Raw genomic sequence first — 72089 nt, 5'->3', positions numbered from 1 at the left:
TGAGGGAAATGCGCATGCCACAATAAAAGCAATGCTACAGATGGGTTTATGTGCTTTGCTGGACAGGTGCTCAGTTGTATTTTTTGTTGCAAGCAACAAAAGCTATGCCTTCAAAAAATAGGGAAAACACAATGGCCAACCCTACAGAATAAAGATATTAAATATTTTTTGCACTTCAGGCTGGGGTTAACAAATTCCAAGGAAGAAATCCTGGCCATGGAGAAGTCAGTGAAGAGTTTACCATCATCTGTCCAGCCAGGACTTCACTTTTGCTGTTATGTGTAGTCAGTATAAAAAGTAAACTTTTGCACTACTAGTTTATTCGTGCAAGGTAAGAATTAAAGTTTTCCAGTGAAGGGAAATAAAAGTATTAGCATCATTTTAAATCATTTTAGAAAAACAATGAAAAGCATATTAAAACATAGTTAAAACTAAAAGCTCATAAATGTTTAACATCCTGAAGCTCCCTCATTAGGAGCTGGAAAATAACTACACTGTTCTTTTTCCTTATCTTTTCAGTTATATCTTAGCTCACTTTCTTAGCTCAAATCCCTTTGTAGCACATTTTTTTTCCTTTAGTGACCCAACTACTTTAGAGTTTTTGATAGTCATTATTTTCTTAAAACACTGCAACAATTTAAATCCTCCTTTTAAACATCCTTTTAAGGCATATAAGACTTAACATAAAAGAGCATAAATGTCCTACAGAAAGAAAGCAAGCCACTTTTATATAAAAGCAGCCCCGACTAGATTAAATCTCTGGCACAAGAAACTGAGTATATAATTATTCAAGTCAACATCCATTTAGGATACATATTATATGATTGCTACTATCCTGTTCTCTGGAATGTAGTTTAAGCCCTCTTTCCTCCCTGCACCCCTCCTGCATGCTATTTTAAACCAGTGACAGAGTCATTACCTCAATGGTAGGATTCTTGTATAAAACTCAACAAACAAGCTTTTTAATGTAATTTTAAAAACACTCTTATGCTTACAGTTTAAAGTGAACTTATTAGTATTGTATATGTATGGAATACTTGAAAATATTTATTTTGATAGCCATCAGGAACTTCTCTTTGACTTTTTATTCTTTGTACAATGAAGAGCCTTCATACCCTGTGTAATTTTTTAGAAATGGACTTCAGTATGTTACACAGTCCTGAAGTTTCAAAGATGTAATTCTTGGAGGAAAAATTTATTTCACTTCCACATATCAAAATCTAGACACCTATGTTGACTGAAATTCCAGACTTAGAAAAATTCACTTTTGATGTGCTGCCCCAGTACTCCCAGTAATGAAGCTAAGGATGAGATTGTGTATAAGCATTCACAGCTGCAAGCTCTGTAAGATCAAAAGTGAAAGAAGTTCCTTTGACTTAACTGGAGAAGGTAGGCTTTTGCACTGTTCTGAGGAGAAAAAAAGATGCAAAAAATGGTTCACAGTCTCCAGCATCTTTTATCAGTGCTCAAGCCAGACACAATCTACACACTGGGAAATGGGGCAATTTTTATAGGGCAGCATTGTTGATCTTTGCTAAGATTTTGCTGGACTAACTGATGCCTTCACTCATTACATTTAATTCAGTTTAAAGTTACAGATGAGCCCCAAGTTTCTGCCTTTATATTGTCATCGCCTTCCAAGCACACTGGTTTCTCAGTACTCTAAGTACACACAGATGGAAGTGTTGTCACAGGAAATGCCAGAACGGCTCAACACTTTTTCTCCTTGAAGTTAACAAATGAAAGATACAAACATACACCTTTGAAAGAGCCCAATACACATATAGTGAGCTCAAGCCATATTGCCTGCATTCCCAGAGTTTGCATATCATTTGCTCTGAATTAGAAGGCAGCCCTTTTAACCCTTTTTTCCTGTTGCCAGCTGGAGAAAACAAAGTGTTTCTTGCAGATAAAGCATTCTGCTTTACTTAGAATTATAGAACCATAGAATCGTAGAATGGTTTGGCTTGAAGGGACCTTAAATATCATCTAGTTCCAGCCCCTGCCATGGGTAGGGACACCTTCCGCTAGACCAGGTTGCTCAAAACCCTGTCCAACCTGGCCTTGAACACTGCCAGGGATGGGACATCCACAACATCTCTGGGCAACCTGTTCTAGTGTCTCACTACCCTCATAGTAAAGAAGTTTTTCTTAATGTCTTATCTAAATCTCCTTTCTGTCAGCTGAAAGCTATTTCCCCTTGCCCTATCACTGCATAGGACAGTGAAAGGTCCAGGTTTCTTATAGGCCCTTTTAGGTACTGGAAGCTGCTCTAAAGTCTTCCCTGAGCCTTCTCTTCTCCAGACTGAACAACCCCAACTCTTTCAGTCTGTCTTCATAGGAGAGGTGCTCCATCCCTCTGATCATGTTCGTGGCCCTCCTCTATACTTAAGGGCATATAATGCACTTCCATTACAACACTATCAGCTTGTCTGTGTGACAGATTTTCAATTTTGGGATCACAGATCAAGCATGGAAACCCAAAAAAACAAACTTTGAAGGAACAAAAATTTCTCCTTCCTGAAGTAGGAACTAAATGGCCCCAAGAAACTTTAATTTTTTCCTGTGATGGCTGTTTCCAAAGCACAAATGATGTTAACAGTCATTGTGGAAGATACAGGATGGAATCCCCCAGCAGATCATGAGCTAGAGGAGAAGACCATGGTGGCTGGTCTCCCTTCCCCTGCACCTTCCTGACCTGGGTCAGTTTCACTTACTTCAGACACATGATCGGGGCAAAGAGCTATCCTTTGGAGCCAAGAGAGTGAAACAGGGAGCTCCCCAAGGTGAATCAGAACTTTGGAGCTCCTAAGCCTCTTGCTCCCTTCTGTGAAGATATATTGTTTATCAAGGCATTACAGGGTTCAATAACCTCTACAAGTTCTACTGGCTGTGGTGTGTACACTCCCCAACATAGCATATGAATACCCCCCTTTTGTACTAAGAGGCATGCACCTGTAAAAGCTTCTGATTTGCATTTCTTTTCTGACGCACTGTAAATCAAGAACATTTCAGGGAGTGCTGCCTCAGAAGGCATATTTATGCAGTTGATTTTGCCTTTTTAATTGTAGTATTTTGCCCACATCCCTCTTGAATCACATCTTCTTTATTACAGGCTGTCTCCACTTTTTGCAAGATGACAAAAGCCAGACTGCAAGTCAATGATGAGACAGCACTGCTTATTTTGATCTCGTGATTGCTTATTCCACAATGTGAAGGTAGAGCAGGTGATGTGTCTATTTTGAGGAAAAGGGAGTTCAGTGCTGGCTCCCGCCCAGCTCCATTGCAGTTTCCTCATAAGGAAACAGAGCTCACAGGAACAGAAGAGACACTGGAGAATTAATCACACTGCTCCTTCCTGATGAGAATACAAAACTCAGCTATTAGCTGACTTCAGGTAGAAAGCCCTGGGATTTGCTGCAGAAAGGGGAGGGGGGAAGTGCTGAATAGAATAGCTTAGGGATAGAAGAGAGCCTCTAGTTAAAGAAATAAAATTATACAGTTTGAAAGCATCAGCAGGGGCAAGGCAAAAGCCCCTGCAGCAAAGACTGAGCCAGTTACTGGTATCTCAGGCAACATTTTAATAAGCTCAAATCTCAGGAAAGAGAATTCTGCAAAAAACAGTTTGAGGTTCATTTCAGTTTTGGGAGAACCTGAAGAAAAATTTAATGGAGGATCTCCATGGGAACCTTCTTTCTAAACCCATATGCTTTCCACAGGGAAGTATGACCCTCCATACACTCTTGCCACAGGGACATCTCTCAGGGAACCTCTTTCTTCTTGAGAAGGAAGGTGTTAGATCAGATAGGAGGAAGATGCATCTGGCATGGTGAGTAATAAGGCAGAAGAATGACAGAGTTGAGTCATTTGGTGAGGAAAGGCTACCAGTGTCTTTTCATGAGAAGATTTTGAACCGCATTTTCACACCCTGTGGCTGTACACAGGCTGAAGTGGTTGCAGCACATAACAGATCAGGGAGACCAGCTGGGCCACCACAGAGGATCAGAGACCAGTAAAAAGGTCTTGGCCACTAAAGACTTGCTGGGTGGGAGATGCACATGAGGAGGGAGAAAACTGTGAGTGGAAGACTGAGAGAAGTTGGCGGGTCTGGCTGGTGGGGAACAGGGGACAGTGTCCTTATGGGACTTTCAGAGATACTGCACAGCCAGCTATGGAGTTAGAGTCAATGTCCCAGCCACTGAAAGAAGCTGAACTCAGCCAGATTGCCAAGCTCTAAGTGATTCCCGAATGCATACCTGAATGTTCATTTTCTGCAGGGCTCTTCCAATAGCTGAAACAAGATCTGCAGTGTATAATTCCACAGAGTGTTGCGGATCACATGAACCCATCATAGCCTACCTTGTCAAAACCCACAGGCCAGGTTCCTATCTGCTCCACATCAGGCTGTTGTGCTGAAAATCTTCCTAAATTTCAACCTCTCTAGCTACCTCCCTGTCCTTATAAACTGTATGTCTTCAGGTTTGTAAATTATCAAGCGTACCTAAACAGAAAATTCAAAACAGACTTTCCACATAAGACTGAAACTATGTTTTGGGAACTGTTTTATCCTCCAGAAGAAGATATTATCAGCTGCCTTTATCACCTCACATTACCTCCTCCTCAATCCTGTTTGATACTCCTTTAAGGACAGCTCTAGCCGACATTATTCTTTTATGAAAGCAAATTCACCTCTTACATGAGGATATAAGTATGTAGTTGTGTCCCAATAGAAAGCACAGACAGATAGAAAACAAGATATTCTAGCAAATCTGAATGATGAACATTTCATGACTTAAATCAGATACAAAGGCTACATGTATGTATCTCACCTAGAAACAACAGCGCAGCCACAAAAGGACTGACAACTTCTTTGCTCTCATTCTGACACCATGAAAAAAATCAGAATCATATGGATACACTGAGAACACAAGGACATGACCTGCAGTCCTGCAGTTCCAAACAGCCATGACTCAACTTCCTGCACTCAAAGGAGAGTCAGAACAAAAGCATTTTGGAATGATTTTTCTGAAGTTTGAGAGAAAAGATTGTAAGTTTATTTCAAATCTCTGAGGTGAATGGGATGTATACAGCTCCAGGTCTGACCCGGTTAGGTGAATTCTCAGGAACTTGAGCCCTCCAATCACCAGTGAAGAGGTAGCAAATACTTTGAGCGCATGTTGCTGAGAGGCTCTGAACACACGCTCATGTGTGTATTCACCTCATCCCCTTACACCATACAAACCATTATGCTGGGATAGTGTCACTCAATAGCACACAAAGGAGAAAGAGAACTTGTGACCTGATATCAGATTTAAAGAAATATCTAGCAAATCTGATGCAAAAAATATTTGGGAAACTTGCCACAGAACATAGTCAGCCCAACTTGTCTTTTTTTCCCCTCCAGCCCCCCAAGCAAATATTTCTCTCAACTTTCCCCCCACCTTTTTTTTTCTGCTTTGCATTTCTAATTTAAAACAGGAAACAGTTTCTTGACAAAGGATTTCTTGGTGTGTTATGAAAAATATTATTATAAATTCTAATCAGTGAAATGTTCCTTTGAGTAACAGGCTTATTGGAAAAATGTCAGTGAGAAAGAAAATATTTGCCCCATGCATACATGCCTCCTTTTTACCCAGAAAAGAAAAATGTCAGAGCTGGAACCTTCTTGCAATCCAGAAAACCATCTGATGTTCTGCATGGAAAACTAGCCTGAGGCTACCAGCTTCAGTTTCTGTGCTAGGCTGAATGGGGTGATCTTGGAGAGGTCACAGGCAATGAGCACTATCCTGTGACAAAAAAAAAAAAAACAACAAAAAAAAACCCCCAAAAAACTAAAACCAAAACAAACAAAAAACCAAACAAACAAAAAAACCAACAAAAACAAAACCAAAACCCAGCTAGAGAAAAACAGGCAATTTGCAGATTTTGGGGAACAATTTTATTCATCATCCAACTGGGTCAATTGCTGTGATCTACTAGATACCACAAATGACACGAGGTCATTCATGGGCTGGCTCAAAATCTCTGAAAGTCAGAGGCTGTATTTCTGTAAACTTCAGCTGCCTTTCAGGCCCATAGATGCTGTGCACTGGGATACACTAAGGCCCCCTATCCAGCCAAGTAAGAACATATTTAATTTGCACCATGATAGTAATCCCGTTGAACTCTCAGGACTACCCCCACTGCTTAAACACTTGCTTATGTGCTTTGCTTGGCTCATTGACCAGAATTTCAATACTGTTGCTCCAGAAATTAATTTGGCTCAACCTCTTATGAAATACTGCAGATATCTGAAGATGACTGATACAGAATTTAGCACCAGTTTCACTCTAACAGTAGACTTAGAATAGCAAGCAGCAATTATTTATCTTTAAAATTATCTGGTGAAGAAGGCTAGGAAAAAGCTAGTCTCTACCTAAAGCATTAAAGTTAATCATTATGATCATGTCTGACATAATGTGAATTTCAAAGCAGGACTTAAAAGCAGAAAGTGCATATCTATTGCTTGCTAACTGCCATGTGCAAATTCTTACTTACAAATGTTTCATTTATTGTAGGGGAAAAGTTGCAGTAGAATAGTCTTATAGTCTTTTTTGTTTTGGTGTTGGTTGGGTTTTTTTTCTTTTCTTTTTAATAATTCCCATAGAAATACTTCTTTAGGATGACCATTATTTTTTCATGAATAGGATTGTAAATATGTAATGGAACATAAATATTTTGTATTTAAACTAATAAAAAATTTAGGTCTATAAAAGATTTATCTCCACTAAAAATAATTTGGCCTCAAATAAGAACCAGTGGCAGTAACATATGAGGCAAATGTTCCTCCTCTAAGAAAAACAGAGAAGATAAGCAAATACTCCCAAATGTGTTTGACAGGCATTTGCACAAGTGTAAAAATGAATATGTGTTAGATGCACCTACACCTGAGACAACAGGGAATAGTCCCTAAAACATTTTAAGGACCTAGCTTAAGTACACTTAAATTCAGACAATCTGACAGTGTCCTACAAAAATATTCATTAGGGAGAATATGACCCCCCATGTAAAAATATATGGAAATATAGCTACAAAAACTGCATTTATAATTGCATGTAGCCAGTAGATTTTGCAATTGTCTGGTCCTGTCCTCATTTTGCACTAGGTAAAGCCTACATTTCTTAGACGATATTTACAGGTCCCTTCCACTCCAAATTAGTCTATGATTTCTACAGGCAAAAACATTTTTAGAAAATCTAAATTCCATGTCTGAAGTTCATCAGCCGATTCCAGAGACTTCATCCCAAGGCAGTCTTTTCCAGTTCTTGTCTGCTTTCACTGCTGTTGAACTCCTGCAATCTCATGTAACTACATATGAGCAACCACAATTAACTGACAGAGCTCAGATTTTTAGCTCAAGTACTTGAAACAAATTCTGTGTGATACCTCCTACAGCATAAAAATAAATTATCAGGAGATTATCAGGGAAACCAAAGTCATAAATTAATGTTTGGAAATTACGACCAGCCTACAGACTTTCTATGAACAGAGAGACAGACTAGTTTTGGCAGGTTCATCTTTCATTGTGAATTATTCACCCCTCTCTTAACATTTCTACCTTAATTGTTTTTAATTTTGTTGCTGTTGGGCAGAGGTGTGAAACCACAATAGTAAAATAACAGCAGCTTCAGGAATTTCTCTCTATGGGTCAAAGTCAAGGAAAATGCCTTAAGGAGTACTGAGCAGCATGTCTTAAGCGTTAGTGTATTTCATCATTACTAAAATGAAGCAGGGTGCTTCACCTACAAACACATGGTCAGTTTGTGTGAAGTGGTAGCAGTTACATGGCAGAAAGCCTAGACAGGAAGGTGAGGGGCTGGAAAAGGCATCAAGGCTCCAGTCACTGCTGAAACACAGCACATTCCTGCAGTCCTCACTGGGCAGTCCTCAGCTAACCATTAGCAGTTGATCCGCATTACAGAGCTGCTTCATATCCGTAAGGAGTGATGAACTCCAGAGGAGCTCTGTATCTGTAGCACTTCTGAAAGCAGGTGGGATTTTAGTTAACTTGTGTTAGCTTCAAGACTTCTTCTGAAGACTAACTGGCTACTCTGCAAGTCAAGTATATTCTGCTCCAAACATCCTGGCAGACCCAGGGTGAACTGCTGGGGTCAAAAGCACATGGGCTGAGAAGTGCTTGATGGGTTTCCAGTACTCACTCGTAAGATAAGGGCAATAAGCTAAGTAGCCATTACACTCCCCTCTCCCCAACAGACCATGAGAACCAGAACAATGTTAGTCTCTACAGCTCTGTAACACTCATGTCCCCGAGAGACTTTGTGAAGAGGTGAAGCTCCCTGTCTGAGAAGAGGCTAGTACTGTTTACAAGAAGATGATACCCTGCACACTGTGCTTCAGGTTTTGCTCACCATTGTTTTGATCTATTGGAAGGAAAGGCATAGTATTTTGTAAAAGTAAAACACTCTTTTAGCTTTAATATAACCAATAAGGATATTTAAATGACAAACTTAAAATTTGTTAATTCTTTGTACCTTTTTGTGATAAATAAAAATTGAGGGAACATTAGAGTGGAACTTCCAGAAACTCCATGTTAGACATTAATGAAATCCTTACATGAACTAATTCTATATTTCACACTTTTTTTTTTTTTTTTTTTTTCTGCATGCTGCTCATGCTGCAGGATGGTGTGACAGGTTTTTGATAAGCATGCTAGAAAACGTCCTACAGACTTTTTCTGCATTACATGTATATGAATAGAAGTGTTACTGTCTTCTGCAAGATCTTAAGAATAGGTGCCTTTTTATTATTAAGGCTCATATATCTCTGAAAATAAAATGTATGGTTTTCCATTGAAGACTCCACACACACACAGAGTACCCCACTCAAAATACCATAAAGTACAATCCCAAGCAATGGAAATGGCTGTAACACTGTAATTAATAAAAAGAATTTGAAGAAATTACAGATTTTTTTAAACCTACTTCGTTATAAAAGTGTTGCTGAAAATAGGGCTTAATTGCTGCACCTTAATGAGGCATCTAAAAAGACACGGATAAAATAATTATTTCTTGTTGATATCCTACATATTTGAAGCCTAAAGCAGAATACTAATATTTCAGTCACATAAGCTACATCAGTTCTGAATTATACTCCCTTAATAGTCACAGAGTTTACTTGGATATATCTACTTACATAAATCCAAGAATTTTCTGATATCTACAGATCATCAATACCATATGCAAACTTATCAGACTGAGCACATCTGTCTAGCATATGCTTTTGGGTCTGTAAAGAAACAACTTGGAAGCACAGGCTGTAAAACTATTTTAACTATTCTTTTGCATCCTAAGTCAAGTTTGTGCCAGAAAGTTTAAAGGGTGCTGCCTGGTTTTTTTGGTTTTGTGAAGGGCTTGTGGCTCTCCATGAATGTAAGGTTTTCACTATGATGTCATTAGTGAGTAGCTGTTCTTGGTGATAATTCCTAGATCCCAGGTGCTCTGGCATAGAACTTTACAACAGAATTAAGAGATTTCTTTTAATGCATGGTAGGCTTGAGATTGCGTAGCCAGGAAAGCAATGAACATCACTGCCACACCTTTAATAAATGCAGGGCAAAATACATGAAATATGGATATCTCTTTGAAAGCAGCAAGTACAGAAGAAGGCATCTGATTGCTTGGTGAGGATTTAAGCACTAGCTGCATTTTGCTGGAAATGCATGTGCCCAACTTTACACTCAAGCTGCTAATGGAATTTTATACTTCTGTCAATGGAATGAGGACTGTCAGCTCTGAAATCTTCTATTTATTTCCTTCATGTCAACACGTCCCTGAAGATGTAAAGGACTAGGAAGGAAAAAAAAATGGGAATGGGCAAAAGGTACATTCAGCATTTCTAAATTTTTTTCCTTAAGTCAAATTAACTAAATGTCCATTTGGAGCCTGGAAGAGAGAGAGAAGGAAGCAGATCCATTTCCTACTGAGTTTAGAATAAATGCGGCCTCAAGCCAGGGAGTCATTAGCCACTGGCAATTCCAACAGGCATTTATGAGGAGTTAGTACCACAAAGGCTCAGGCCACTACTGAAGAAAGCATACCAACTTGGTTTTGATACAATAGGTGTTCTGATTAACAACTTTAAATAACTTGTGTCAATAACCAGACCAATAGACACTCAAGTTTCTGTCAAAAAAACAACTTTTTGTTGTAAATGAGTAGATGCAAAATACATGCAAAATTCTCTATGGATACTTTAAGAAACTGGAAAAGGAACTTCAGGAAAAGGAAACAGACCTTTTGGAAATTAGCACAACTTTTCTCAGGAAATATAAATCAAGTCTTTTTTTCTAGAAGAATATTATGGTATTTCACACTAACAATCAAATTGTGAAAGTCCATGTAAAGGTGTGATTCCAGTTGTGGTGGTTCCTTAAAGGGAAAGGAGGCTGCAGCCCTCATCTGCACAGGGTAAACCACACTCTAGTCTAGAATTCATTCGGTGCTCACTGATGGAAAGCAGCTATTCCAGAGATACTATGAGATTGAAACAGTTATCTGTGCTTTGTTAGTAAGCACATTTTACTGTTGAAACACAAAGCTTTCTAGCTTTCTGCTGCCTAATATGGTTCAAGGCTACATTGCTACTGAAAGCAGATACTATGTTCTTCACATAGTTATAGCAGTGTATTTCTGTACAGCATTACAATACTACTTCTGTGTTTCTAACAGTCTTTTTATGAGATGCAGCTGTTCTACAACTTGGACAAATAACTACAGTCAGACTTAGTCCACCCACAGTTTCATCTAGATATAAACATATCAAGCCAGTACAAGAAATGTCTATTTTGATGCATATATTTTTAAAAATGTTAAATGGCTTCATCAAACATGGAAAATCCAAAGACGTTAACAGAACTACCTGTTAATATCTTTCCAGTGTTTTCCAAACACAAAAGGGAAAAAAAGAAAAAAAAAAAGGCTACCTTGGCCAAGCAGAAATCCCAGCCCAGCCCCAAAAAGTGCCACAAGCATCCTCAAATTTCAGTAGGCAGATCAGAGGATCATGTGTGCCAATGGCTACTACCTTAGCTACACACTCTCATTCTTCTCATAAATACCTTTTATACCTCTGTAGTAGGTCTTGTGGTTCTAAACTACCCTTGGAACCGAACAGAGCAGACCTCAAGGAAACTGAGCTTAGTTATGAGCATCAAGTAACCTAGTCAGGTGGTATCATCTGACTGTTCCTGACCTCCCATAGCAAATGCAATCACAAGTCTCTTCTGCCAAGAATGGAAGTTGCAGAAAGTTATTATTCTCCATTTGCAAAAGAACTTCTAACCTTTAGTATTTCCATCATACTCAGTATTCCAATGCAGGTTTTATTTTACTTTTGGGATTGTACCACCCCATTCCTGATTACTTTGTTTTGCCTAACTTGTTAGCTACTTAGCTATGTATTTAAGCACTAAGGAAAATATTAGCTGTTTACCTCTGTGATAAGAAAAGACAGAATAACCCTCAATAAAACACTGTCGACTCTGGAGCACTACCTAGGCTTGCTTCATATCACTGAAAACTGAATATGTAATATTGGAGAGCTTTTCTCCATGTGTTCTTTGCATACACACTACAGTAGCCTCTTAGTTTATGTAAACTAATTATAACAGTTGAAAAACTTTCCAGTTATAACTTAAACTTACCTCAGTATCTGTAATTGCCATGCTTACTCTACTGTTAAATTCAACCAACAGAGCAGACTGCTAAAATAAAGTTTACAGAGGCTGATAGCAATAAAGATATTTTACAAGGGATGTACAATTTCAAAAATGAGACTTGTCTCCCAGCTGGTGACCATCTGGCGCCCATGATTGTATGTTTGAGTATTAGTCTAAGTCATTATTGTGTCAGTCTTGCACACACACAGACCACCCAGCACCTTACTGGCCCTACTGCTCAATGCCATAACAGCACCTTTGTTTCTCCCTCAGGAGTGTCATTTGTGCATTGCAGACTACCTAAGGGCTGTTTCCTGCCCATGTGTTCTTTGGCCTTCTGCAAAAACACAGTCTCTCCAGAGGGAAAAACGAGGTATAATATTGCTGCAACAAAACTTAACGAAATATAGCCAGAGTTATAATTAATTACATCAATATACAATTCCAGTCCCTTTTGAAATCTAATTATATTCTTGCCCTTGACTCTCTGTAGCTGTGACTTCCACAAGCTGATTACAGGTTGGCTGAAAAAGTATTTCCTTCTATTTCAGTTGTGGCTTTGCACGTTTTTATCATGTCCATCTCCTGCTATGAGTGGTCTGTTTCCAAGTTTCTGGAGCACTGTCAATTTGCTTTGAATAGGTCCTCAAAATAATTGCTTCAAAAGGCAATAATCTTTACCACATATAAATTGCAGATGATGAAAAATCTGATTTACAGAAAAATAGTGATCTTCATGCGGATTGTGTGAAAAAATGAGCTGGCTAGCTATGTGTTTCTGATTGTGACTTCAAATTGAGCTGAAAAGTCTTGGCTGAGCTATCTGTGAAGTGGTCCAGTTTATTCTCTAGTCATATCGATTCAGCATCACTCCCAGATGACATGTTTTCATGCTACAGGAATTTAATTTGTCAATAATCAGAACAAAGACTGCATAAGTGTAGAGATCTACATCTTTAATTCAGACACAGGCAATCTTTGGTCACTGATAGGACACTTGCTGGCCTCAATAGAAGGAAACTTCTCAGACAGTTTTAATAGCTCTTAAAAGTCAAGGCCAAAACGGCTAATCTCTATTGTGTGCATATGTGTGTAGCTACAGCTCTTTATCCCTTCAAGCATGTACTCTCTCCATTCTTGTGTAAATTGCTTTCTTACAGAAGGTGACAGATACAACATTTATTTAAAAATAAATTTACATTTCTGTGCACATTAAAGGTACAATTTATCACCAAATTCAGACATATTTTTCCATACAGACTTACAAGAGGACATGGTATCACCTACATCTTATATATTGGATTTATTTTGAGAACTTACTCATTTATCTCTAGTCCCCAGCACCAAATAATAGAGTTCAGTGCAGAGAAACCAGAAGGAAGTTCTTGCCTTCAAAATAAAGCAAAAATGTTCATCTAGAAGCACATTTAAAAATGCACTAGAAACATTAGAGCTATATATTACAAACATAGAGACTATCTTCATCTAGTGCCTCATTTGTAACTTCTCATTTACCATGCATGATACTATGGCATTTGAGTTTTTAGCATCAGTGGCCGAGACCACAAATTTAACAACCATGCTGAAGAAAGTTACTTTGACTGAAACCTTCAACCAGTGGCAGGCCCACCAGTGCTGACCAATATACCAGTGAATTTTCTTTGAAAACATATGGAGTCAGTGTGGAGCTTTTAAGGCCCTAACAGATCGAAAGTTCCCAATTCAGGTGATAGTATCCGATATGTGGGATTTTGTACAAGGATCTCTTATGATCACCATCCAAATCTCAAATAGAAGACAACCAAGCAAGCCATGGCATACATCTCATATGAAGTATGGAAATGAGTTACAACAAAATAAACCACTGCTCAGTGGGAAGAAAAAAAAAAAAGAGGATTCAAACCTGGCCACAAAGGCCTTGGGCAAGCCCTGTGCAAATAGCAAAACTTGTAAATAATAAACACATCTTTGTAGTTCTAAAGCCAGCTGGTTATCTAATGACATGTTAGTACCTTATTTATCCAGCAGCATGTGTGGTCATTTTCTTCCTTTCTTTGGTGGAAGATCAATCAGACTCTGCCACATCCTCATTTCCTTGTCCCAAGTAAATAATCACATCAAGTTCTCTAGAGCAGAAAATCAGGCTAAAGAGCCTGGAGTCTCAGAAATACTCTCTCTTATGTGGCAAATGTGAAGCACAAGCAAATACCATTTTACAGATTTTCTTTCTCCTTATTTTTATTTTCTGTAGTAAAGTTACAACCTCTATGACTGTCCATTTGGCCCTCACTCCTGGTTCCTTCGAAATCCCAGCAAGACTCTTTCATTTGAGGGAAGCAACAGAAGAAGCACCAGCTGCAGAAGCTCAAGACTTGCCTGATCACAGAGTCTCATAAGGCTCCCTCCACATCAAATTGTACACACAACCTCCCCCTGCTAAAGAACACACTTCCATGTGTGCAACAGCATAGCTTACTCTTTTAGAGATGAGAGGAACCTAGGCCAGTCGGTTCCACACACTTAATAAGGTCAGCTGTTGTTTACTAAAGTATTAGAAAAAAGATTGCAAAAGAGTAATGGGCTCCTACCAGAGGCCGTGAAGCAAGGGGATCTGAAGGAGGCGCTCATAAGAAATAGTTTCATTTGAGTACTTCCCTAATTTTCATGAGTAAGAAAAATTCCCTTTGAAAGAAAAGTGATAGCAAGTGCTCCCAACACTGGATAAACAAATTGATTGCTCCAAATGTAGGAGACTGCCCTTCGTTCAGTGAATGGCATAAATGCATACTGAGTCCCAGTTGAGAGGGAAGAGCTTCACATGGATTCTAACCACTTTAGCCTGATCACTTTAGCCAAGAGACGATGCCATGTTTTACCTGTTCTTGTCCTCATTTCTAAGTAACATTTGTGTTGTTCATTTCTGCAAACTTGCAGGGTGTCAGTTTTGAACCTTATTTCTCTATACTATGTATTTTTAATTTTTTTACACAAGTATCCTATATGCTCTCCATCCTCTAGCTTTCTTATTTCTCTGAAGTTGACAGTGGGAAATTTGAGCACCATCCCCTCATCTTTGCCCTAAAACCCACTGCTGTGTGAAGTGTCATGGGAAACGAGAAAGATACTGGTGTGTCTGTGAGGAAACCAAGGAAGAGTGCTCCAATCTGGTAACTAACTCTTATTATACACTTCCACAATCCTCCAAAGTGCCAGAGACCTATGTCAGTACACTGAATTATTTCTGATGACTCCCTGGCACTATCAACACAAGGTGGGGAAGGCAAGTACAATGATGGTTTTTTTCTCACAACACTTTTTAAATCCAAGGAAGGATGTAGCCTTTTCCTGTTGGGGGAATTTCCAAGAGCAGGAGTCAAAATCTGATTTCTGGTACGTATAATCTCTTGAGTCAGTAATATCTCACCCAAGCAGACAGAAACATTGCTTTGTTTCTGGCCTGACTGCGTTTAAGCTCTCCAGTTTCCCTTTGCTAGCATATTCACTGGGCATCTCCCAGAGATCCCAGACATTTCAAGGCAGGTTAATATACTTTGGGACCAACCTGAAAACAGGGCCTGAGCAGTCCTTTGAGCCTCTTAATGGACCAACTTGGCCTGCAATAGATCAAATTACTCAATATGCATAAAAACGTAGGTTGATTTTGTTTATTAAGCATATCTGCTCTTTTCTGTACCATTATTTTGCTATAAATGCATGGTTATACTAGATGGTAGACATCACAAATGGGAATCTTGGGAATGGCATATTGCAGAAGTAAATGAGGTTACATAACATCACACTCTCTCAATTCTTTCCACCAGAAATGGAGATTTATTAATCTCAGCATAAAAAGAAAGGTGACGGCCTGCAGGACTCAGAAAATCAGATTACTTCAGTTCTAAGATGAATTTGATCTTAGTATTGTATTAAAAAAATAATCCTCCTTTTTATGTGTCAGTTTTAGGTTGGGTATCCAATATAAATGAAATACCAGCTCTCATCTTCTCAGGCACTATAATTGCAGAGCTGAGCTGATTCAGGGCAGCTGAGATCTTTTCCAACCTTCTATTCCAGGGTTGAGAGGCATAACAGATGGAATATAGCTACATATAGGCTTTGTCCTGTTTTCATGCATTTATGGTTTCATCTTGAAGTCAATACTGTTATAACATTGTTTACTGAACGTTTAATTTGCTGAGCACACAGAATTCCAGCTGAAGCTAATGTGAATTGCAGGTGCTCGAACTGCTGAAAAATAAACTGCCCCTTTTGCATTTAAATGTGTGTTAAAAGGATCCATCAGGTTGCTGTACTTCCACAATGATTAAAACATCAAAAAAGTCAATAAATATATTCATAAATAAATAATAATTTGGGGGAAAAGAAAACAAAACATGAAACTATATTTCCTGTCTTCATCCCAGCTCTTCTTGACGGGTTTGTTCAAAACTTCCTCATGTCAGTTAAAACCTTCCTTTTGCATTTAGCAGACTTGGAACCACGCTTTAAATGCCTGAGACATGAGCTTATATAACCTGAACACATGCCTGTCTGGGCCACCACACGCCAGTGCAGAAAAGTCATCACCATGGGATGGGACATAGGACACTGTGCATGGCTTTCCCAGCCCAGAGTCAGAGTAGCAAGTCCAGAGACCACAGCATATAGCAAAGGACTTGGTGCACAATAAATAAGACACAGCTGAAAACAAACATGTTTCTAGGCAGGGGCTTGTTCACCCTGCCAGCTCTGCAAGGCAGAGCTCATGGGCTAAGCATGAGGCCATGCTAACAGGATGTCAGGGGAGATTATGTATCATTCCTACTATTCATTTCCTTTCCTGGACTCCAGCCTAACTCTTCAGTTCTTTTCAGGACATTTCAGAAAGCATTACATAAAGTGAAAACCTCAGGCTTTCATCTAAAATCCAAAATTAAGCTGTTATTCAGATCTCCTGATCACCTTTAGAGACAGATAAAGATCCAATGATGCCACTGGCCAACTCAGCTGTGTGACTGAGAAGCTGATCAGGTGTTAGGACCACAAGAAAGGGAGGACAGAGAAACCTAAAAATCTCCTCTAGCCATCACTGTTTAGTGTAACAATGGAATGGAGTAGATCTGTGGTTTACACAGTAACTTTACTTCTATAGCCTTGTTTGTGGCAATACATCCTTCAGCCGTCCTCTTTACCTCTCTCCCTTCACCCCACACCATGGAGAGAGCTGCAAGGTATGGGAATATGGAGATGGCTGCTTTAGGGCATAGGTTGTTTGTTTTCAGATTTATAGTTATGGGAATAGCATCCACTCTTAACCTTTAATATTTTTAAAAGATATTTCTGCATCTGTGAAGGAAACAGAACATTAATGCAAATTGTGGCCTTTCTCACAAACTTCCAACATGTTCATTTCTTGGCCTTTCCTAGAATGAAAACCCAGCTGGTGTGCTGTGTACATCCTAGGACCAAGTACCTCCTTACTGATTCAGAATTGCAGACTTCTGAGAGGAAATTTTATTTATTGTAGGGGCAAGAATGTATTGTGAGTCATCATGTTTTTCTGCTGTCTGCATTAAACTGGAGTGAAATTGAAATCATACTTCAGTCCCTATTTAAATGCCTTTTCTTGGCAGGAAGAATGAAAGTTTGGCCTCCAAACTCTGGCAGCATGCTGCTTGGTTGGTAGCTAAGTCTCAGCTTTATTGGGTCCTCCCTGTTGTCAACAGGACAGATCTTGTCCAACAAAAGCAACATCCTGTCAGTTACTCCTTCTTCCAGGAACCTGCCTTTTCCTCCCCCGCAACTGCTTTCTTTCTCCAGGTTCAGGCAAGAAAACAGTGATGCATTAAAGGGATAGAGCTCCAGAAGTGATAGCCATCAGAGCTTAAGTTCATGCCACCTATGGGCTGTATAATTTTCTTCCACATCCATAAGGTCATCAAGAGTGAATGAAACACAGCCACTTTCTTTAGCTGGTAAAGAGAATTAGAAAAAGTGGGGGAAATACTTTCATGTGAAGAAGTCATAAGGAAAGAAGGGGAGATTTTATTAGGCCTCTCTCCAAATATCTCAGGAAGACGGTCTTGGGGTACAGCTACAGGAATCCCCACCAGGAAAACCAAGTTATATGGGACAAGGAGGGCAGCCAGCCAGATGATACAAAGACAATGCTCAGCTTCTTGCCAGCATTCTGCCACTGAGATAGCAAGACCCCACACTTTAAGGCTGTTCTTAAGGGCACATGATTATTTATTTCCAGATGTTACAAAACAGCTATATAGAAGTGGAGCAAGCAGTGAAGACTGAGAATGGAATGAGGAGGGTTGCAGGGGAGGTTTCAGTTTCTCATTGCAAGCTGGATAGGAGATAGTCCTTTCTTTGATGCTCGTTTCTCTGCCCAGCAGATTGGGACAGTGGAGAAAGAGAGACCCAATCCATCAAAAAGGAGGGGGAAACAGAGACACTCCTAGGGATGCAACTAGCCAAGCAATAGGAAAATCCTCCCATTACCCCCAAGGGAAAATCAGGACCTCAGATTGTATGAAAACAGAAGACCAGGTGTTGCCAGTCAAGGAACATTAGTATCTCTCGTCATAAAGGAAATATATGGGAGAGAGATTGCTATCTGTCACGAGGGGAAAGGAAAAGGCTGAAAAGCTGACCTACAAACAGGGGATAACACACACAATGGGGAACATGCAAGAGAATGATGACAGCCTTAGGCATGGCTTCAATATAGCCTAATAATTTAAAGGGATGGATTAACTGAGAACATCCCATGAAGAGTGCGCGGTGTTTTCAATTAATACTTAGGTATATACCATGATTATAAAACACCTTAGGGCTATCCGTTTTTCAATGATGTGTCTATATTAATCTTGAGGTTTTTTTCACCAAGTGATGGCTGCTACTGACTGCTACGAATGTTCTGCTTCAGTAAACTTTGATTTCAGTTGCAGTTGTGCATTTATGAGGCAAGATTATCATCATCCAAGTTTCCAGGGTTGGGAATTCGTTTGAAAAATATGGTCTATTTGCATTTAATTATCACATATTTACTGAGGAAAAATATAAACACGCCTGGTTTATGCAAGGAATGGAGCCAGTAATGTACTGCAGGCTTGGGATTGTGCTTTTTAATATAATCAAACTACTGTTCTAAATAATTCACAGTTTCCACTGTGGAAAAAAACTGAATATGGTTTTCCTGATAGGTTTTTAAAAAAAAGTCCAAGAAAAGCAAGGATATTTTTCAAAGTACTAAAATTACTGAGACAAAGTTTTCATTTCATATGAGATACTATTAAAATTCACCTTGAAAGAGGATGTAAAAGGGGAAAAAAAATCCCCCTTATGAGAAGTAGCTACCAGTTCCCCCTGCTAGAAGAAGAAAAAAGAAGACATATATTCTTATGAGACACTAAAGCAAAACAACAGGATGACAAGATGAGGAAACGTCAAATTAACTTTTGAAGAATAAACCTTCTGTCCCTATAGTTCTAATCACTGCACAGACCTCTTACAGTGTCCACAATATAACTGCCCAGAGAAGTTGTGGCTGCCCCATCCCTGGCAGTGTTCAAGGCCAGGCTGGACAGGGCTTTGACCAACCTGGTCTAGTGGAAGGTGTCCCTGCCTATCGCAGGGGGGGTTGGAACTGGATGATCTTTAAGGTCCCTTCCAACCCAAACCATTCTGCCATTATACAAAAATGGAGATGAGGGATTCTGAGTTCAGAAAGAAGAAAACAATGGAGATAAGGGATTCCTACATCAGAAAGACAGAATTATTTAACTTGGATTAGACAAGAGAAAAAAATCTCATGGCACTTCAAAATTCCTGCTTGAGTGATTTTCTTGTCCATCTGCTGTAGTGTACTCTGTACAGGTTTTGGTGGGCTGAAACAGAAAGTACAATCAGTTTCTTTTCAACAACAGACTTTCATCCTTCCACAATAAGCTGGAGAGACTGTCACTGACAGTTACCAAGCTGTTAGTCAATACCTAACCAAAACCCTCCTCTTTCTGTGGAACATGCTTCATTCAGATAGACCCTGTAGGGTACTGGTGGACTGCTGGGTAGGTGCTGGCTGCTAAGCAAAGCTTGGGGCAAGTATATAAGACTGAAGTGAGGGGTAAATATACTGGTGAGAAGTAAAGCTGAAGATAGGCAGTTAGTAGACAGTTGTGAAGCATCTCCAGGGGCCATGTGAAGGTGGCTAGAGCAAGATAAGCCGCTGTTTGGACTCTATTGATAGTCTAGACTCTTAGCTCACATGTAAACACCTACACTGTCAGAGACCTAAGCAAGTGTCATGATTTTTGAGATGCAGAAGGTATGCTGGTGTGTCAGACATGACACAAGACCTGCATTCTCTCAAGCAGTAGCTGAAAGCTAGGCAGGCTAGCCCAAGGTGTCCCAAACAGTGTGGGGCAACTATGTTTAGATAACTGAACACCACACTGAGTGAGGAACATACGTGTTGCTTAGTGGCTCCAGAAAGGGACCCTGCAGCCAAGAGGCACTCACATTACCAAGGAGAAAGGAAATATGCCATATAAAACAAAATGGGGAGGCATCCCATGCACTGAGAGCTATGGAAGGGGCAGTTGATCCTTCATGACTGTAAACTCAGGAATCAGCACATAAGACTTCCCCCGATAGCAGTCATTTCATTCTGATAATCCTCTGCTGTGATATTGCTGCATTAGAAAAACAAATAATTATTGTCTAAAAGTTCAACTTTAAGCAATTGCAAAGTGGATTTACCTCTTTTTAGTTTGATTTGATTTTGAGAGTCCTAGAATGCTTGTTTGAAAAGTATTGTAAATATATTTATTGCTACAGGTTTTATTATTAGAATTGAACAAACTAATACTAATGCCTGTTTCAGCTACTGCAAGAACCTAATATTCCCTTTCATTTATTGCTCTGTTATTTCTAATTTTTGTTTTCCAGCTTCCTTCCTCACCTTTATATGTTGTGGACATTGTCAGTTTTGTCATGTCTGTCTTCAATAGTCTTGAACTTTGGGTTTGGTGTATCGTCAGATAACCGTTTCTCTACACTGGTATGTTTTTCCAAAGGAATCAACACTCAGTGAGATGCTCGTAGTATGAAACAGATCCAACATTATATTTTTGCTAAACATTTCAAGAGCCTCTCTCATTGCCATAACCACATCATTCCTTGCATTTGAAATTACTTGAATTTGATTTATTCTATCTGACTTTTTACAAATTAAACATAGTAAGGGGTGTATATGTTTTCAAAAGCAAGTGAATTTATACTATCAGCTAAAGATTTGCACTAAAACTTCAGTCCTAGGTTTAAAAGACATTATTGCACAGCACAGGTATTTTTAGTCTTTTTTTTTTTTTTTTTCATTCAGTTCACTGCTACTGTCAATAGGTCTACTTAGGTGTAAGGAATGTCCCATGAAGAAAGCAAATAAGGCTTTAGGCAATTGGACAGCTGATTTTTGATGACTTGACATTTATAGAACTCATTCTCCTCATGAACAATAACATTTATTGTGCTGAGAGTCAGGAACTGAGTATAACAGGAACCAGCAAAAGATGGCTAAAATTAAAACAAGGAAAGGAAGGCCATAGTGTAGAGCCATGGCTGTTATTTTCTTTCCCTTCAGCAACAGAAGGGAAAAACAGGATCATTCCTTCATCCATTCTTCTCTGAAAGAAAACCCACAAACCACCACAAAAACTACACAGATACAGACCACAGAAACTCTAGACCCAAGATCCTGGTTTGCAAAGATTCAGCTTCTGCCAAATGGGCACAATTAAGAGTGTGGAATGACTCTAAATGAAAGCAAGACTTCAGCTGAATATGAAGTGTCTCATTCCAATATCCACTGGTACTAAAGAGAATGACATCCTGAGGACTGAAATACATACCTATTGTATGCATAGCATGATATGCAAAGGGACTGAGATATGGCAGCCACATAGAAAGACAAGGAAAAAAACATTATCACTTTCCTCTTTTTTTTTTTTTCCCACTTTTCAGGAAAAAACACCCAGTAGACTAATCCCAAACATTTTGCCCAATAAAGAACCAAATTCTGAACAGATGTAACAGATTACTTTTGAGGAATACTAAGGAGTTTTAAAGTTTTTTAAAATCTTTAGATTTTAATTTATGAATTTGGAAGAAAAGTAATTCAGTGGGCCTATAGAACAACTAAAATTAAATTCTGGTCCCGGTAAGCTCGATGACTGGGCTTTCAGTCCTTTCAACAGATCCAAGTGGTCCACCACAGAACTTCAAAAATCCATGCAGAACCTAGATGGCAGATTCAGCCTCATTTTTTCTCAATATTGGTGAATATTTGGCTAATTCACTTATGATATTCAACCAGAATAATCTTTAGTTCTCAGAAAATATGTAACTGATTAGAACTAAGTGGGCATAAGAGGCAGAATGTATGGCTATGGTTTATGTTAGTAAGTTGACTTTTGTGATTGCCATAGTATTGTATGTAAAACATAAAATTGTAAGTCATAGAGAACTCCTAAAAATAGAGGTATCAGCATGAATTCAAACTGGAATAGCTGGGATATCCTGATGATGGTATAAGAAAGAGCTTTGTGCCAAAAACAGTTTCTTTCTTAAAGTGTGCATTCTCTTACAGCACCTGGCCTGCAGTATCATGAAGAGAGAAACAAGGCTGAGAAAATCAAAGTACAGAAGGTCAATGTCAGCAAACCTATCCTTCTACCTGAAAAGTACCTTGAATATGTACAGCTTCATATTTAGTTCCATTTTTGATGGTGGTTAGTAATTAGCAACATCCTATTCAGATGATCACATAAAGAAGTTAGTACTTAACTATATTGACCAGGAAAGATGAAAACAATCTTTCTTGTGAGCTTCCTGGCTCATGCTCAGGTAGAAAAATATCATAAGAATTCCCTGTCATAGAGCACTTCACAGTCCTGCTTTCAGAGGTTCTTTGAAACAAAAACTAAACAGCTGTGAAACAATAAGCTCCAAAACCACCAAATAAATGAGCAAAAATTCCCTGATGTGTTTTGATCTTATTTGATTGAGATTGAGTAGTTTGGGTCATTTCTTCTTTTATCAGCATGGTTCACATGTTGCTACCAAACATGCTTTGATACAGACTATTTACAGACTATTGCTATATAGAACAGAAAAGCAAAGCAAAACTGTTAGAACAAGTTTATTCTTACTGCATGCATGTCAGTCCTACCTCAGCAAAGAAAAGCTTTATTGTTTAACAGATTGAGACATACTAAAGCAAAATCAAGTGACTTGCTGTCTGCTGAACAAACTATTGACTGGAACATTATAATTTATGCTGATTTCTAAAGGCCAGATCTTGCAAAATCTAAATGAATTTCTGCTACAGTGCATTCAATTTTGATTGAATGTAATAAGAGATGGGGCACACTGGTTGTGCTATAGCATAAAGCCTGAGCTGTCTTGAGTCAATTATGAAAATTAAAATTTGTCCTCTGCTTTCATGTGTTTCTACAAATGTGGGGAAATAGAAGGGGGGGGGGGGGGAGGTATGTGATATATTTCTTTAAAACCATGGATTTTGAAGGTGAGAAACTGCAATATTTGCTTTTCTATAGCAATAATTTGATTTGTCAGGTCACTGCACTCCTCAGTTCCTGATTCAGGAGACACAGAACCATTCACAGGACAGCAAGAAGCAAAAAGGGAGCAAATGTGAGGTAGAAATGGTATTTTGAAAGGGAAAGGGAAGGAGAAAGGAGAATTGGAAGTGGAAGTGGAAGTAGAAGGGGAAAGGAAAGGAGAAAGGGGAAGTGGAAGGGGAAGAGGAAGTGGAAGTGGAAAGGGAAGGGGAAGGGGAAAGAAAGAGGAAAGGGGAAAGAAAAGTGGAAGCAGAAGGAAACAGGGAAGGGAAGGGGTAGAGGAAAGGAAGGCAAAGGTGGAAGCTGAAGGGAAGGGAAGGACAAAATGAGTAGGTTCAGATCAGGAAGATGACAAATAACTGTGGAGACTGAAGTTCTTTCTATCCATTTGCTGTATTCCTTCCATCCAGTTTTCTGTCTCTTCTCCTGTTGGCATTAATGCCACCAGTCACCTGAGTCATTCTGTCCCTGAAGCTCCTCAGTGTGAAAGGAAAATCTGTGCAATGAGGCATTTGCAACCTGCTCCTTTCTCTGCTTAGCCCTGTTTGTATGAAAGGAGCTTCATGGAGCAATCTGATGAAATCACACCATGTCATGCAGAGTGAGAACAACTTGTTCTCATGTAGCTGAATGGAAAAGACCACAGAATGGACTCTGGTTTTGTCTATACATAAATACATTTATGTAAATACATAAGTAATTTCAAATTACATGCATGGATAAAAAGATATTTGTAATGTATGATATATATGACGTGCAATTAATGGTATGTAATATTTATGTAGCTGTAATATATTAAATAATACCTTATTTATAAATATAAACAGTAATATTAAATACTTACAAATGGAATTAAATATTAAATAACGATGTGGATAATTGCTCAGTACCATTGCCCAAATGATAGTGAAACTCAGTATCTGGCACAGCTATTTCTAAACACAGATGTGGAATTTGACAGACAGCTATGTTCAACATGTCACGGTCCAGAAATGGGATCACAAGTCCTGGGGAGTAAAAAAAAATCACTCCTGAAGGTTCCAGCGTGAAATGCCATCTAAGCACTTCTCAAATTGCCCTGATAATGTGCATAATTTGTATCGTCTTTTGTTTCTGACATTTGGGATGTTTTGCAGAGGAGTACTGAGTTGCAAAGCAATAACGTATATTATTAAAACCACTAAACCACAAAGCTTTTAAAAGCCGCTGCTCTTAAAGGATATAATTTCTGAAAGGTGTAGAAATTACAGGGAAATTTAGTCTCCTGTTCTGTCCTTCTGTAACTCACTTGAGTGACCAGTGAAAGTCAGCCTTTGATGTAGATACCCAAAAAATGGTGATGGTATTTTTTGCCAATTAAAAAATTTACATTTTTTTCACAGGAAAAGTACCCATCCAGGGCTGTGTTCCTTCCAGTGGTCATATAAACCCCCAGCAGTTGAATGAAGTCAGATCACAACACAGTAGTTAGAGAGTTGTGTTTACAACATTCCTTGGCTTTTGCAGTTCAGTTCAGCTTCAGTACCAAAAATAACAAACAATTCAGGCTTCCAAAACACACATAGGTTGTTTAAAATTGTGAACTTCAAAAAAAAATAACACATCTGAAGATACTTTCTGCGTTTCTGTCATTTTAGCTTTACTGTACGTAAGAGACATAAACACAAACTTTAAACCAGGGACAGAAGAAAAAAACTCCAGAAGACGAGGTCTTGAGAAAAATACTAAAACTACAAAACTTTTGTTAAAAGGTGAGAAGAGGCAGCATTACAATACAAGCTGGAAAGACGTCATGTGTGGATCAGTGAAAGTCTTTTATGTGTTGATTACAGCCTGGAAACTGTGCATTGCTAGGTGGTGGGAAAAGTGACACAGTAACAACCACAACAAAAAAAAGACCATGGAACATATCCACCTGTGGTAGGGGAGAAGAGAATGCTCTGCATTCCATTGTGTCAAATTTCACATTTTAACTTAAAATAAAAATTATTTTTAAAAAGTAAATAAACCTCTACTTTCCAACCCTCACAACTTCCCCTTTGTTAAGGTTGTACATTTTGAGTAGAAATACGAAGTGAAAGAAACCCAAGAAAGAAAGAGGGGGGAGTTTAATAATTAACCCACTGTAATTATTAAATCAGTAAATGTGTATTGCATTAACCTCCAGCAAGTGCTAAGTAGCGGCAATTTGCAGCAATATCCCTTCACAATAGCATTTCATATATCAAGAAATGTCATGCTGGTTTTTAAATGAGAGGACCACATGATTCCCCTTATGAAGATACTGAGTTTGCCCTCACAGAACTTTTTTTCACATGACACTGTCTAAAGTTAGGGTGAGGTGTGTGTAGCGAAAATGGGCAATGCCACAGCACTGCTTCTCAGGGCTTCCCTACACTACAACCCTGTGCACCCTGACCATTAGTGCAGTCACAGTGCAGCTGTGGGAACCCCAGTGGCAACTTTAGTCTGATGCTCAGCTGGGTCTGCCATTGCTGGCTTCAGGTAAGAAGATGCTTTTTGACTCCAGGCAAGGGCTTTGTAGGTTGCCTGCAGCCCACAAGAGACCTTTGGAGAATTCTTGCTCTGAAGTATTCAACTAGGTTCAAACACTGGAAATGAATTGATATGGGCAGGTCACTAGAGTGGCACAGGCACCTTGCAGGCAGAGCTTCATGACCATGGCTATCATGACAAAGCCTTGTTGCTGGCAACATTTCCACTACTAGTCAGGACTGAGCATAAATAAATACATCTGCAACATGAACAACAGCAATAACCAAACAAAACTCCACAAAACATCTGCATGGGTCAGGAAGGATTGCTGTTAACACTCTCGCCCCTTGTTTGGTTTTGTAAAGCAGTAAACCATGCTTATCAAACCAGTAAATTTAAACTTCTCAAAAATCTCCTGCTATTTCTTTTCTCATAAATCAGAAGAAGGTGGCTGCTTGCTCTGAAGTATAGTACTATAGTATGTAATGTAATATAGTGTTGGATATATTTAAAAATACTATTGCTTTAAAAAATCCTTCAGAAAATATACTGGATGTTTTCTCTTGGACTGATATTCCAAGGTATACTGGAAGCATCTACAATGACAAAACAAAACCTCAGCTTATGAGATTTTTATGTGACCTTTTTTCAGAGCAAGACCATAAAAAGAAAATTATTCCATTGTTTTCATTTATCCTTAATAGATTATCTTCTGAGTACAGCTGCTGAAGTAGATTATATTTTGCTTTCCTTTCAAAAGCGGGTTAAAACCTTCTTAGATTCTGTGAGAAATGGGGTTTGCAATATTAGGTCAATTGCAGCTAAAGTTCATCCATAAAATTTGTTCCCTTCATACAAAAAAAAAAAAAAAAAAAACAAAAACAAAGAATTCAATTAGAACAGAGCAGATGCCTTGTCTGAAGAATATGAAGCTACTGATCTCATAAGATAGAACATATTGTACTTGATTTTAAAAGTATTCAACCACTCTACTATATTACTTTTACTTCAGTAGTCAGAAGGATCCCCACTCCTAGGCATATCCGGACTTTATTATGCTGCTATATACAAACATAGAGAAAATAACTGTCCTTGTCCCAAAGAACTTTCAATCTAAGCACATATTTTAATAGGATTAGCATATCAGTAGTTACACTTTACCTCATTATCTACTTCTGCATATAAAAATACCGGTTTCTTAAACTTTGTCAGGCTAGAAGTAGGTTACAGCTCTCCTGGTTTCTAATGACTGCAAGCTTGACATCTATATTTGAGCTAGATGGTTTGGCTTCTGTTTTAAGAAGTAGTTCCCAGGCAGTGGGTGTAGGGTGCCACTCATCTGGTTAAATATCAGTGTCCACCTTGGGATGAGATTAATTGCTGTCTAGGCTACACAGGTTGTGCTGATTGGATATCCATGAACTGTACAGGAACTGAGACATCCTTCCTGCAGAAACCTAAAGCTCAGGGGGCTGAAACCCACACAAACTATTTAAGGAATCCAAAGATTGAATTAGTTGGTTCCCTATTATTTCTGTATGTAGGCACATGTTAACACAATTTTACAGTTCCCAAGTTCAGATATTTGTATGGGTAAGGATTTTCTGAAAAAGCAAAAAGGGTCCTGCCACCTCCCATCAGCCTCCCTCTCAAACAGCAGGCACAACATGTTGCAAACCTCCAGCCTACAGAAGTGCCAAACCTTTCCGCAGCTCTTCTTGCTGAAAAAATGAGCTGTGATGCTCTGAAGCAACTGGGGAATACATCACTATTTCCTATTTCAGCTTCTTACCCAGCTTGGTGCAGAGGCATGTGAGAGCGGAATGGTACAATCCTCACCCCGATCTTATTTAGGATTGCTCATTTGTGTGTGTGCACGCACACCCTTATACACACACGCAGGCATGCAAACTTGTCCATCTCTGCTTTCACCTAGGATACCGTGTGCTGGGAAAAGAAAAAAAAAAAAAAAAAAAGGGGAAAAAGAGAGAAGAAAAGTTCTAAGCCTTTATTTTATCAAGAATACAATTTTGCAACAGTTACAAGTGTAATTTGTCATGGGTGATGGGGTTGCAATGTCAGGTATGAACCAGCCCATCTATAAAGAGCTGTCTTGAAGCAATTCATGTACTCCAGTACCATTGGCTAAAGGTGAACAGACTGGCAGGATTTTGTTGCTAATTTCTGGGGAGGAGAGAGTGAAATATATCGTTGCTAGGACATCATATCAAGGTGGAACCTTACAGTTGTAGTCTTTGATACTCTGCTGATAACTGGGTAATGCAGAGATGGGCATATACTAAATGCCTGAGCTGCACTGATAATTAACTGGGGGTTTTATATGCCATTTTAAATCTACTATTAGACTTTTTTTCATGATTTATAAATATGGATTTCCACAACAACAGTGAAAATAAAAAGAAGACCCATTCCAAATCCCACACACTCCTGTAATAGATATGGGATGGCTCAAGCTGTAAACCCAGCTCTGCTCATCAGATGGTTAGCCACACTTATCATTTGTTGTGTCTGCATACTTAAAACCCAGGAAGCACACATATTTCAAGCTACCATCATGACACTATTTCCACCTTCGCTTTGCAAACCAAAAAAATAGTGTTATATCCTCAGCAAAAATATAACACCAAATAAATATTATGTAAGAGCAATACATAAATAGGTTATAGAAGGGCAGAAAAACATCATAAAGGGAAAGTATTTGTGACTCATTTTTTCTAATTTTTAGGAGTTTTCCTAATATGCAGTGCACAATTAAAGTAAATGGAAACTTTAAGAAATATTCTACATAAGGCAGAGTCCAAAAATGCAGAAGGTTATGCAAGGCTAACTGTAAAAATAAGCAGATGAGTCCTCTAAAATAATATTGCAACATTTTTTGGCTTCCATTTATTGGTTGCCATAGGATTTTTACTCAGTGAGCAACTGCTAAACACAAAGGCTGCCTCATACCATAGCTTGGCTTTTAAGAGTAGAAAAACATTAACATTGTTTAATGAATACACTTGTCTGGGTAAGTATTAGCAAATGCTAGGAACTCATTTTCCTACTGCCTGAAACCAGAGAGATTTGCAAGTGTTGTGCTGATTGTGCTGTGCCCAATTTGAACCTTCCTCTCTGACAACACACAGATCACTCTCCCAAATAAGAAGCAACTTATTTTTGCAGGATATTGAGAAAGTCTAACAGCAAACTGGTTAAAGTACCACAAAAGATAGGATCACAAGGCACTTCTAATGAGCTGTTTGAGTTACACCAGCTGCTGCTGGAGCCAGAGAGTGTATCCTCTGGTGGATGCTAAAGGAAAGAAATGGGAAATGCTTTTCTAAAATATTTACTTAACAGGTGGTATTTTTTGATTTCCTTACGTGCACACCCTACATGGAAGTGTAACAAGAGGAAGATAAAATAGTGACACGCAATAAAAAGAAAATAAATGCGTTCATCTTTTATTCAGTTTCCCAGTATCTTGATCTACCAACATTCATCATACGTATTTTTTATTATGATGGTTTGTGCTCTCTCTGCAGTTGAGTTTATTTCTGGGCTTTGTCCAGCAGCTACATAATTCAAAAGGCTGAAAGCAGCCCACATGTGCCCATGGCTGAGCACTTGCTCATGTATTAGAAAAGGGTCAGTCCTCCTTTGGCCTGGAACCCTTCTGGGCCAACAACATTTACAAGGTGCTTCACAAATGGCCATTTCTGAAGAGTATTTTTCCACATAAATTACATAAATGTATTTACATTTTTTAAAGATATCCAAGTGTTGACACCTAGAAAACTCTCAAACTCATGAGAGAGTAATGTTCTGAACCATAGGTTTTCAGAAGTTAAGGTCTTCTGGACCACCCTACATGGATGTCTGGATAGATGTACCCACCACCCACTGCCATCTGAAATGCTCAAGGGCACCCCAACACACTGAGTCACATCTGCAAGCCTTGTGTAGATGTCATGTATTCCTGGTGTTATCTCAAAAGGAATGACACATTTCTGTGTATGCAAATGATTTGGGGTTCTGGTAAGCAGGGAGGATTAACCCCATCTAACTTTGGATATTATGGCTCAGCTAGTCACACTGAGCTCATTTTATAGTCATCAGAGAGAGATACAATTGACAAAATTTAGCTGGACAAATCCCACCCCAATTTTCACTTGTGAAAGCCATAACTCCCAGCTTCAATAGCACTAGATGGCCTGAATCTTGCCCTTGTCCTCCCTGTACATGTAAAGCTGGCAGTGAGTTTCTCTGCCCTCTGTGAGGAACTTGATTTAAGAGATGAGAGGCAGAACAAAGCTTGGTGTTGTCTATGCTGACTCCAGAACTGCAGTCAGCCTCCCCTGCTGTGCTCTGACAGAGTAACCTTTTGTTGTGAAAACAGTCTTGGAATAAGCTTTGAAATTACTCTAAATAACACAGTCTTCAGTCTAGTTCTGCAGCAAAAGCACCATGATTCCACCACAGACAATGAAGCCTACAGCCTACCTCCGGAAAAAAGGTCTTTTCTAGGTCTCTAGGGACTATATCTGTTACTGATTCAGCTGACTGGAACTCACGGTAAATTGATGGTGTCAAGAATTTGCAAAGAAATATTGAAAGACAAGGTTTAGACACTTTTTCCATTTCTCTGACCAATTGGTATCCAACAGCTACAATGTTAGAAACATTACTTATGGATGGGAGAAACAATATTTAGATTCTCATAATCCCATCTACAATTAGAAAGAAGATAAGAAGCCTTTTACCCCTTAGAAAAGTCTGGTACTTCTGAGATAGATAGCCTTTGGATATAACACACGCGGTTCTCCCCTACTTTGATGGTGTGTTCACCATGGTGCTCTCAAAATGCGCTCTGAGTGACCTAGCAGCACAAACCCCAAGGTAGCAAGTGTTACTTATAATTGCAGTTGTCTGAAAACAAAAGCAAAATGTATTGGCAGAGTAGAAGGTAGAACATAAAATTGTTTAAACATAATGACTGAGGGATTTTGGTCTTTGTTCTGCAATTCAGAAAAAGCGATTACCAAAAGTCAATGGCTGCTTCCATAAAATACCCTCTATCTGCTACATTTGTTATCTTCATGTCTTATTTATTGGCAAAACTATCTCAAAAGTAAAAACTTAACTTCTCTAACTATTACTAGCTGCAGAAAATGTTGTTGAAAGAGAACTGTAGAAGAAGCAGCAGAACGATATGCTTGTTAAATCATGGAGGTAGGTTATCAACAGATTTTGAGGCATTTGGCAAATCAGTCATACAATTCCAGTTTACCTGATGGAAAGAAATGAGGCATGGGATTCCCTTTGCTCAACTAATAAATGAGTAGGAGTCAAAATACCACTTGGCCATTTACAGGTCAGTGCACAGAGTTATTCTGGAGCTAGTGAGCAACGTTTCCCTTGCAGAAGGGGCAAAGGGCATGACCGTCTTTACCTATGCAACAGACTAATCTGAAGGGAAAAAAAAAAAGGAAGGGCACAACCATTCTGCATCTGAGGATGCTCTGAGGACATAAACATAACCTTGAGCTTGGCCTGGTTTCCTACATGCATCTAAATTTATCCTGGAAATATTTCATCCGGCAGTGAAATGTGGGTTATACTCACGGCCTGATCAATCAGCAGAGATAAAATCAGACAATTTTGACTATTCCAGTTTTATCAGCTGCAGTCAACAGCAAAATGTCAGTGGATTTCTCTGAATCATGCATTTCATGCTGCCTGATGTTCCTTTCTTAAATTAAAGGCAGCACATTGCTAACTTTCTGACAAATCTCGCTGCTGTCCTGAGGTTACATGAGATCACTGGTTATTCATGTTAGCAGCTCCTCAGACACAGCAAAGACTCAATATTCTACACAGTACCAAGAAAACAGATTTCTCAACGTTTCTCACCATGCTGAAAAGAGGGAAAAAGAAGTATGTTTTTCTTTCTCTGCCATAAAGTCTTTTTTTGCAATCATACTATTGCTCTTCCAAGATATGTTCTTTTGACTGAATTACAGAGTTTGTAAAAAGTAACAACTGGTAAAATGTTCATGTACTTACTCATCTTGAGCATATTGATTTGATTGGCCTTGATTTGAGCTACCAAGGAGAGTAGGCACGTTATGTAATATTTGAAGCAACATTTATTCTAATAAAAAGTTTGTACATAGTAAGACCTTTTCACCCTAATGCAGCTGAAGACCTGTCAGAAACTCAGTACCCCAAAGAGCTGCAATTTTTGCCCACAGATACATTCCATCTTACATCTGCTCTAAAGGCTGCTCACATGGACTAGGCACATTTCTTGCTAATGTGAAATCTAAAATATTTAATTAGCAATTACAACACTTTGAAATTACTAATAATTTGCAGTTATGGTGATTACATAGGGCGGAGTAGAATACAACAAAAAACGAGGTAATAAAATGCCCATTGGTGACCAGTATGCACAAACTCCCCCTTTCCAGCAGGCAGATATCAAGCTTTTAACATTAAACCGTAACTGCATGGAATCAAACTTCTTTTTCAACCAATATTTTAATTCTGACTTAAAAATATGCCTAAATTTTATCCTTCTTTCCAGTGACTGAATTAGATCAATTTTTAATCATAAACTGTTATGATAAACAATGTTAGTTAGTTCATAAACTATGAATATAGTTCATAAACTAATTCATTCATAAACAATGAACTAACTTGGAAGAAAAAAAGACAACTGAAATAAAGACTGGATTGCATCAGAAAAGTGGTCACTAGCTGGGATCAGTGGCCCTTATGGAGCAATGGGATTCCGCTCTTCTGATAGCACCCACAAGTATCCAGGGCAGGTACTTGGAGCAAACACTGAAACTGTCCTTTAAGGGTAAGCATAGAACCTAAGCATGCACTTAATAATATCTTTGTATAGTACAATACACATGGGTTGTTGAGACAGGTCTCATTACGAGCAGAAATAGACACCTACCTCTGCCCCATGCCTTGAAGACCTTGGCTCATGACCCATAGAGCACACTTGGTTCCCTAGCACAGATATTTATAGTTTACAGGTGGAAGTGTCTGCTTTTAGGTGCATATTCAGTCGCAACTGAAAGAAGATACCTGTTTTTTCTGTTGCTGCTTTCCACATCTCCAGCACATTCCTGCAGACTGGGGAAGTGGAGATAGCGGTGCTGCTCTGGGCTCACCGAAAACACACACACTTAGATGAGCAAGCAGAAAAGAAGATTAGCATTTGCATTTCTGTGTCCCAACATCTCTTTTCACTTTGTCACTTTTACTGGCTACGTGGAGAAGAAAAATTCAGACAGCAATTCCTCTGCGAGGAGGGGGTGCCCAACACCCTCCTTCTGTGCTTAACACTGATGAGTTTAAAGATCAAGATGAGAAAAAGTCAGGTCCAGTGGTAACTCCACGGATTTTTACAGGGGCCTTATCAAGCATGAAGTGTTTGTTTCAATCTTTCCAGGACTGACTCCAGTGTCAGAGGGAGCGTTGGAAGCACAAACATACCATTTCCTCTTTTGTGTGCTGCCTTTGCAGTATGCATTTTGCTAACCTAATCAGATGAAGATAAACACCTTGCAATATACTGTATAACTGACGTCAGCTTTTTGTATACTTGGAATGATGTCAGCACCAGCTTTGCAACTATGCTTTAATCTCTTGAGCAGAAACAAATGCAGCAGCTAACCCATTACTTTCTACAAGCTGCCACACTAAGATTACTTTATTTTTCCCCTGCTGGCTATGGATGTTGTGCAAAAGAGTCAGGAGAGTCAGAACAATGTGATCCACTCCCGTACTCAGCCATTTTTAGTCAGAAGTCTAAAGGAACTTAAATTGAATAACAGCTAGAATAAATGACACTTCTCAGCACACAAGCCAGGCTCATTTAGTCCCTTAAGGAATGGATTCTACTCATTTACATCAGCACAAATAAAATCAGATGAGTTTGTCAGGATGTACACTACCATCACAGTAAAAACATTTTTCCTCACATTTACGTATACTCACTAATATATTAAAAACTTTCCAAGCCAAATATGGCCTAGAGTTTCAACCTTGTAAAGAGGCTTCTGGGGAGGCATCTCAGAAGGATCAGTATTTCAAGGAAATAGCCTAAATTTTTGTAATTCAGAAGTCAAAAAAGCAGAAACAGAGGCATGAAAACTGGTCCCAAAAATGTAACTATCAAGCACATGGGAGAAAAACAAAAGTCAGTGCCAAAACTGGCCTGCTTTTAGTTGTTGGTGTTTTTAAAGAAAATTTCCTCAGTCGTTTTTCATGTTCCAATGGAATTACACCGTATTACAGGCCATTTATACCCTGCTTCACTTACACTTTGATTTCAATTTGTCCCATCATGTCACCAATTTTCAACATTTGCTTCTACTGCAAGAATAGGAAAGTTACAAGCTAAAGTTGTAAGCTATTCTGTCAGTTATTAAATTAGCAAGTTCTTTCATAGAAACCTTAAACAAAACTTCAAGAATAAAGAACTTATCATTACTAATTCTTTTGGTATTCATTATGCTATTAGTCACAGAGCTCACTCATACATTTCCAAATTTCAACATAATCATTTCAGGATGAGGAATATTATTTTTCCCCCTTCCCAATCATTTTTCTTTGGGATCAGATTTCATACCCTTTCTCTCTGACTGCCAGGTTTGGGGTTTTAGTGGCTTGGGTTGAGCTTGTTTTATCATTATTTTCTCTTTTCAGATACACAGGTTTCCCAAGGTTATTTCATCTCTAAGAGAAAGCATTTTTAATTTACTTGTTTATCCCCATAACACATGCACACCTCAGTAAGGCTAAGGGATCCAGTTATATGACATCATGGTGCCAAAGGAGTAATTGTCACTTGTTTGTGCAGTCCTGAAGAAAAGCCCATAGCTTGCGATCACACACAGTGTTGCACTGGCAAAATAAATGCTGTAGTAAACAAGAAGTTAAAAAATAATTTTTTTTAATCTTTTTTTTAATTGTGTTGGGTAGAGAAGACAGGTGCTGGGGGGCCTCCAACCTGAAGTCTGCCATAAGGTCTCATTCTATGAAATGGCTTTGTTTGTAGACATGGCTTTTCGCCCTGCGCAGTGTGGAAAGCCCACCGCCCTCCCCCAGGACCAGGAGGCAGCTAAACCCATCTGACAGGCTCTGCGCAGCAAAATCCTGCATCTCACTGCAGTTGCTGCCCAAATCAAGGGCTGAACAGCACTAAGAAAGCTGTTGAGGCGTTTCTGCAGCAAACAGTGCTATGCCCATACTCCACTAACAGCACCCATGAAGCAGGAATGAAAAGAGTCAGAAATCAGCTGTTTGAATCACAGATCCCCCTCTCAGGTTTCACTTTAGGGACAGGGGAGCTCCAAAAACAAGGCATCCCTTCAGCATTTTATAAAGCTGATTTCAGCTGCCAAAGGATTCCTCCACAGCAATACCAAGAAAGCTTTTGCCTCAAATAAAAAACCTCACTGCAAACGAGCAATCATTAGTCAGCCACATTTTTCATATAATTACTGGCAGTGAAAAAGCAAGCATGCAAGTTGCTGTAAAATAAGGTCTAACTACTTCCACCCAAACGGAACAGAAGCCGTTCGTATAAGTTTTAGTGGGGGAGAGGGAAATTCTCAGTGCTCTCCCCCCCACACCTTCTCTCTACGACTGATTACAATCTGCTTTCTTCTTTAAAGCACATTTATTGTGGGAGTTTGATTTGAAAGAGATTTAAATTTTGGCTGCAGGCATGCAAATCATTTAAAAACTGATCTTCAAGAGTTTCTATACGTTAATAGCATTTCTGGTTTGTTCTATAATCAATGGGTTTAATTCTCAACCTACCAACTAAAATAGTCAAAACATGCCAGGAACTACCTAGGATGAAATCATGTAGTAAAAAGTTAGCCAGCCTGACAGTAATCCCTGTGCTAGCAGTTTGTATGTTGAAGTGCAGAGGTTTGAGGCTGGGGAGGAGTTTCTTTAGGGCTGATCATCAGCCACCTCTAGCTCTTTCAAACCAGAGAACTGCTGAAAAAGGACTGTCCTTGTTCAAATCAAAGCCCAGTTCAAAAGGTCTTTTCCTAACAAGCCAGGATTCGTCTTGTCCTGCCTCATGTTCACAATGCACCTTACTAGTCCACATGCATCTCTAAGTGATCTCACTACCTGCATCTACTAATTATTATGCAAGACGAATGGCAGAAACAGAATCCGGCCTTAAATAAAAGTCTGTAAATTAGATGGTGCTATTACAGATCCATCCTATCTGAAATTGAGGTGTAAATGCAAGACGCATTTATCTAGCATTTTGGAAAGTGTAAGTGCCAGCCAGCTTGCTCCACTGTGGTATCTGTCTTCATCAGCCAAAGAGCCTCCAATCACCAAAAAGACATAGTTCTCACTCCATTTCCATACCCTCCTTGAACAAGGTAAATAGGCTCAATAAGTGGTAGGGACAAGCCAAAAGAAAAACAAAAGCCAGTTTTATTCATAGCAAATGGTAAAATTTTCAATGAAAAGGCTTACAGTGTTACCTTGCAAATATAAGTGCTAAGTTGTCTCAGCTCACTGGTCTCGCAAGAGCTTGTTAGGCAGCACAAAAAAAATACCAGCTAAATGAGCCTAACTGAGCAAACTCCTGCAGCACCTCAGACATTAAGAACATCGTTCACCACTGAAATTTAGTTAAATATGCACAATTTTATTTATTGAAGAGATTAGGACAAAAACATTAAACCAAATACATGACAAAGCACCAGAGGCAGTAAAACCCCACCATGCACATCACCAATCTTTCCTCCTATAAGGTACTTATAAAATAAAAAAAAAAAAAAGTCCTTCTTGACACAGCACCATCTTCAGAGTGTAAAAACATTACTCCTTTATATTCTTAGTTACCAAAATAGAACCAAGGCAGGTCAGCTGCAGCTAGCTTTGTCTCTTGATAAAGAACTGTGAAACATCCTCTTGAGAGTGGGACCATAACTTTCCTGCAAGGCAGGCAAATAGCATCCATACGTCAAATGCCAAGTAGCTGTACGCACATGCCACATACTATAATTAAGCACAAATTCAAGTAACATTTACATACTACAGAGTCCACATGTACCTAGCCAAAAAACATGACCACTTCACAAAACGTATACAGGCAGTAATATCAGAACAACTGAGGTACTGGAAACACAAATATTTATGCCAAGAGATTTCAATATCATACAGCAATATAAAAGCAGTAATAAAAACATTTGCCAGTCTAAATCAAATAAAGCTATCTAGAAAAAGAAGCTAAATAAAAAGTTATTTAGGGACAGAAATACCTGAACAGAAAAGAAGTGTGTTAACTACAGCATGTAACATGTCATCCCAAGTCAACCCGTAATTGAAGTACTGGCTTAATACATCACTACTGTGACATTTTCTTCAATAAATAGAATAAGTCTTGACAATACAAAAGGTGCATATTACTGTGTATGTTTCAAGAGGAATATCTGTAATATAAATGTTCAGCTTATTAATACCCTCTTATTTCTTATTCTGGACATAAACAAAAATCAAACCCAAACAATTCTTTTCCCAAGTTGAAAGGAACTCAAAGAAAAAAAAAATAATCCAACACAATACTCTTCTTCAATAATAAAGAGCCCTCTATTTACACATGGGCCAGTCAGTTAAAGAAGAGATGGGTTCTCAGATAAAGACACAATTAAGAGCTTTCTGCCCTCTCTAGTCATAAACGTGCAGCATGGCAGATATGGAAGCCAGTATCTCATATCTTAAAAAAAAGAGAGAAAAAAAAAAAAGAGAGAAAAAAAAAAAGAAAAAAAAATTATAGATTTTTCTTCCCCCCCCCCCCCCATTATAGCAGTAATGCATCTGGAAGTTCGAGTTATAATAGCTTCCTGCAACAAACCATTTGACACAAAACAGAACAGCTTCTTAGATGACAGTTACTTCCCCTTAAGGGAACAAAGCATTAAAATGTCATTTCCCGACAAGAATATTAAGTAGTTTATTTAGAAGAAATGAGTTGAAAATAGCTATCAAGAGACATGAACTGAAATTTTGTTTGTTTTTAGCACCCACTTTTCATGTCCATCTTTGTGCACCTAATTTTTTTCTTAAATTAATCCCATTAATTATTAGACATCTGATTAAAAAAATGTTAGCCAATTATACTTTCCCTGAATAATGGCTGAAGTTAAATATCTAACAGTGCGATGCCAAGATGTGAGCTGAGGCAAAAAAGTTTCTATTTGTTGTGAGTTACCACTATTTTTAATGGAACAGAAATAGGAGTGATACAGCTGCACCAGAATTGGCATGTGCAGTCTCCTTGGCTCCAAAAAGGTGAGAAGCTACAATTGCTCCATGCTGCCTTTTCTCCTCCAAATCAATCTAACCTGATAGCAAGCTCCCCCCACCCCCCCAGTCTGTCCCCATGCTACATTTGTTATATTAGCTCCTTGTAGAGGTTCCTTCTCAATCTGAGGACCTCAGAGTGTCTTTTGCTACCAAGCTAGGCTGATGCAGGATGTGATTTAACACGGTCAGGAAGGGCTCCTTCATGTGTCCATCTCCAGGTTGTGTACCTTCTGAACAGTCTTTGTGCTCAGTTAAAGAATGGGTCCAAATCTTCTTCCATGTTGACATCAGGCACCAGCTGATCTGATACTTCCTTAGCACCATATCCTGAATTTGATACATTAAAATCTGTAGAAAACCATGGATGGTCCAGAATTTCCTGTGAAGTCAGCCTTTCCGATGGCTCCCGACGCAGTATGCTACGTATGAGGCATTTTGCCTTGGGGGATAGAGTTTCTGGAATGTTAAACTGCCCACGACGGATCTTGCTGAAGAGGGAACTAGGCTCTATGTCATGGAAAGGATAGCGTCCAACTAGCATGGTATAAAGCATGACACCTAGACTCCATACGTCCGCTGCTTTGCCAGAGTAGCTGCCATTTGTGTTCAAGATCTCTGGACTCACATAGGCTGGGCAGCCATGCTTATCAGAAAGAGAGTCATCATTTCCTCTTAAAATATAAGCATCTTCTAGGCTTTCCAATTTCACTCTAGTCCTGCAGGTAAAAGAAAACAAAAATCACTGAGGTAAGCAAACATCAAAACACAAATTCCTGTCTGTTACAATCAGACATACAGGGAACATTGCCACACATTTACAGAGCTATAAGATTTCAAACATAGTTATGTCCAGTAAACTCATTAGTAAAGTCTTAAAAAGATAAAAGCAGCTGTCATATTCATGTGCTTAGTAAATTTTACATAGACATAGTTTCAAAAAGGAGACATAAACCTCAAGATGTTTTCTGTGTTGGCTGCACTCTAATGTACCTTAATGTAGGACTTATGCCCAAATACAAGCCTAGCCCTGAGAAAGTTATTTTTACACCTTCACAGTAGTGAGCAGTTGCTTGTAATTCCACAAGGTTCAACAGGAATAAAATAGTCACTCTGACCCTAAATCATCTCTCTGACCAACCAACATTTTTCTTTATTCCAGCCTTAAGGAAGAGCAATTTTAACGGATTTCAGCCTTCCTAAATAGACCTTTGGGCAAGGAGAGATTGGGTGAGCTGCATGCTGCCAGAATTAACAGCAAGCTTATCTACTCAGCTGAACCAGAGGAGCTCCTCATATTGGAAAGACAGAGAGGCTAGGGAAGGGCTTGCAGAGAGATGACAGGGATGCCTTATCTAGACTGCAAACTCCTTCTGCCTGCAAAGCACTGTGAACTTGTCATTGTGCTGCAGTAATTATCTAAGCAAGAGAATTTTCTTCCCTTATGGATATCACACAGGAGCAGAAAATATGATGTAGAGTTGCCTGCCATAGCACTAGATGAACATAACCTTTCTTTCCTTTTAATCCTTACTGCCAGCATCTGTAACTGTATTTAAAAATCTGTCCCTCTTAAAGGCATCCAAAAGAATTATCAATTAGCCTTTAGAGCATTTGCCAGCAATGGTTGGTTTTGAGAGCAGAATCTCTACAACACAACGGGACTTGTCCAGGGCGTCTAGATGGAAGAGGGACCTAGCAGTGGTGTAGGCTTTCTTTTCAACAACTCCGGATCATAATTCAGCTTTGGGTATTATCACCCTCATCCCTCAACCTCACCGGGCTGTATGGTCACTCTTAGCCACATGTCATGGCCATGATCCCTTACAACAGACTGGCAGGGACTGAACTTCATCCCAGAAAGCAGTACTCATATCTCTTGACTAAAGCACATCATTTAACAGTCATTAGAGACAAGGAGAGCCCTGTTTCTTAAATGTTTACTGAAGACAACATTGCTTGGACTTGAGCTGCAAAGACAGCTGGGCCAGCTTTGGCTTAGACTTGGTTCCAGGGCAGCTCAGCACTATCTTCTCTGAACCAACAGAAGAGCATTCTACTCCATGGAGTACTCCAGAGGCAACTGTGCCATAAACTCTCATAATGACACTTGGACCTTTTCAACAGCTAGAGACATTTACCAACAGAGGTGAAAGCCCCTTTGGCAACATGCCTCGAATCAGGAAGTCATAAATACAGAATTCAGAATACCTGGCTCCCAAGCACAGTGTGTCAAGGCAGCTCCTTCTCTCCTTTAATAGGCCAGTGTTTTCTCCTTCAGTTCGGATGCTGATGGGGTTTGCATAACACACCTGCTTCCTGATTAATTACCCATTGCCAGCTTAACAGCACTTCTCCTGGCTATGGACAACCACCTCATTAGCACTCAAACAATACTTTACAGCAGCTATACCTCACACAGGAAGCTGGCTGCAAGGAGAAACTTAACTACTATTATCCATACCACAGCAATCTCCCTCTGTACGCAGCTCAGAGGGCCCAAAACAGGAAGGAGAATAACTATAGAGAACAAGTAATTCACGATGCCCAGCTTCTACAAGTTCCTGCACCTGCACAACATAGGAAAAGCAGCGAGAAGAAACGCCCAGAAGAAAAAACACACCAAAGAGGGCAGAAACCAGAGAGGAGGAAATGAAAAGGAAGGCAGGGACATAAGTTGTAGTTCCATTTGCATTGCCCACCTCAGTTTTTCCATAGAAAAGTATGTGTAGCAATAAAACTGTGAGGCCAGCTACTCAAACATGCATTAAGTCACTGAACTGCCAGAAAGGAAAGCATGGACTCAATCCCACTAACAGAAGCTGAACACACACACAGGGAGTGGGGCAGAGCATGCTATTTATAAGCAGCTTACAGGAGGGAATTCACCCCACACACATGCTCCCCTGCCATCCCAATGTCAACAGTGCAGGGAAACACAAACTTTCCCATCCTATTTCACATTTCAGAGAGCTGCCAAAAAAATTAGAGAAACAGTTCAATGAGAAGCTTTTATATTACAGAAAATTACTGGAATTCCCTAATCTTTTATTTTCTACAATGGATGCAGAACAAAACCACAAGGAGCAGACTGCAAGGTGCGTCAAAGAAAAAAAAAAAGAGACCTTTTTCTCCAACAGAAACCATTTTTCAATAATAAACCAGAAGCAGTATACAAAAGCCTTATCCCTGCCTTGCTTTTCTTTCAAGGTGCTGCAGCTTACAGCCTTCCGCACATGCTACAGTGGGTTTTGTTTAAGCAAGCAAATGGAACAACAGCTGGCCCTTATCTGCCTGCTCCTACATAAGCTGTGGCCAAATGAAGCAAACGCTCAAACCAGGTTTTTCATCCTACTGAGCTGACAGGCTTTGAGGAAACAAAAGGTCCTAAGTTAAACAAAACCACAACCAACCTTCGGTCCTCCTCCTCACTAGTGCCCAGACCCTCAACAAGTAACACCCTCCTGTACAAGGTACAAGTGCTGAAATGGCGCCTCTACAACAAGGTGATGCTTCAGTGCAGGCATGGCATTGGACAGGCACTCCACGCACATACACCTTTCCCTTGCAAACTGCAGGAGCTGCATCTCTTGAACATGTACTGCCAGGTATACAGCCTCACCATGACCTCCCCCTCCCAATTACCACCAAAAGCAACTCAGGTGTTCCCCTCTCTGTGAGCCAGCAGCTGAGCGGGGAGACCCACTCCAGCCTGTTTTCACCAGTGATGGATGACTTCACATACTTCAGCCTTGCATACAGAATACAGTCTGTGACCGTGCTACGCAGGTGTAAACAGCAAGTCTCACTCTCCTTTTTACAGTCATGTCACGTTTTCCCAAAGAGGAGCAGGCTGGCCCAGAAGCTGCTATTTCCCAGCTCACAGCACCCCATCTCTGTGAGTTTCCAGCTCTCACTAGCCTTCCCTTCCTCCACATTTCAAGCATTGCTAAAAAAGCTCTGTTTTCTGCAAGCCAGAGAGCTTTTTCGTTCTTTGGGGGGGAGGGAGGAAGGGTGAGTGGATGGGTGGAGGGGAACAGGGAAGAGGGGAATCTAAATACACAGAAACTGGATGAGAAGCAATCTCTCTCTCCCCCGCACACTCTCTCTCTCAGAGGAAGTACTGAAATCAAATACCCAGGAAAAAGCATAAAAGCCAACAACAACAAACAGACCCTCAAAACTACAAGTAGTTTCTGAGAACACAGAAACTCCACAGCAAAAGGCGGGGAGTGCATCCAACTGCAGAGTAACCGAACAAGCCTAAATTCAACACTTGGCAGGCAAGGAGAAAGATTCAAAACAGAACACTGAGATGTGAAATCACAATCAGCTTCAAAGTGCCCCCCATCCCAGAGCAGGAAAAGGACAAACAAAAATCTTTCACTTTTTTAAAAAAGTCACATTTCTAAAAAACTCTCATTCTCTAAATAATTAACTCACATCAGTCAACTGAAAGACCCACCAAGAGGAAAAAAAAAAAAAGAAGCTTCCCAAAAGCATCAGCATTTGAGTTTGACCATTTAAATGGCTGCAACAAAATTAATCCCTAAAGTTCAAATGTAAGCTACTGCCAAAGCCGGATGAGAATCACTTTGTACACATACTGTAGGGCAACAAAGACTTTTGTCAAGGCTTACGTAATTACAGTACATAATTTCAAGTTTTAATGCAGACCCTGAATAAGCACTTGGAAAAAGAGCATTATGCATCTATCAGATCATTGATAAAACACTGCATTAGTCTAATGCATTAAAAAAAATACAACCCTGAATCATGGCTATTTAAAAAGGGGAAGCTATTCTGTCTGTGAATGCTTTCCCATTACTGGTGAATGAAACCACAGAAGTGCAATCAGAGGGCAGCAGCAGCACTCGGACGGGAAATGCGTCTTTGTCCCCATAGAAACCGTCAGGGAAACCCATGAAAAACAATACCACTCTGAATTTCTTATCAATATGCCATTCATTACTTGACTGCATTCAGACTTTGCTCTTCAGTAATGTAACAAAACCTAATCAATTAAACCACTTCCAGAAGATTCTTCAATGCAACCTCCTGAGTTAGCACCCATCTCTGGCAGACAGCTTTGTTGCACATCCTACACTTTTTTCAGAGTGATTCGGCTATTCCTCCCAGCAGAGCTTAGGGACTAATGGCAAACTGCTATCCTGCCTTTTGACACTGAAGCCAGGTCTGTAAGAACCCAGTGTTCACACTTGCTCTCCAAAAGCAAACACAATTTCCATACCAAAATCAGTGGAATTATTCAGAGAGCTCTAAGCTCCTAAAACTGGGGGCGGGGGGGGAGGTGGTGTGTGGAAATAATCTGGACCATTTAAAGCAGAAATACTGACTTGAGAGTTTGGGTGTTTCAGAGGAAAATATCCCACTGCAGTGAATAAATAGTGAGTAGCAAAGAAGCCCATGCCTGAATCAGTGGAAACAGTTGCTTCTATTCTGTCCCCAAAGCCATCTGTAAGGGAAATAACACCTGAACCACAGCTGAGCCACTGCTACCATTTTGGAAACACTAACAGCACACCAGACCCACAGGTTTAGGACAACAGCATACCTCAGACAACAGCCAGATCAGCTGCTTTGGGAAGAGCTGGAAGAAGCCATACTGTTATGGACACTCCAGGTACACCATCCACTTGCTGTTCAGGCTGGACTAAATGATGATCATGAGATGACTCAGGTTCCGGCCTTGCACCTCCTGAGAACAACCAACCATCATCCAAAACAACCATCATTGCCATCTGAATGGCCATTCTATTACCATAACTGCAGGCAAACACAAAATGGCAACTTCTAAAGGGAAGAGGTGCCTCGCAGTATTCCCCCTACACAAAAAATGAAGGCACCCAAGCAATGCTATCTCGTATTTCAACATTACTCTGACTGAGGCCAGGAAAACCTTTCCCTAGGTAGAGGCACTCAAGCCATCAACTGCCCAGTAGATCAGGGATTGCTCCTGTGTGGCAAATAATTTACAGGTCATTTAATCAAGGTCAATCACACCATTAGAGTCACAAGGAAGGGAAAAAAAAAAAAAGAGAGAGCAGCTAACCACTGGAAACAGTTATCTTTTCTAATTGATTTTTTTAAACTAAGGGAATCTCTCCTGAATAATGCAGAAGTAGGCTGCTGTTGCAGACACAGCGAGATGGGGAAGGCGGCTAACGCAACCCTGTGCAGATGATTTGCAGCTTGGTGCAAAGGCTCGTTCTGAACTCAGAACTACCCTATCTCCTCTGGGGGCATCAAGGCACACGGGATCAGAGGGGAAATGTTATGCCATCAATTTAAATCCTGCTCCTTTCACTGTAAGATCCTTTCCAGTGCATAACAGCACACAGCCTGGGAATTCACCATGCAACATCCTACACAACTTCAGGGGAAATAAAAACTAAACACTGCACAAAGGCAGGCAGACAAACTGTCTCTTGCATAATGAAACAGGTTCAAGGATATCTTTCTAAAGACTACTGGGACTTGCAGGCAGCACAGGTTTACAGGATGAAGCTTGTTCCTAAGGGAAGATTCCCTCACTGGTACTTCCTCAGAATGAGGAAGCCTCTAAAAATTACATACCCCCACCCTTCCTCCAAAGAGATGCTACCACGACACTAAGCCCAGCCCCACACCCTCTTCCTGATCTGCAGGCTTAGGGCTTTTAACTTTTTTTAAACTAGATTTTTTTCTATAAAATTCCACTTAAATGCTCAAAGATCACCCCCTCGCACACCTCCAGAAAAGGCTGGGGCCCCAAAGACCTCAGCTTTGCAACACTCAAATAGGATTGCTGGGAACAGCCTGTCCTGTATGCCATATACTGAGTTCCTTTTGCGCCTTTACTGCCTAAGAAGTCAACATGTTCCTCAAAAAGTAGGTAGACAGAGGTTATGTGTACGTTTGGGTGCAGGTTCTCAAATCCAGTGCAGACTTGTTGTGGTTTAAACCCAGCCACACAGCTCGTCCACTCACTTCCCCCCTTCTTTCCCTCCCTCTACTCCCAGAGGGACAGAGAAGAGAATTGAAAAGAATGCAACTCCCACAGGTTGAGATAAAAACAGTTTAGTAACTAAGGTATAACACAAATCACTGCTGCTGCCACCAATAATAATAACGATAACGGAAATAACAAGAGGAAAGAATACAACACCTCAACACCAGCCAACCGATAACTCGCTCGCCCCCCCCCCCCCCCAGCTGAGCACCGACTGATACCTCGTCCAACCTTGCAGTCCACTAGCCCTTCCCGGTAACTCTCCGTTACATCCTGGGCATGACGTGCTGTGGTATGGAATACCTCTTTGGTCAGTTTGGGTCAGGTGTCCTGTCTCTGCTTCCTCCCAGCTTCCCCTTCTCCCTGGCAGAACATGAGGCTCACAAAGTCCTTTGTCAGACTAAAACATTTGAGCGGCAACTAAAGACATCGGTGTTATCAGTGCTGTTCCCAGGCCAAAAGTCAAACCACAGCACTGCACCAGCTACTAAGAAGGAGAAAAAATGACTGCTACTGCTGAACCCAGGACAAGACTCTTCCACAGAGGGTCTCAGTTGCAACACTGTGAGGAGCCCATTATTTGATAAGCACCTGGCTCAGGGCAGCTATATCGCCTCACTTTTATCAAGATCGCATTGAAGGTCAGAGTTATAAAAGGCTCTGCTGTGAACTGCATGCTGTGTTCACCATCTTTTCTAGTCTTTTCATGCAATGCATGGTGAAGCTCCATAGGAAAAAGAGACCAAAACTTTATTTTATTAACATACTGCAAGTTGTGAAAAAAGCCTTACACTTTCTGAGCCTGCAGTAAATGCTCAGTACCTCCAAGATAAAGCAGTGGCATTACTGCACAACCCCACTGGAAACCTCTCACTTAAGATGTCTGTAAACCTGTCTCCAAGCAATACATATTTACCAAAAAGCAGGTGCTTAAGACTAAATACATCCCAGGTTGGCTCCTGTTTACAATCTCCACCTTTCCTCTCCCTCCCAAGCCTGAAGCAATCTCACAGTGTGGTAATAAGGACAATTAGAAGAAAAGACAGCAGCAGAATTTCACCACGACAGTCCAGAGCACCTGCCACTAGCTGGGCTCCCTGCCTCCCCTCCTGGCCCCCAGCACAGATGGCCACAGACAGCCTCAGTGTCTGCTCGAAAGTCAACACGGAGTGCTTTGGACCAAGCCTGTGGATGGAGCCTTTGAAACAACCAGCCGCTGGACTCTTAATGGAAGATGTCTCAAGCGACATCCGTTTCCAGGGACTGCAAAGCACTTATCATCAGAGAGCTCAATACTGTGATAAGCATCTCATGATGGGCACCCGACCATGCCAAACACATCTGGCACTGCAGTCAACACATAACACAGCATTCCACCAGAGGCCCTTCCCGGAAAGCCATCAGTGTGCTGGGGTGGCCAGGCAGGACATGGAGACACCCTGCAGCAGCGCAGCACAGCCCAGCCTAAAGGAGGCCCCCAAGCAAGACTCCCCTCCAGCTCCAAGCACAGCACTGGGCTGTACCTCTACGACTATCTATGCCCTCGGGAGAAGATTGAAGCATTTCACAGGCCTGGTGTGATGTTTGAGGTCTGCAAAGAGCCTCCCACACCCCACTGGGAACAGTACAGCACACCTAAGAAATCCAAAGTGCACTGCTTCCAGGAACACCAGGACAAAACAGAGGCTTGGTAACCAAACCACATGAAGGCAAAAGGGAGAGCATGAACCCTTCCGTGGAAACCAGTTATGCAACTGCTTCATCCTCTACCCAAAGTCTGACAACAGATTTGCTGCCTGTGAAGAAATTTGCCTTCCTCCCCATATTCTAGGAATAATAATTTCTAGGTTGAAATCTGACCTATGACTCTCCACTATCGAAGAATTTACTCCCTTTGGTCCTGTGGCCCCATTCAGGGTAATGTGAAGAGGTTAAATGACAAAACAGATGAAGATTGGTTTTATTTCTAAATCTTCTGGTATTTAAAGAGCACTTCTATTTTGTTTGATTTTCTTCCACTTTAGGACTCTTTCTAGGACTTGGAAAGCATTAACTTACCTGTTCACAGTGGAATTGTAAGCAAAACAGCATATTCTAACATCACAGGGAAAAGTAGCTGATGGTATTACAGTTTGATAAATGCTGGGGAGGAAAATTACTACCAACTATAGGAAAATGAAAGGTCTACTTCAAAAAAGGTTGGTAGATGCATTCTGTATTTATTTGTGGGATCAGGTATGTATCATTAGAACTGCAAACAACATAACTAGGTCATCTTAAAGCATCATCCACTCAAAAGTGAGAAACTTTAGAGGAAAAAAAAAAAGAAAAAATCTAAGAGAAGCAAATAAATATGTTGTGCTAAAACAGGCTTTCTGAATTACTGTATTGTACTGTCTGCCTTCCCCTGGTGCAGAGCAAAAAGTGTCAAACTCCATTTATTGAATCCCACCTGCCTCATATTTACTCAAAGAATACAGGAAAATTACAATATCCAAACACCAAAATTATTTTAATTTTCCCTTCAACGAGTATGATGAATGCGCAAGGTCTTTAAGCTTCAAATATTATGACAGCTAATATTTTAATATAATTAAAGGCTTAAAAATGCACTAAAGAAATTAATAATTCCCTGACAGCAGAAATGTTCTTGTATTAAGAAAACCACTGGAACAATCAACACAGAAATGCTTGATTTAATTCCGAGATCTTTGAAGTGGCTCTTTCTCAAAGCATCTACTATGTATCACACCAAAGAACTGCTTTATTGGCTATAAACTATGTATAGTGCTATTTTTAGCACAATCCAAAAAATCCTGTCCATTCTGCAACATGGTTGTGGGACAACAGCTAGGAGAAGGGCACAGTCAGTCTGCCCAAGGGCCTACTACAAGGACAGGCTGTACAAGGAAACCTGTAAATATCATGACATGAAACACAGCAAAAATAATCATAAGCAAGAGCCCCACAACATTAGCACTGACCTGGCTTAATATCCAGGACAAGAAAGAACTACCAAGAGGGATGGAAACAGAAAACACAGAAAAACGTGTTTTATTTAGCTCATCTCCACTCTTTCCGATTCAAGTTTTATTTGGAAGTTTAAGGACCCAATTTTTAAAGTATTCAAGAATCTTATAGGTACTTTAGAAAGTCTGGTGGGACCCAGCATGGCATTTTCCGTATTTTCGGTTCTCCAAGAGTCACTGCCCTCATTTAATGGATGTGCTGCTGCTTGTGAACCCAGTCTTACGAAACATTTCCAGCCATGCTGTAATGTCTTAGAAGTTCTGCTTCATCAAGATCAGCTGCAGATTTAAGGAGCTTAACTCTGAAACTGTAGTACTAGAAGACTGGCCATTTCACCTATAGTTGACAAATAAAAACACAGGCACACCTCCTCCCCAAAAACACAACCTTAACCCTAACCTTCTTTTACACAAAACAAACAAACAAACAAAAAAAAAAAAAAAAAACAAAAAAACCCACCAAAAAAAAAAGACCTTAAGTGCTTGGCAACAGCACACATCATTTTAATGGAATGTAGATTACCCTATCTTCAAAATTTCTGCAGTTCAGGACTAAAAGAAGCTATAGATAAAGTACCCTGAAACACAGACAAATTGGTTTCACTTGTTTCCATACTATGGAATTTTTTATTTCATTTTTAAGTGCTGATGTATTTACACACAAGGAGCAGTAAGAGGTAGCACATCATCACAGTCTACCTTTGATTTAGCACAAGAGAACGTCACTAGTAAGATTAGGATCCCTACTAAATGTTCAGCACTACCAGGCTCAAACATTATTTTCTTCCACCTTCCTACCTCCCAGTTCATTACAGACATCTCAAGGCACTGCAATTTGCAACATCCAAATAACATGCATTCTTAGCAGTGACCTGAGTAGCAGCACAGAGCACTCATGACGCTGCTAGATCAGGAGCCTGAATCTTTGCAAATTCCAGCTGTAATTTAGATAATAGGAATGGGGTGGAAAGAATTTCAATGCTGTATGCACCCATCTGTGCAAAACTTCAGGAGCTCTGATTTCATTTCAAGCTACCAGGATATCACTGGGATCAATTGAAAGAGTATGTACTAAGAAATGCTTTAATTGATTTATTTTTAAACAAACGGAACTGCTTCCTTATATCCTTCACTTTCTCTCTGGCTCCTCCAGTCTGACAGCTCTCAGCTAAGAGCAGATGAGTATCTTACTCAAAAAAAGAAGTGAGTTTTCCATTCATGTGTTGCCTGCATGCTGTATTTCCCATCTTCTACCAAAAAAAAGCTGTGACTATTCAAGAGAAAGTTTCAAACCAGTAGGTACTTAAAGCGGACTGCAGGGGAGAAAAAAAAAATACTTCAGGAAGCAGGGAAAGAACAACTAAGACAGAGCTCTGCTGAACAGGCAACACACAGCAGTGCAGTTCATATATATATTTCTCAAAACATCATTTTCACTTCTCTTTCCTCCTTGGTTCATTACTGGTGTCAGAGAGAACAGATCATGTATATCGCCATATTCCCAGGCACTGCCACTGATGGCAGCTTCTGGAAGGCAGGCTGCTCAGCACATGGGCATCCTCACCAGAACCAGCAGCCTCAGAGAACATGAGTTTGGAAGGGTGCAAGCAACACACAAACATCTTTGTGAACCCAGAAGGATCAGGAAGATTTTTCAGCATAAATATAGCATCAGATAGAAAGTGATGACTGATTACAGCCTGATGCACGTGAAAAAAACACAGTCTCTGTTTGGTTCTATTTCTATCTCACACTATTTCATCTCTGTTTATTTAGCAGAGGAAGGATTACAATACCACAGTACTTACAAATCAACATTACATCCAGAAGAAAACCACATTGTGATTATCTTAAAAATAACCAGCAAGTCCTATCTGACCTTTAAAGTGAATAATTGTAGAAGACACTGTTCAAAAGTGAGTAACCGTGATTTTGCAGAGGACGGTTATGTTAAAAACATTCATAAAAGCAAACACTGCTATTATAGTATGCACCACTCTTCTTGGGTGGCTAAAGGATTTGGCCCTGTGCCTCCTATTGCATTCAGTTCCTAGTGAGCAGCAGGGTAGGAGTCCAAAAGTATTCAGCACAGGCCCATGTCTGCTCCCACTGCACTGCCCTGGCTTCACACTGCTTCCACTTGGAGCAGCTTTTCCAAATCCTACCCTTCATGCAAAACCACACAAGTTCATATATATTCCCAGAAGAGGAAAAAAAAAAAAAATAATAAATTAAAAAAATCCATTTTTACATTAGGAATATCAGCTACAACAGAAAACAATCCCTACCTCAACTATTTTGTGCAAGTTTCCTTCTTATCTGTATCAGAGGTGCTATAATGGTGGTTAATTAATAAACTTTTACTCTAAGTTGTGAAAGTGCAGTTTACATCTATCTGCTTTGCATTTTTCTCTGAATGGACATAAAACTAGTTTCACTTTAGGGTTTTTTATTTGAAGAGAAAGAAACCGTAATCATATATATTGGGGCCATTGGAAAACCAGGGAATAGCTATTTGCTTCATAGAGAATTGCCTGAACTGAATTAAGAAGTGAAAATGTCTTTTATTTTCAGTTTGTAAAGAGATTAAAAGGAGTTTATTTTGCAAAACTCAGCTTATAATAAAATGAAGTAGAGATAAACAGGATAGACAGTTGTGAGTTTTATTTTAAGGCTGGGAACTTCTCCTTCCTGACTGAATTGTGTGTTAGTTTTTTCTAACTCTCAGATCACAGACTTACTGACCCTACAGAAAACTTTTGTGCCTTCGCTGTTGCTTATAATTTCCCCAAAACAGTCCCAAATGGAATCAATAATGCACTGGGGTTTTTTTGACAAAGATCTCAGAACATCCATTTCACTTCAGCGACAGCTTGAACAAGCTTTCAGACAGTTTATAAGATTTAACTAAAACAGAAAAACATCTCCCAATCCTCTACCAAGGCATGAAGAAGCACAAAGGCAGGCTCTGCCCCTATTCAGTTTTTTTCATAATGGTCATCTTCTGTTTAATCCCGCTGTGAAAGCCTGACATTGCTCTGGCAGCATTTATTACTCTGGTGCCTTATGTGGAAGTCACAAGCAAATACATGACATAGCATAAAGAAAATAGGTAACAAGGAAAAAGATTGGAAGTTTCCACAGGTACGAGTATAGCTATAGCTCAGTATCAGAAAGAGCACTTCAACAATATGCCTAGAGCTTCCAGCATCATTTATTTCCATGTTTTCCATACTACTTCCCCAAATCATTACCACCCAATTATTGAGAGGAGGGTGCGCAGGAAGGAGATAAAAGGGTAGGTCCCCAAGTACCACAACAGCTCTGATAATACAAACAGGCACCCACACAGAAAGACAGCTTTAGTTTTACTCTGATCATATAATAGACCAGCCTATTGTCTCAGAAGCAGTTTCCAGACCCTTCCGGTGCTGAAAACAAGAACCTGTCCACAAAGCAGTCACTGGTGGTCCTTCCCTCCAACCTGTGTCGACATTAACCACTTCACTGTTCTTCCTCTTCGTGCTTCCTTATTGGAATGAGTCATTCCAGTCTACAACCTTTTTTAACATACTGGATCTTTTGCACCTTTCCCCTTTAAACACCAGCAGCATTTACAATAACAGAGCTCTTACACCAGATATCTATGCAGAGCCTTCCTCAAGCAGACATCCGCTCCTTAGGAATGAGGGTGCTCCTCAGACACAGATGCAAACAGCCCACTATACTTACTTTATTCCAAAGCCTAAGTCAGAAGATAAAATGGCACATCCATCCCATGATTGTTTAGTTTCCTCTGCAACCCAAAGTGTAACACCTTGTTGTTGACATATCATCATTTCTGGCACACAAAGTGCACAGCATACTGCAAGCCTGAATATCTGACCTCAGGCACCCCCACCTGTAACATAACGTAAGGGAGACTCTTACCTTTCTTCATCCTTGAAAATAAACTTTCGCAGCTTGAGATCTCGCAGTACCAGTCCACCATCATGGCAGTGTGCAACAGCAGAAGCTATTTGATAGAAGAGTTTGGCTGCCTCCTCTTCTTTAAGCTTCTTGCAGGTACGAACAAATGAATGCATGTCCCCATAGCTCCTTTCAAAGAACACATACGCTTTTGTCTCCCCAAGAATTATTTCAGTAATTTGGTTGATATTTTTATGTGCAGGCAGACAAAAACATGGTGCTAATAACTCCTGGTAGCAGCCAATATCAAACACCTGCAGAAACAATGACAGCAAAGCCAGGGTTAGCGACATGAAGGACATCGAAGTCATGGTACGTCTAATTCTATTAACAGAACCATCTCCAAGTACAATTTATGATGCTGCTGAAGCTGCACTGATGTAAACAGGATGTCACAAACTCACAGCACTGAGGACAAGACAAAACAGACTATACAACCCTACACAGAATATATGTGTAACCTTAACAGGCTAGTCTTCAAAACTCGTAGCAGGAATAGTTTCATTAGCTAATAAGTGATCAAATTTAGAATGTAATCTAAATTAAGTTGTGAAGATCAGCAACATATAAGGGCAGTACTCAGAAGGAAATGTGTTTATCTTCTATTTACCATCAAATAAATTCAGAGAACACAGCCAGTAGCTTTCTACGGAGAGAAGCTGTCGTATTAAATCCACACCGATACACATGCCTCTCTATTTTATTAACCCATTAAAGCCTTAAGGATTTTCAAGTTTAAAATATCATCTATTGCTATTCATACTTACTTCCTGCCTTTCTTTCATCTCTGACAAACAGCAGAGTCACTTTCACTTTCAAAGTCTCAGTTTTACAATGGCTGTTTATAAGATCAGAAGGACAACCAGGAAATAGCCCTGCCTGTTGGAGTGCAGACAAATATCCTTCAAAAGGCAAAGACAAAACCACTCTGAACTCCCTGCATTTTAATCAAGTGTGCCATTAAAAGCAAAGTGTCCCTTTGCTAGTAAGCATGTTATCACTGATCTTATGAATGAGCTGTAAGAATTAAAAAAGCTGCTGGGAAACCCAAATATAAAAAGTTACTATAATCTAGTGGCGATGAATGAATCAGTATTTGAGTCAATTGAGAAATGCCCACACTACAAGAAAGACTTCATTGAGAAGAACAGAACTCAGTGTGCTGAAAGAGAATATAAGCAAAGTATTGACTGGAGTGATTTTTATTTTTAATTGTACCTGCTGCAGAGGTACTACAAAGAAAGGGATTAGCATTTCCACCAGCACAGAAACTCAATTAATATGTAACTTACTCTCAGGTGTTTTGTTACTTTGGTAAAAAGAATTTAAGGTAGTAATGTGTTATTCTAACTGAATATAAAAATAAAGAACCGGTATAGGTCTCTAACCAACCGGTTTAAGCTGCAATTTTTTTCCTTCTAGTATTTGTCTTCCAATAGCAGGTATTTGTACCCTTTCTAAGAAGCAAATCTCCCAGCTTTCTTTAAAGCTTTTAAAAAGAATTCGAAACCGAGTGAGATACACTTCAATCAAGATTTACCTGAGGCTTCAAAACCTGTCATTTAATGCTTCAGACAACAATCCTAATAAACTCCTTCTGCAGAAAAGGACCCAAACCCCAAGAAACCAGGGAGGGACACCCCCTCCTCACACATCTTTCTCCCCCACCCCAAACCTGTGTTGCTATACTCTAGCACAGACAAAAACAACCTTAAATGCAGGCTGCCAAACAGATCCAAAATATTTTACGGGAGGTGGATTAGTACTGAGGCATTCTGGTGACATGGTGCGCCAGGGAAGCAGAACCGGGGTGGGGAGGGGGTGCTGCTATAACCCCCGGTGTGTAATTCATTCCAGAGGAGAATTCATTGACATTTGGATCTCAAAATTCGTAACTACTACACTGTAAATGAATGGCTCCTCTACAAAGTGGATGTTATAAAATAAAATTTACACAGGGATGTTCATGTAGCTTGAACCCTCACATAAAAAAAAAAATAAAAATAGCCTTTCCAAAATTCTGATAAAAAATAGTTACATTTTGTGATTCTCAGACTATGTTAAATAAGTAGGTCTGGATATATACCAGCACTATGCTTGAAAGTGGGGAGATGGGAAGGGCTATCATACTGCTACAGTCTAGAATACCTTTTATAAAGGGCTTCTTTGTATCCCAGCTTTTAAGATCCCTGGCCTCAATTCAGCAGATGTCCAATAAGCTACAGTTTGATTTAGTTGTTGCTGGGAACTGGAAGTGAGAAGTTACCATTGTTTGGATGCCACAGAGCCTTGAAGCAAATAACGGCATCTGTACAGTCAGTGGGTGCAGCCAAATGAATCTTGAGAATCATCAGTATGTGTCTGTTATCCAAACCAATGTTTCTGCAAGCAATCTCTAAGAGCATCTTCAATAAGATACCAGATAGCAGGTTTCTTAGCCGGAAGGCTACTTGACAAGTAGTCATGATACTGCAGGCATTTTAAAGCATGCATTATACTGAGGTTTAGGACTGACAACTGCATATTCAAACTAGAAATTCAGCCTAAGATCGTATTTTTGGAGCACAGCTAGAAGTAGTGCCTTGCACATATGGAAAAATTGGTATTATTCAACTGTCAGGATCAGCTCAAAAACATACAGCTTAAAGGGAAGGGAAAAAAAATTAAGTCCACTCTTTGTGAGCTGCAGTTAATACTTGTTCATACTGTCATCAAACAGTGCCTTAATCCTGCAAGCCAAACAGGAAACAAAGAAGAGCATAGCCCCCGCTTTACTACTTGCTATGCAAGTTCACCTATAATTTCATGCAGAGCAGCAGCTTTGTGGGATCTGTTTATTCATGAAAAGATGCCAATGTCCTAGAGTGCAGCACTGTACTACTGCACCAAGCGGAGCTTTCATTCTAGAAATTCTCATGTTCTGTTTCAGTTTAGTAACAAAGCATTCAGTTCAGCATGCAATATTGGTCCTTTGCAAAGTCACGGGCCCTTTTTTTCCCCCTAAATAATCACACAAAGTCCTAGGTTGCCTTAACATCAGGTTTTATAACTCAATCACTAAGCATATTTAAACTGAACTCTGAACTCCAATCTTTACAAAACAGCAAACAGAAGCAATTATTTTCACTTCCCTGTTACAGGCTAGTCTGTAACTTCTTATGACTCAAGTATGAGAGAGTATGAAACAGAAATACCATCATTAATTCATAGAATATAAATAAACTGCAATATGTGTACTTTTCTGGTTTGCAGTTAGTTTGACACTAGAAATTTGCCAAAGGCAGCCAAATGGCATAATTCCATATTTTGGGAACAATACAAACAATGCAGCATGTGTTGCAAGGTTGCAATTTGTTACATAGTTATAAAGAACTACTACTGGTACTGCCTCAGTTTGCTAGGCGCTAAGTCTGGCTCACTACAGACACAATGAGAGTCACAATTTAGGAACAAAGGAAAATATTCCCTCAGCCCAAAAGGACAAGAACATCCCTCCACAGATAGTCACACCTGTGGGTTTCTTTTTCCCCCACAGCTCACCTTTGAATAGTAGGAGCAAATTGGGAGGAGGCAAGAAAAGGCAGACAGGCTACAAAAAGTGAGATACCTTATTTTGTCTGCTCTTCTAAAACCCGTAGGTGTGCAGGTTTTATTCTTGCTCAGTTGTGCAATGGGGGAGGATGCTGTTTGCAAACAACCTCCACGGTGCGAGAGCTCGAGCTGATTAATTCGATGTGGCTTTGGGGTTTTATTTAATCACTTTCAAGACAAAGCTGATGGCAATATTTCCCCCTGCTTCTCCATCCTCTTGGATCGCAAAACTCACGCGAACAAGTGACAGGAAAAACCGATGAAGCCGGCAGGTCCCAACACCTTAAAATTAGCTGGGGATTCCCTACTCCATTTTGAAAAGTGAGAGTGGGGAAGATGAGGCTTTTTCCTGACCTGAACTCACGTTAAGACCTACTTAAAAGCACGGCTCTTTCCAGAACACTATCACCCGGGTAAGAGGCAGAATTGGCTCCGGGCCACCGCTATAACGTGGCCATTGTCTAGAGCAAGGGAAAAGTTACAGGATGCGCCTTTAATCCTGGCTCCCTGCCTTTTGTTTCTCAACTGTTTAATAATTGAGCTACACGACCGTGCTCGGCCCTCCTGCAAGACACGGTAAACCAACACGCGACAGCAGGGTGACCCGGGGGGAACAAGGAGGAAAGGAGAGGTATTACCTTGCAAACCAGCTCCTCGCCACTGTGCAGATGTACGGCTCGGAAAACGTGGTCTCCCTCGAGAGGCTCCAACAATAAGTATTTCCCGATGCAAGAAACGCAATGCGACAAGTTCGGGGTCTCCGGCGGGCTCGGCGAGCCTAGATTCGGGCTAAAACTCTGGCTTGGCTCGATGGACCGTATGGACGAGAGCTCCTCGAAATCCTGGGTTTTATTCCGCGGTCTCCCATATCGTGCTATCGTGATAGGGGTTGACCTTTGTATGTTCATGAGTATGGAGAAGACCAGCCGAGACGCTGCACCGGAGCCCTGGCGTGGAGCGCGGTCCCTTGCCCGTCCGGCTGCGGCTGCCTTTGTGTGGCGGGGGTGGGGGGGGGCGGGAGCGCGGCGGCGGCGGGCGACCAGCCTCAGCGCCGCGTCCTGGGCACAGGGAGAGAGCGCTCAGCCCGCGGCCCTTTGTTCCCTCCGGCGGCCAGGCGCGGAGGGGCGCGGAACAGCGCGGCGGGGCAGCGGCGCCCGGTGCTGGGGCAGCGAAGGCAGAGGAGGCAGCGCGGGGCAAGGAGCGGGGCGGCCGGGCCTCAGCCGCTGCGGCTCCCGCGGGGCGCGCAGCGCGGGCGAAAACAAAAGGTTAGGTAACGCGCTGCGCGCAGCGGGGACCGTCCTTTCTCTCTCCTACGGCGAGGCTGAGCCGCGCTGCCGCGGCCGGGCTGTAGATGGCGCGGGAGCCCCGCCGCTGGCGCCCGCGGCGCTCCAAAAATGCCCCGCGAAATAGCGAGGGAGCATTTAACTTGGAGCGGGCAGCGGCCGCGCCGACAAAAGCGCGCTCGGCGCGGCAGGAGGCTCGGCAGAGCCGCGCCGGGGGATGGGACAGCGGGGCTTATGCGCACCGCTCCGCGCCGGCGAGAAGAAACGTGCTGTCGTGGTCGCCTCGACAGAACAAAAAGTACAACCACGGGAGAAGGAGGAGGCACACGCTCACGTTTCCCCAGCACAGCGGGATTTCTGTCTGGGGGCTCGTTGCCTTCGCGGCGTTTAATCGTAGTTCATGCACAAAGAAAACCAACACGACGAGAAAGGGGCTGGGAGTGCAACAGCGACAAGGGTGCAAAATAAATTGTAATAAATTGTTAAAAAAAAAAAAAAGAAAAGAAAATACAGCGAGCAGGTTTTGTTTGAGCCTTTTTTTTTTTTTCTCCTTGGGGGAGAAAAGGGATGGCCGCGCCGCTCCCCGTCAGTAAGGCATCGCCTCCCCCCGCCGTATCAATAGCTACTTACGTGGCGGGGACGCTGGCTGCCTCCGTGCCTCACTACCGGCCGCCGCACACCCGCACGGTGCCCAGCGAGCAGGCTGACTGCCCCGCCGCCCGGCCCGGCCCGGCCCCACCGCCCACCGCGCTGCGCCCCGCCCCGGCCCGGCCCCCGCCACCTCCCGCCCGCCGCCGGCCGCGCTCGGGGTAAACAAGGTGAGGCGTTCTTCCGCAGCGCTGTCGGGCTGTGCCGGGGCTCAGGGGACAGCCTGCCGAGCCGGGGCCCTTGCACCAGTGAGCACCAGAGCGCACCGGTGCGACTGCCGCCGCGGCTCCCCCCGCCAACTGAGTTCCGGCAGGTCCAGCCTCTCGGGGGACTGTCCTTGCGGCGTGAGATGTTAACTAATTAATTGTAATATCATAACAAATTAATAAATAGCAGCCAGGATCATAATGGAGTAAAGGCCCCTAAAAGCAGCGCCCGGGCGCTCGAGCCGGGAGTGCTGGTTTTCTCAATGAAGAAATCGGGTTGTTTTTTTTTCCGGGCATCGCGGCTCTCCGCATACTTACGGGAGCTAAAGCGTTCGCTTCCCGGTGCAGTCGGGTGGGAGGAGTTCTCCCGACTCCAGCCTTGTCTTAATCCATCCCAAAATTAAAACGGGGGAGGCGGGAGGGAAAGAACTTAAACCCTTTCGCCCTACACAGAGAAATGCATGAATGAGGTCGGGTTGACCCCGCCCAGCACCACTGCCGTCTGCTGGGGTTTTTCGCCCGCCTCCCTTTCATTGTTTAAATAGCAGGAGTTTGGGTATATATTAAAGTTTGATGAGCGGCTCCCTGAACTAAAGAGCCTGGCATTTGCTGCCTAGTTTTTGTCTGCGGGCTGGTTGTGAATCCCTCTCGGAGAGCCGGGCTCTGTCCCGGAGCTGCAGCTCTGGCAGGATGATGGCAAAAGCCTTGCCGGGTCTTGGCTCCTTTTTCCCACATCAGCACAAGGGAGCGTCAGAAATGCGAGAAGGGTTGATTTGGGGTGAGGACCTGCAGGGCTGGATGTTGCTTGCTTTGAAGAGGTGGGGAGAAAGAAGCATGCTAATAATGAAACAATGCTGTCAGAGAAAACTGTTCCAGAGGTGCCTGTTTTGGAGTAGGGGGAAATACCTCTACCCCAGGAACAGGGCTCCAAAAAGGCCATAAACATTCTTCCAGCAGGGCCTTGTCTTGACAGGGGAGTCTTCAGAAACAGCTGTGGTGAGGGGCAGTTCTCCCTCCACAGCATTTCACCTGCCCCACATACATTTCACATGTCCTCCATACTAGGAGCTATACATGCTACCTGTTAGACAGTTATATGATAAATGCTACTGAGAAAGGATCATTGTAATCTTAAGTTTGGCATGGAGAAGATGAGCCTCCAGCACAGAAGGGACATGACCTGGCGAATGTCTGTTGGGTATTGGGGATGGAGGCAGAACCAGAGATCTGCAATGACCTGTAGGATGACCTGCAGGCACAGTCATTGCTGTTTGTTGTAAGATGAAAAGGTGTTTTCCTCCCATTCCTCACTTATTCCCATCACGTCTGAATACTCTGTAACTTTTCAATACCATTTTTAGAAATGGGATGAGCAGTGCCGGATACTGAATCATTGCAAATAAGGACAAGCCATAAAGTTATGCAATACATTCTCTAGTCTCACATCCTGTGATCCAAATCAAACATTCTTTTCTTAGTAGATGGCTTTTTACACAATTTCTCCTTTGCTCTCCCCCTGCATACTCCTTCTGACTATGACAAAGCATGAGAGACCTAGAATCTTGCATCAACCTTTGTTCTCTAGACCAATGTTTTCTGTTTAACTTGCTTAGTTACCCAGCATCAGCTGGAGCCACAGTCCCTAGCAACTCTGGAAAGTCTGCGCAGAGCCTCCAAGCCCAACCAGAGAAAGGAGTGAAAGGAGGAAGGGATGAAAAAATCTGGTTCATTCTAAGCCTGTGGTTGGAAACTCCTGATTTTTAATAGCATCTGAAGAAGTGATTCAGGGTGAAATAGGACACACTTGCCATAAATATTCAAGTTGTAAGAAAGATGTTATACATTTCAGTTTCTGGATTTAATTCTACTCTAAGAGGCATGGAAAGATACATGTAGTGGGAATGGCACAGTTACCTATTCATTGGATGAATTTTTCTCATCCAGTATTTTAATAATTTTAATTAATTTTAATAATAATAATAATTTTAATAATTTTTAATAATTTTAATATTTTTACTTTCCTTTTCTATGGCATCTTTCCCCAAACTTAGCACTTTATAAACTGCTTCTGCTCTCAGATATGTCAATGAAAATATTGCCATTTCAGTCCAGTGTTAAAGGAATAAGCTCTGAATGAGCAAATATTTCTATGCCTCATAGAGACATTAGGTATACATAATCCTGCGCCTGTTTTTATTGATCTAAGTCTGTTAGTCAGCTGAAATTGTAGAGAAGGTCAGCATATAACATGTGAGATGTGAAAAGAAATAAGGTCCTGAAAGTCAGATCAAAGTCTGAACACAAAGTCAGCAGTGAAGTTTTGTGTAACTAACTGCTGCCTGTCTCGCTTAGCTGTGGTGCTTCTGTAGGAAGCATTAACTAAGTAAGAAAGAAATACTCGATTTGAAGCACATTGGCCAAAATGTCTGGGCCAAAACAGTGCTGTTGCCTGGTCCAAGCATACATGTCATGTTCACAGCACTTGGAGACTGTTGTTTGTAATAAAATGTGATGATAGTGGCAAATATTGATCATCAAATTTTCTCATACAATTGAATGAGATGAATTTTCTGAATTTGCAATATAAACCAGTTACTGAATCAACCAAGGAAGTAGCCAGCAGAATGGCATACAACAAAACTGTCGTGATCTCCCCGTGACCTTTCTGAAGATACTGATACATGTCAGAATGAAGGTTGTCTCCTTTCCCCCAAGTGAGCTGGGGAGGATTCTTTTTAGGACTGTTTACTGACTGACTTTTCATCTCTGGACTTCATTGTTCTGATTTATGTTGTCTGGAAACTGTTACCAAGAGAGACAACACCATTAGAAGTTTCTTTTAAAAAGACTTTGCCATTATCCACTTCTTTGATGACCATGTCCATTACTAATGTGTTGAATTCCCTCCCCGAAATGGCTCTTCCTGCAGGAAATGCACATGGGGAGGGTATTTTCCCTTTTGCTATTCCTCAGTGTACCAGGAGAGACTATTGAGGAGGCCTTCCATTTTCATGCTACGAAAAGTATCCACCAAGTTTTCCCCTTTTCTGTATTCAAGATTTATCTTCAGATAAACAGCAACAATAGATGTAGAAACTTGACTTTCGTATGTCAGGGACTAAGAAAAAAATATTAAGTGAAAAGTTTTTATAAATCTAACCTTGTGTAAAGAAAAATATCTTTTCTGTAACTCTGACTTATCTTTTAGCATCTGCTTTTGCGTATATGGATGCTGTGTGGACAGGAGCCAGCCCTCCCCTCCAAGCCAATAGCAGTCTTTCTTCCATTGATGTCAATGAGCTTAGATCAGAGCACAAGTCTTGTGAGTGATCAAAGACAGTTCTACATAAAAAAGACTTCCTTTTCCAGGTCAGTCTGCTCCTTGTCCCTTTAGAGAAAATATATTATCATCATACAAACACAAGCCAGAGCAAAAAGGATAATAATTTTTGAAGTGGTAAAATAAAGACCTTAATTTCATTTTTTGCTGATTTACAAAGTGCAGAGCTGAGCCTATTGGGAACATTAAACAACTATTAAGTGTTGAGAACTGTCATATTGAGAAGACAGTCTCATTCCAGCAGAATTAATTCAAGTAGCTAGCTCAAAATATGCTTGCAAGTACCTCCCCACCAGTTGTCAGGACTGGATCCCCATGCCAACTTGGATATGGTTTTCTATTTTTTGTGATCGTTGCTTGTAATAATTTATACTAGAACTTTAGTGCGTTAGTAAGGAAGGTTAAGCAAAAAGGAACAGTAAAGGGACAAGTCTCTCCATACATCAAAAAGGGCAATTCAAAGACATGGAGACAAGCATCTGTTCTTTAAAAAGAGGTGTGATTTTGACTTTCGGTATGTGAATCCATTTTTTATTAAATGAGCTGCTGTCAAGAGGTAACTTGACAGGAAATGTACCCATTTGCATGAACTGCACATGTGGGGCTTACATGTGTATGTAATAAGGATGCAACAAAGTATGTAGGGATAAATACCTATGTGCCATATCTATAGTCAGAATCAAGCCTTAGGCTTCATTCTTCACTCAAGCAACAACAAAAAAAAGGTGTTATTGAACAACTCAGAGCAAGATTTACAACAGACTACAGTGCAATAAAAAAAAATAAAGAGGCACTCCACAGAGTAATTTATGTGCAGAAGCCAGTTAAATGAGATAGAGAGAAGCAGGTCCAACATTTCTACAAACTGCCTTCTTGTTATATAGTACAGAAACTGTAAAAAAAAAAAGCTCTTAACTGCAGTGCTATGAGGTTTGCCTTCATATGTTTGTTCATCTGTGACCTAAGAAATGTCTTAGTTGCCTGCAGGACAAATCTCTGTGTATGGGAGAGTGTTCTGCCAAGGAAGCAAAGCAGTCCTTGGCCCAGGAATCAATGATTTGTCTCTGGTTCTGGATCTCAGCAATGCATTAGATTTTTCAAAGTGATGTTATTACATACCTAGGTTTTAACTGTATCTGTGGCCACAGCATGTTCCCAACCTAGCCATTCCTAGTAGTTCAGAAAGCCGCATCTGTATGTCGGATGTGTTGCTGATGGGTCTCAGGTAGAATGAGCACAAGCAAATTGACCTTATAAAGCACACTGTTGCCCTCCAAATCAGACCCTCAAGACTTCAGGCTGTTGGCTACCCCAATCAGACCTTACAGTTCTCTTTTACCACTAGCTCTCTTTATTTACAGATGGCATCATTCCCAGAAGCTAAAAAGTAGTTGTGTTATGTATATCCATATCAATGTTATCCCTCACTAATTGAAATCAGTTTTACATGGGAGAAATCATCTTTTGAACTATCCCTTTTATTAACTTTATAAAATTACCTGAGGAAAAGCACTACCTCACAGGTCACATGTAAGTGGCATGTTTTTCATATTTCCCACATTCTAAGTTATACTAGTATTGCTAAGAGGAGTAAAAGGGTGAGCTTATTTCTTTTGTAATAGGCCAGGTAAGCAGAGGCCACCCATGGGTGTAAGATCAGGAACACAAATGCTATGTTTGCACATTCCAGGGAAACCCTTGTGTGCAAGGGAAGCTATGAAATACGACTAGTTATTCCTAACCTGTTGGTATTTAACGCACTCAAGCCAGTTGCTATTAAGGTCTTTTTTCTTTCAGGGAGGTGTAACGTCCATTTTTTACTTTAGGAATAACTTTGGGAAGTTATTTTACAGACAAGTACATGACCCAAAACAGATCCCTCTTAGGTAGGTTTTGCTACCTCAGTCACACCCATCAGCATGATGCTAGTGGAGGTAAATGTGAGATGAGAAAGTGACAACTGGATATGCATCTAGGAGCTGTTCTCCAAAACCTCACTGCAATCTTGTGTTGCCAGATTTTTTTGGGTAGCACTGAAAACCAAGCAGATTCTCAAAGCAGAGCTAGAAAGAAACACCACTCCCACCATTAACAAAGCACCTTTTGATACATAGTGGAAACACCAATTGGCTAAATTTGGATCCCATTTTTCACAAAGAAGCATCTTTATTTTATTAACTTTAAAATGTATGTTGATATAGTTTGCACAGTTGTGTTAACATGTTAAGGACATAAACTATCTTAAGACCATTTCTGACTCTTCAGTATGGGTCATTAGCTTTCCTGGAATTGATTCCTGTTGAACAAGAACAGGACTCAAGAAGGTTTAGACAGAAAAGTCATCCATCTTTATCACACTGCATGGTAAATGTTTGCAGTAGTTGCCTATCTTTAACCTAATTGAAATGTGCCTTCAGCTTTCCATTGGATTTCCTTGTATATTTTTCTACCAGAACAAAAACTCCCTTATTAGACAGTGTCTGTTCCACATGAAAGCACTTACAAACCACAATCAAGTCATTCCCTAGCTTTTACTTTGATACACTAAATCTAAATAGACTTACCCTGTGGAATCACTCCACTTAACAGCCTTTGCTTTTTCATTCATATTCTTGTGGTTCTTCTCTGAGCTACTTCCAATTTGCCAACATCCTTCTTGAGTTGCTGACATCAGGACCGACATTATTCCAATAGCTCTTACCAATGCCAAATGCAGAAGTAATACAACCTCTTTACTCCCCTTTGATGCTATCTTTTGCACACAGGAAAACATTGCATTGGCCCTTTTGGCAACATGATTTCAGACAGGCTCTGGGACTCAGACAGTTGTCTGCCACTTGAACCCTCAGTTCATTTTTCAGTCTCAGCTTCCCAGAAGAGTACTCTTCTTATGTGAGTAAGGCCTGAGATGTTTGGTTTTTAAATAGACCCTTTATGTTGGGTTACATGTGAAGCGACTGTTATTTCTTTTACACCTGCTTCTCAAGCAAAGCTGAAAAGGCATTTGCCCAGTTCTGCCGACTTCCAAATTTTGGTTCATTGACAAATATTATTAGCAAAGGCACTGCTTTCTCCCACCTTCTTGACAGCCTTATTAATAAGCACAAGGCTCATAAGCAGTCCCTGCAGAACTCACTGACTGATAGCCCCACATTATATTGTGCTGTTAGTTCTAACAGTAGCCAGCTTTAAAACAAGTTGGTTAGCCAGGTGTGTTCATCATGTTAGTTCTGATTCCTGTCAGAGTAGTTTGTAATACTGTAAGGCAAATGCATCCCAAGTCAAAGTATACAATGTTACCACAATTACTTTTATCCACCAAATTTGTAGTCTTATAAAAATAGCACATTAATTTGATAAGATCTTTCTTCCATTAATCTGTGTTGATTGCCATTAATTAAATTGCACTGTTTTAAAACTTTCTTAATTGACTTTCCTATCAGCAGCTCCATCACTCTGCCTGGAATAGACGTCGAACTGACAGGCCTGTAATTACCTGGTTGCCCTATTTTGTCTGCAGAAGTATTGGCAAAATATTAACTTTCTTTAAGTTTCTTTAAGAAGGATGTTGGTTTAACCAGTGTGCGCATCTTTCTAAATTGTGGCTTTTTGAAGATTGAATGAAATTTTGATGAGTTGCTTTAAATTATTATTCACATTTTTGTTGGTTTAAATTTTCTCCTCCAGGCTGGCTGATACATCGCTTTGTTTTTTCAGCTTTGTGGAATAGGATCTTTTAAGGCAATGAGTGGTTAGGTTTATCCTGCTTACATGTAAAACATGTAAAATGCATTTTAAAAGCACATTAAACATAAACTCAAGTCATTATCACTTCCACCTAAGCAAACTCTAAATTTTGTGATTAATACTTCCCTGTCAGGATGAGGTCTAGTGTAGAAGTTTCCCATGCCAGATACAGCTCTTTTTGAGTCAGGAAGTTGTTTTGTGTATTTTTCCTTCAAAATCCACAAATGCTTTAGTACTTGCATCATGAGACATCCCTTTGCTCTCCCTTCAGATTTATCTTGCCAAGTCTGAAAGTGCCATATATAGTGAAAGGCTTTTGAAGGGCTAATCAGAAAGGTCACCGTACACCCAGAGGTAGGGCTGGTTAAATGAGCCAATTCTGAGTTGTTTGGAAGAAAACTTTGTTTCATCTCAGTGTTACCACGCTGCTGGCACTGAAGACTGAAGTCCATGAGAGCACTAAAATCAGAGTTTTCCTTGAGTGCTGTCCTGTGTTTTATCAGAATGTATTAGCCAGCGAGAGTTACTGTCTGTCATGACTCTGGCGCAGTACTGTGCTGCTACTGCCCAGGTGTGTCCTAGCTTTCAAACGATAAGCATCAGATCTGCCATAATCTGGGAAAAAAAAAGAATTGTATCATTTTGTTGCCCTTCTATATCTGTGCTCTGGCTGCAGGTAGCAGAGGTCTCTTTCAGGTCCTGTGGAGCATGAAGAGTAGTAGCTCTGCAGGAACCAGCCTGTGCCTCTTTGTTTGCAAAGTGCTTCCTGTTTGGATTTCCATAAGCATTTTTTTACTCTCCATTTGCTTAAGTGATGACATCAGTCAGACAAAAAGGTATATGATCTTACTTAGAATGAACTTTTCCCATCTTCAGGCGTTGGAGTTTTGTAGCTACACTAAAAACATAACAATGACCATACAAAGTCAGTCCAGTGGTCTATCTGGTGCAGTATCTTCTCTCTCACAGGGCAGCAGTGAATGTCCATGGGAGAGGACAAGAACAATGCAAGCATATAATGACACACCCTCATAGCAGTCTCTCAGGCCCCCTCCCAGTGATTTGCAGCTTGTTTGCTTGCTGAACCAGCAGCAGTGCCTTTCTATTTGATATTCATCAGCGGATTTTTCTTCAGTGAATTCTTCTGATTTGCTTTTGAGCCCTCATGTGCTCTTAGCAACCACAGCATCCTGTGGCCAGGCATTCCATAACTTAATTGTATATATGAAAAAGTAACTCTTTGTTTGAACTTATGTCATTCAAGCCTCCTAATTTCATTTGATACCCCCTTGTTACTGCTTTAGAGGAGACAGCAAACAGTAATTCTGTACTTACTTTCTCCCTGCCATTTATGATTTTATAAACCCTGTATTATATCCCATCTCTTTTCCCAGCTGAAGAATCTCAAGTCTATTTTATAATTCCTTTTATAAAAGATATCATTTCACTGTTCCTTTTCTGTTTTTGCTATACCCTTTGGGATGGGAAACCAGAATCCCACTCAATACTCAGGATACAGCAGCAGTACATATTTATAGTGACACACTGTTGGCTTCTGGTTTGTTCTGTATTTCTTTCTAATAGTTGTTGGTACTGACTTGTATTTCTGACCACTACTGTTTGCTGTGCTGAATGTGACAGTCTGTGACTATGGTTGTATTCATGACTCCAAGATTTCTGTGTCCCCTCAGTGATTAAGACCACATCAGAACCCATTACTGGGTCATGCAGTTAAGGTTATTTTTCCCCCTTGTGAACTGCTTTGCATTTATCAACATTGGATTTCCTTTGCCGTTTTATTACCCATTCATTCTGTAGAATAAGGCCCCTCTGCATCTCCTCAGAGTCAGCTTTCATTTTTATTACCCCACATGAGCAAACATTGCAGACACATTACTTGCTGCCATTTCCTGGTCGTTTTGAATATAGCCTACAGGACAATATACATAGGAGGTGTTCAGTACTGAGAGCAGCTGGCACCACAGAGAATTACCAGAGCCAACCTCCAAGGCAACATATGGATGCAGTCCGTGAGAAGGGGCCAGAGTGGAAAGAGAGAGCTCAGCTTTCCTATAAGTTTTTTGAAGCTTCAGAGATAGCCCTGGCTGCTTCTCCTTGAAAATGAAGTATGCAACTGAGGAATCTAAGCAAAATCAGGGTCACCTTGGGCTCCATCAGTAGCCAGCAATGGCCTTCCTTAAGGACAAGTTAAATCCTAGGTGAGCTAAAGGCTGTCTCTTTCTGTCAAGTGTAGGAGAAAATTCTCCATTCTTAAGCACCCAATTTATGTATCTACAATGAGATGGGATAAATCCAGACTTCAGTTTGTAGGCTTTATTTTTGTGAATTGTAGACTGTGCAATTTTACAAGCACAGGGAAAACATAGTTATATGGTATCACCTAGGCTGGAACACTGGCTATTTGAAGCATGTTATAGCTGATCTATAACTCACATGCTTATTTTGACAGGCTGGCTCTTGTTAGTTTTGAATGGGTGTGGGAGGAAATAGCAGTGCATAAAACTTGCACATTACTAATACCATTGCCATATAAAACAAATATTTGAATAGGAAGTTTCAGAAATGATTCAGTGCTCTAGCTACAGAATATCCTACAGGAATTTTTTTAATAGTAACAGAATTAATGAAAAGCAAATCCTATTTCTCCATCATGGGCATAGGGTGGTCCCAGTGCAGCAAAGCCAATGTGATACACTGTCTCAAGGACAGAAAAAGCAGCCTCTGTGGATTGCTGTCCCTCTGGGTGACTAAAGCTTGCTTTGAAGGGACTCCTTGAGCTGAGAGGCTGCTATATGCTTTTTAAGCGACTGTACCAGATCGTGAGTGGGTGCAGCAGACAGGGGCTAAAAGCCCTGAGCTGCAATGCAGAAGAAATTGAAAAGCCACTCTGTTGTTGCTACTCTACCAACTGCAAGGGAAAACTCTCTTCCCACCCCTACAGACTAACCACATCCTTTGAAGGTACTGAAGTTATTTCACTCACTTAGCCCACAGTTTTCTCAACATTAAGTCATAACTTGAAAGCTACAGTGTGAGGAGATAACTGTTACATCAGTGACAACATTTCATTCAGGTGCTGTCATAAGCGGAAGATTTCTAGGTGCTGAAAATGTGGTATGACCACCAAACGAAGGCAAAATATCACTTTAAAAATAACTATCTTCTCACCATGGCTTTATAATTCACTGGGAACAATTTGCAGGAAGCTAGGTCTCAGATCTCTTTCTTATCTTATGCATGGCTCTTCCACTGTACTTAGGATCAACCTGCAAATGGTTTGGAGCAGTTATTGTGTCTTTTCATGTCTTGTGCCTACTTTATTGCAAAATATCTTGGAGCTTTCTCGGTTTGTGTCTCAGATCTCTATTGGAAAATGGGGAAAAAGTACTTCATTAACTCCTGGAGAACTGAGGCTGTTTCAAATGCAACAGTAAGAGGGGACACATAAAATTGTGAAGCTGAGACAAATTTGACGCAACCCTAGCAACACTTAGGCAACCCTTGCTATGTGCAGCGACACAACATTGTCGGTGAGCTTCAACAGCTTGGACAAGGAAAATCTCTGGGGTTTTTTTTTTTTTTCAATTTTTAGGAACTTTTAAAATGTTGATGAGTGCATAATAGGTTTTGACACTGGAAAATCCACCTCAGACTGGAGAATGCTGTTTGTCTTTTTGAAATAGGAAAAGCCTGTGTCTCATATCTGTGCTTTGTTCCTAGAATCATTTTTAGATTGAAATGTAGTATACTACTATTTTCTACTTGCATCTATTTTAATGATCACATATATATGATACTGCAACAGGTGGGGTTATTTATACACATGAAAAAAGATGTTAGATCTGTAAGTTGTTCAAGATCTTAAAATAACTTGTGTACTACAGGAATCCTTTCTGTTAACCTTAGAATAGAGTGGAGGTGTGGGGAGGAAATGAATATAAAGTTATTTTATTTCTGTCTCACAAGGCATGAATGAATAACTGTTGTCACCTAATCTTTCAATGTGGGTCCCCAGTCTGTTACTTACAGGCATTTCACATTACTTATTTTCCTGGCTTCCTCAGCTAGGATGGACAAAGGAATATTGAACAGAGCAATTTTATGTTTTCAACGTGCAATGGACCTGAGAAGTGTATATTTATTTTTTTCAGGTTTTAGGTATGTGGAAATTAATGGAAATGATCCCAAGACTAAAGTAAAGCTGTCCCTTAAACTCAAGAGCTTGTAACATCCTGCAGGAATGATGCAACAGTTTGCAAGACTGACTGAATAGCCAAGTGTAATTCTGATCCCTATCCTTTGCCAGCCTGTGACACTGGCAGAATTCCAGAATAAGCCAATTTCAGAACTGTGGAGCCTCCAAATATGATCTTCTGTCAGTCACAGAGATTTCAGCTTCAGGAAAGGAAAGATTGATCTGACAGATTATAATCACCACTGTACGACACAGTGAAAGAAAGGATCTTTCCTATAGCGGAATGCCAGCTACTCTGGTACTAGTCATCACCTTGAACAGTTCTGGGAAGCGGCAGTGACTTACCTCAAGTATCACTGTCTCATCCTGCTCCTGTGATGCAAACCACTGTTTTTTCAATAGGTGCTACAGCGGCAACTCCCAACCTGTGCTGAAACAATCAAAATGCTTCAGAGTTTCCAAAGCCATTCCCATCCTGGGCTTTCACTTCCCTAAGAGAAATAAAGTAAAAACTGATGCTCACGCCTGATTTGGGGGCTCTTACTGCAGGACAGGCCAGTTCCTGGGGAGCACTCTGCCCTCCTGTCACATCATGGGGTGACATCTATGCTGCTCCATGGTTCAGCTTGGGCAGCATGTCGCAGTAATGGAGGCTTCAGCTCACAAAGCTATGGTTGAGGGAAAGCTTATAACCAAGAGGTGCAATAGCACCTCACAGCTCCCATTGTGTTTCCAGCTCACATAAGACCCAACGCCAGTGTGCAGAGAGAGGGGAGTTCGAGCAAAGGCTGGTCATAAATTACCAAGGGAAGTTCCTTAACACAAGGTGTGGGACGCAGCACCAGGATGGCTGCATGAAATCAAATAACTCTGATAAACAGTCCGGCTGTTATAAGCAAATAGACCTGAATGCATTTGCTCCAAAACATCTAAAAGACGGTGTTACTTAGGTAGAATGATCTTCATAACCTTCTTCTAACCTGACTAATCAATACCTCTAATTCTTTTTCCTTTCTAATCCTAGAAAATCTTATAAGGGAATATACTGTTTCTGTGACAAACCCAAATCTCTTGGATGGTCCTGATAATGGAATACTTGGTTAGACATAAGCTTTATTTTTGGTGATCTTTATGGCTTCTGTCAACACCTTAAGAAGATTAGAATTTCTGGTAAGGGCTCAAAACATTAAAGGAAAACTAAAAAGAGAGCAAGTTCTTTCAAGAGAATAAAGCTGATGCTGAGGGCAGTTGGAATTAGCTACATCAGCTTCCAGAGATTAAACAGGAAAAACTGCAAAGAAGATGTACCAGTCAAAACTTTGTGTCATTAGAGATCACTTTTTCTGCCATTAAAATAAAATGAATTTTTAAAATGAATCTGAATGTGTTTGCTTAGGAGTAGGAACAAACAACTATTCCTCCACCTACCGCTCAGCTGCTGCTTTATATAATGAATGACTACTCATTTTTAACATTTTTGGTGTCTTATCTAAATGAAAAAAATGAAAGGACAGTGTTAATTCAGAGAAACAGCTGCCCATCTTGATACCTGTAACTATCTATTACAGCTTAATATTATGGGCAAAACTGTAGCAGTCCAGCATTCAGTAGTTCCTTATTACATTTACAAGCAAAGTTAGCTGACTGTTGTTAAGGTTGACTAACTGTGTTAGTCAAGAGGAATGTTGGTTTTTGTTGTTTATAACCTTATCAGACTCCAACCACTGAATTGAAAATACCCCTGCCTGACATCTGTCTCAACCTCTTTTTATGTGTTTCCTTTTGGAACATTTCAGCTAAAATGGTGTTTTGGGAGCGTGTGTGGGGGAAGGACGATGGAGTCTATGTTTGACCTCATGTGTGTCATTGGTAGGCTTTTTCAGCCCTGTGCTTAAACAGCAAAAGCTAGAGGAAAAGAGAGAGGTTTGGGATTTTTTTGTCCTGCCGCCAGAGAACTGGTTTTGGTGGCCCCAGGAAACAAACCTACCAAATCATTAGCCTCCTACAACCAAAAATATTCTTCTTTTGCATATGCTTAGTACAGATGAGACCTAAGTTCAACGAAAAGGCTTCTTCTGATTCTGACAAAAGCTACTAAGGCTAAGTAGGACTTTTGGTGCTTTACAGTGGATGCTATAGGAATGGCAGAAAGGAACCAGTCCAGCTCCTTCTTCCTCCTGGACTCTCCAGTCATTCTACATTATTACATGGGTATAAAATGACAGAATAGGTGCATATTTCTCTTGTTTTGAAGAAGTGCCCAAGTTACTGAGCCACTGGTTTTCCCCTGCATCTTTCTCAATGTCTTTTGCATTTAGGGTTTCCTGGTGACATGGCTTCAAAAGAAGATCAAGTATGGGCCTGTGCTGTGTATGACCTGGGCATGGCACTATGCTGACTTATGGAACCTTTGGGTCTGCATGAGTTCAGACTGTATGCAAGTCCTCCCCTTCTCAAGTATGCATCATGTGATTGCTAGAGAGAGAGTAGGGGTTTTTTTTAGGAGGGAATAAAAGAGATTTTGAAAGTTAAATCTTTCAGCTTTCTTATTACTTAGGAATTTTAGTGAGTAACACAGTTGTCAACTGGGGTGATTAGCCTGGCTCATTGTGAATAGTGATCAACTTCTTGCTCTTAAAGAGGTCACTGTTTCAGTGACAAAGAAACCATACTATGTAATAAATGTTCAAAACATTGATTGTATTTACCAGCAGGTAGGAGGAAAATAGTACATATAGCAGTTAGATACAAAATGTCCCCTTCAAATTATAATTACCTCTTTCTTTCAAATTAAAGGGTCAGAAACCAGAATACATGCC

General features: G+C 40.5%; 1 protein-coding gene across 2 annotated transcripts; it reads right to left on the bottom strand.

Annotated features, from left to right (window-relative positions):
- Positions 1–36550: 36550 nt before the first annotated feature.
- Positions 36551–58334, bottom strand: TRIB2 (tribbles pseudokinase 2). Of its 2 annotated transcripts, none has more exons than XM_065681646.1 (4): positions 58286–58334; positions 56469–56888; positions 52201–52493; positions 36551–38948 (listed from the first exon to the last, which is right to left on the bottom strand). In XM_065681646.1, the coding sequence occupies exons 2-4, from the start codon at positions 56736–56738 to the stop codon at positions 38480–38482; spliced, it is 1032 nt and encodes a 343-aa protein (XP_065537718.1). In that variant the 5' UTR covers positions 56739–56888; positions 58286–58334; the 3' UTR covers positions 36551–38479. The 2 variants fall into 2 exon arrangements, with proteins under 2 accessions (XP_065537718.1, XP_065537717.1); XM_065681645.1 differs by lacking the exon at positions 58286–58334 and adding an exon at positions 57744–57845.
- Between the last annotated feature and the right edge of the window lie 13755 nt (positions 58335–72089).

The sequence above is a fragment of the Lathamus discolor genome, chromosome 5, assembly GCF_037157495.1.
Source record: "Lathamus discolor isolate bLatDis1 chromosome 5, bLatDis1.hap1, whole genome shotgun sequence".
NCBI lineage: Eukaryota > Metazoa > Chordata > Aves > Psittaciformes > Psittacidae > Lathamus > Lathamus discolor.
The sequence above is the reverse complement of the archived record's forward strand: the minus strand, read 5'-3'. Positions and strand labels throughout refer to the sequence as shown.

Bases quoted from the DNA above. Each gene is read 5' to 3' on its own strand.
- TRIB2 (XM_065681646.1), bottom strand. From the start codon at position 56,738: ATGAACATACAAAGGTCAACCCCTATCACGATAGCACGATATGGGAGA. The intron at 52,494-56,468 runs GTAATACCTCTC...TTGTTTCTGCAG, and splicing joins GCGAGGAGCTGGTTTGCAAG to GTGTTTGATATTGGCTGCTA. The intron at 38,949-52,200 runs GTAAGAGTCTCC...TTTTACCTGCAG, and splicing joins ATTTTCAAGGATGAAGAAAG to GACTAGAGTGAAATTGGAAA.